General features: G+C 42.2%; 2 protein-coding genes across 7 annotated transcripts; both read left to right on the forward strand.

Moving 5' to 3' along the window:
- Window positions 1-2,256: 2,256 nt before the first annotated feature.
- LOC121478607 lies at window positions 2,257-51,641 on the forward strand. Of its 5 annotated transcripts, none has more exons than XM_041733711.1 (11): window positions 2,257-2,517; window positions 5,023-5,241; window positions 7,181-7,387; window positions 12,906-13,051; window positions 14,802-14,942; window positions 15,353-15,498; window positions 20,497-20,589; window positions 30,801-30,936; window positions 35,902-36,008; window positions 47,426-47,538; window positions 47,966-48,921. In XM_041733711.1, exons 2-11 carry the CDS (start codon window positions 5,062-5,064, stop codon window positions 47,975-47,977), a joined length of 1,281 nt encoding a protein of 426 aa, XP_041589645.1. In that variant the 5' UTR covers window positions 2,257-2,517; window positions 5,023-5,061; the 3' UTR covers window positions 47,978-48,921. The 5 variants fall into 5 exon arrangements, 3 of the variants coding, with proteins under 3 accessions (XP_041589645.1, XP_041589643.1, XP_041589646.1); XR_005984551.1 differs by lacking the exon at window positions 2,257-2,517 and adding an exon at window positions 51,482-51,641 and having other exon boundaries at window positions 4,738-5,241; window positions 47,966-48,591; XM_041733709.1 differs by lacking the exon at window positions 2,257-2,517 and having other exon boundaries at window positions 4,738-5,241.
- Window positions 51,642-53,537: 1,896 nt separating this feature from the next.
- On the forward strand, window positions 53,538-60,038 carry RNF7 (ring finger protein 7). Of its 2 annotated transcripts, none has more exons than XM_041734559.1 (3): window positions 53,538-53,840; window positions 57,497-57,544; window positions 59,094-60,038. In XM_041734559.1, exons 1-3 carry the CDS (start codon window positions 53,673-53,675, stop codon window positions 59,148-59,150), a joined length of 273 nt encoding a protein of 90 aa, XP_041590493.1. In that variant the 5' UTR covers window positions 53,538-53,672; the 3' UTR covers window positions 59,151-60,038. The 2 variants fall into 2 exon arrangements, with proteins under 2 accessions (XP_041590493.1, XP_041590492.1); XM_041734558.1 differs by having other exon boundaries at window positions 53,556-53,847.
- Window positions 60,039-68,067: the final 8,029 nt, after the last annotated feature.

Consider the following 68,067-nt stretch of genomic DNA (forward strand, 5'->3'; position numbering starts at 1 on the left):
ACACACTGACCGGTTCCAGGACTAGAACGTGGATTTCTTTGGGGGCCTTTACTCTGCCCCCAAATCCTTAAATTTACAAGCTCCAGAGCCACTGCTCAAGGCCACATCTCTAAACTCTCTCCGCAACCGCTTTTGCGTGTCCCTCCTTCATATTTCCCCCAGGCCTCGGCCGCGGGCCCAGCCCCAGCCCCAGCCCCAGCCGCCTCCTTCATCCAGGCGCCGGCCCGGCCTGCGGGGGCAGGAGGCGGGGGCAGGAGAGCGCGGGGCGGCCGCGGGCCGGGGCGCAGCTGCCCTTTGGCGACCTCTCCCCCGCCTCCCCCTGCCCCGGGCCACGCCGACGGCCAAGCACCGGGGTCCCCAGCTTCTGTCTCCTCCTAGACCTCGTCCCTGTCCCTCGTAGCGCCCGCCACCCCGCACCCTCTCGCCTTCGCCGCCCCCTCCAACCGCGTCCCCCCCAGCTCCTGTCCCCTCCAACACCCGCCCCCGCCTCTCCAAGCCCCGTACCTCCAGCCCCCGCCCTCTTGCCTGCGGCTGGCCTCCAAGGCACCACCACCCCCTCCAGCCCCCTCCAGCCCCCTCCAGCCCCCTCCAGCCCCCTCCAGCCCCCTCCAGCCCCGCCCCTCCCAGCCCCCTCCAGCCCCGCCCCCTCCAGCCCCTCCAGCCCCGCCCCCTCCAGTCCCCTCCAGGCCCGCCCCCAGCCCCCGCCCCTCCAGCCCCCTTCGGCCCCGCCCCCTCCAGTCCCCTCCAGCCCCGCCCCCTCCAGCCCCCTCCAGCCCCGCCCCCTCCAGCCCCTCCAGCCCCCTCCAGCCCCGCCCCTCCAGCCCCCTCCAGCCCCGCCCCTCCAGCCCCGCCCCCTCCAGCCCCGCCCCTCCAGCCCCCTCCGGCCCCGCCCCTCCAGCCCCCTCCAGCCCCGCCCCCTCCAGCCCCCTCCAGCCCCTCCAGCCCCCTCCAGCCCCGCCCCTCCAGCCCCCTCCAGCCCCGCCCCCTCCAGCCCCCTCCAGCCCCGCCCCCTCCAGCCCCTTCAGCCCCCTCCAGCCCCGCCCCTCCAGCCCCCTCCAGCCCCGCCCCCTCCGGCCCCGCCCCTCCAGCCCCCTCCGGCCCCGCCCCTCCAGCCCCCTCCAGCCCCGCCCCTCCAGCCCTCTCCGGCCCCGCCCCTCCAGCCCCCTCCGGCCCCGCCCCTCCAGCCCCGCCCCCCCAGCCCCCTCCAGCCCCGCCCCTCCAGCCCCCTCCGGCCCCCGCCCCTCCAGCCCCGCCCCCCCAGCCCCCTCCAGCCCCGCCCCTCCAGCCCCTCCAGCCCCGCCCCTCCAGCCCCCTCCGGCCCCCGCCCCTCCAGCCCCTCCAGCCCCCTCCGGCCCCGCCCCTCCAGCCCCCTCCAGCCCCGCCCCTCCAGCCCCCTCCGGCCCCCGCCCCTCCAGCCCCGCCCCTCCAGCCCCTCCAGCCCCGCCCCCTCCAGCCCCTCCAGCCCCCTCCGGCCCCCGCCCCTCCAGCCCCGCCCCTCCAGCCCCCTCCGGCCCCGCCCCTCCAGCCCCCTCCGGCCCCTCCTGCCCGGGCCCGTCTCCTTGGCGCGGGGCGCACGCGGGAAGCGGGCCGGCGAGGGACGGACGTGGGGACCGGGAGCCCCGTGAGTGCGCGGCGCCGGCGGCGGCGAGGCTGCGGGGTGGGGGCCAGCGCGGCTCCGGGAGGTGCCGGATTGTTGCGGTGCCGGAGTGCTGGAGGAGGGAGCGGGAGCAGCCCCGCCTCGGCCTCCCCCGCTCCCCGAGACTCCGACCCGGAGCTGGGTGGGCAGCGGCCCCGGGGGAGCTGTGCTGCCCTCCCGCCTGGAGCACGTGCCCTCCTGCCCCTCCTCCCTCCCCGAGGTCCTCGCCCCGCCGCCCCCAAGCCCCCAGGTCCCGAGAGTCAGCAGAGGGTGGGGCACCTGCCCTCAGGCCTCCACCGAGTGTTCCTTAGGGAGGCGGCCCAGCCCCGCGTTACCGTGGGTGGACACGACCAGGAAATGCTCCTGGGGTGACTGGGTGACGGGCAGTGAGGGGGGCACTGGACCGGATCAGCACTGGGTGTTATAGGTTGGCAAATCGAACTCCAGTAAAAAAAATATACAAAAAAAAAATGTTCGTGGTCAAATATTAAGTGAAAAGCTCAAGATTTAGGAGGGTCTTTTTTTTTTTTTTTTTTTTTTTTAAATTTTTTTTTTTTTTATTTATTTATGATAGTCACAGAGAGAGAGAGAGAGAGGCAGAGACACAGGCGGAGGGAGAAGCAGGCTCCATGCACCGGGAGCCTGATGTGGGATTCGATCCCGGGTCTCCAGGATCAGGCCCCGGGCTGAAGGCGGCGCTAAACCACCCGGGCTGCCCTAGGAGGGTCTTAGTAGAGTATTCATAGAATATTCTGGGTGTAGTTTATGCATCTGTAAAGACCCAGAAGAGTTTGAGGAAATACCAGAGACCCGTGGCCGAACCAACAGAAATCCACTTCTTACACTTCTGGGGACTCCAGTAATCCAAGAGCAAGGTGCCAGTAAGTAGCTGGGCTTGGAGCCTTTTCTCTTGGCTTGTAGCAGCCAAGAGAAAGGGAGGTAGCAGCCATCTCAAGGGAGGCAAAATAAGCTCTCTGGTGTCTCTTTTTCTTTCTTTCTTTCTTTCTTTCTTTCTTTCTTTCTTTCTTTCTTTCTTTCTTTCTTTCTTTCTTTCTTTTTTTTAAGATTTCATTTATTTGTTTGTTTAAAGAAAGAGCATGCGAGTAGGAGAAGAGGCAGAGGAAGAGAATCTCAAGCTGACTCTAGGCTGAGAGTGGAGCCTGACCTGGGGCTCAATCTCATGACCCTGAGATCATGACTGAGGTCATGACCTCAGAAAATCAGGAGTCGGTCTCCCAACCAACTGAGCCGCTGGGCACCCCACTCTGTGTCTCTTCTTATAATGGCACTAATCCCATGATGGGAGACCCGCCTTTATGTCCTCATCTAACCCTGATCACCTCCCAAAGACCCTATCAACAAATACCATCACACTGGGGGCTGGGCTTCAACGTAAGAATTTGAGGGGGAAATGAAAACATTCAGTCTGTAGCAGTACTTTCTAGATGGTATGTTAGAGTGGCTAAGAATTTGGGCTGTAGAGGCAGGCTGCCTGAATTTGAATCCCAGCTGCACTGGTTACCCTTAGGCAAACCACTTCCCTCACTAGGCCTCAGGTTCCCCCCTGAGCATTCACTATGTGCCAGGCTCTGAGTATCCATCACATACTAATTAATTATTCCTCATAACAATTCTTTATCATCGTCATCATCCATCATCATCCATCATCATCCCCATGCTACTGAGGAATAAAACTTGACACTTAATTTGCGTTAAATCCTCACAAATACCAAAGAGGTTATATTCCGGCCATTTTCACAGATGAAGAAAATGGGGTTCAGAGAAATGAAGTTAATTACCCACGGTCAGTCGGCTAACAATTGACAGACACAGGATTCAAACTGGTTCCTCTTGAAACAAGGCCTCTTAATTCCCATAAACCTTTGTCTCTAAGAACCCAGTTCAGAGACCCAACCATCACCTTCAGTTACCGTAACCATACCAACGTGAGTTAGCTCCTGGGTGAGTCACAGATACACCAGGTGGAGTTGTCACACAAAGTAAACCTTATTTGCAGGAAATAAGGAGACCACAGGAGATAGCTTTCAAAGCTACACTGCCTGAGAGAGAGACAGCAAATGGGTTCCTTTTGTTTAGGGTTAAGATGAATACTTAGGTAGGGAGGCCTTGTCATCCGATGTAGATGATGTAGATGCAGGCGTAAGGTCCCGCAAGTGCCTCAAGGAAACGTGCCTATGTTTACACTGTATGTTTTGTAAATGAGGCTTGTGCTCTTTCTTGGGAGGAGATTTTAGTATTATAATGAGGTAAAGGCCATTGCCAGTCATTCCAGAGGTCACTCCCAAGTCCCTCTGAGCAGAAGTGAGTCAGGTGTTTAGCTCAAACAGTCTGGGTGGTGTGGGCCAGTGGGAGGTGTTGTCAGGGCAGTTGCCATCACCTGAGGGGTGGTTTTGGTTTCATTTGCCTGAGTTAAGAGGTAAGCTGGAAAGAAGAGCTTAAGGAAAAATGTTAAGACAAAGGTTAGTGAGTACAAGCAGGTGGGCAGTGAAGGTCAGGTCTTGGGGTCTAGCTGGTGACATTATCACATGGAGGGTCCTTTCAAGGCTGGGTGATTGAAAGGACAAGTCAATACAGGTTGCGTGACTGCCTGTGGCCAGCAAAATAATAATAACCTCAATAGTACTAATAAAGTTTATTGAGCCTTTCACTCTGTGCCAGGCATTGTGCTAAGTGCATTATAAACTTACCTTACTTAGTCCTTGTGACAACCATAATCCATTTTACCGATGGAGAAATAGAAAAGGATTCACAGAATACCTAAGGCCACCCCAGTGAGTCAAGTGGTGGAGACAAGACAAAAATCCAGGTCTGTTCCCCTTCAAAGCTCACATTCTTACCCACTGTGGATATGGTGCCTGGCAAGAATTATGTCTATAAAGAGAACTGCGCCAGTTTAAAATCAATATGTCATTGGTGACATTTAGTGCCCACCATTAATGTTAGTTGTATTCCTTTATAACTGAGTTCCATGGGTACTGCCCCATTTTAAGAATCTAAAAGAACATTGATCCATGAATATAAAGACTGGAAATTGAACAATTCTTCTTACCTGTCTCTGTCTTGATTTCCTACTCCCATTTTAAGATACTTGAGGCACTTTGATTTTCAGAGAAGGGACGACTAGGTGGCTCAGTGGTTGAGCATCTGCCTGTGGCTCAGGACACGATGCTGGGGTCTTGGGACCGATTCCCACATTGGGCTCCCCATGAGGAGCCTGCTTCTCCGTGTCACTCATGAATAAATAAATAAGATCTTTAAAAAAAATATTTTCAGAGAAGAGTGTGCAACAGTATTTGCCAATTTTTAGTGGGGGAGATGTGATCTGCTCCTTAAAAAGACATCTGTGTATTGGGTTTTGGGGAAAGGTGTTATTTTCAGAGTCCAGGTGGAATCTAACTGAAACAATGCCAAGAGAAAAGGAGGGAAAACAAAAAACTAAAGGAACACCCCTGCCCATCATTCCAATTCTTCAAAAGTTCCTGAAAGCATATGAGAAGCACTGTGCGCAGACTCAGACCTCTGTCTGTCCAGCCATCAAACAGGACTTGAAAACCAGCATCAACAATGAACAGATTCTCAGGAAAGTGAGTGTGTGGCCTCTTTTCCTTATTCTTTTCTGAAATGAACTGACTAGGGTTTACCCCCCCAGGAACACGGGTCCTCAGTCTTCTGAAGCCCTAACTGGTGGTCTTGCTCTCTCTGCATTCCTCAGCACTTCTACATTCCTTTTTTTTTTCTTTTTTTTTTTAGAATTTTAAAAGATTTATTCATTCATGAGAGACACACACACACAGAGAGAGGCAGACACAGGCAGAGGGAGAAGCAGGCTCCACCCAGGGAGCCCGATATGGGACTTGATCCGGGGACTCCAAGATCACGCCCTGAAACAAAGGCAGACGCTCAACTGCTGAGCCATCCAGACATCCCAGCACTTCTACATTACTGCTCCTGCCTCCCAGTCTCCCCATTCCAGTCCTTCCAGCAGGCCTGCCTTTCCTCACACCACTTCACATCTGGAATAGCCAACCCACCCCTCTCGCTCTACATCTGGAAAGCCCAGCTCAAAAGCACATTTTTGGCATCATTGCAGGACATCCGTGCCCAGCACTCCAGCCACCCTACATGACCCCTCCAATTGAATGTCTGCTTCCCTTGACAGTTCATGTGTCCGTGGCATCAGGCCAGACCCGCACTCACCCACACTTCCCCTCTCGCTTGGAGTGAGATGAGCAGCAAACACATGATTCTGACCCCAAAAATACAGGCTTTCAGAAAAAAAGTTAGGTGTCATATCTTTCTGAGATTAAATCTAGGGATCGGTTGGTGGGGGGAAAAGAAGAGAGGTCAGCACTGAAACTCTATGGTTTACTCTTGGGAAGAGGTGCCTGCTGGTCCAGAAGGTGGAGCCTTGCACCCAAAGACAGACCGGCCTGCTCTCCAACTTTTCTCTTGCCAGCCCAGAAAGACAGTCTGTGTTTAATAATCAAGCACCTACTGATATCCTAAAATGCTGAGGGTTAAACAGGAGAATAAATAAGTAGTTAGAGATGGGTGCTTTTTGTTTGTTTGTTTTGTTTTTGTGTGTTTTTTTTTTTTTTTTGAGATGGGTGTTTTAAAAAAAAATCATTATTTTAAGGTGACGTTTACCCAACTCCATCCTACCCATGTTTTTAATGAATGTTGTTGGAAGATGGGAGGATGATTACTTTGTACCCCACGTAAAAAGAACCCCTGAAAGTCCTCCCTAACCATCTATTTTGCCCAAACTTCCGCCTCCCTTTCCTTTCGCCCCTTTGGTCTTTCCCTAGCTACTTCTCTTAGTCTCTCTTGTCCCCCCCTCTGCCCACCTAGGTCTTTCTGATTCCTTCTCATGCAGTTAGTAGCTTCTCTGCACTCCCCCATACATCTCTCTGCTCATCCCAATGCAAGAGCTTCTCAGCCATCTTTTTTGTGTAAAATCATTACATTATTTTTTTCTACTCCTTATAATTAGCCTCTACTACTTAATGATAAGAGCTCATCATAAACCCTGTTCAAATTTATAGTCCCTTCAGTAATGTTTTCTAAACACTTTAAATTACAGTTTCTATCAGAAATACAAAAAACATCATGACCCAAAGTATAAGTACTGGTGTGAATCATAAGACCATATGGGCTGTTTATGTTGGACGGATTGCTTTGGTTGGGTCTCCATTTTGGTTTTGAACATCTCTAAAATAAAAGTCTTGTGAGACAATCATTTTTTACTACACAGGATACACTCAGATAATTTCTCTCATTTTCTATTTCATTAAAGAAATAAAGAAAAAAACTGATTACAGCTTACTTAATTGATTTCCTAACCCAAAAATGAATAGTAATCTGAGGGAAAAACCTGTGCCGTGTGAGATTACCTTTGCATATGGCAAGAGCTTATAAGTTTCTGTTGAATTAACACCTCAATGCACATGTGATCCAAAGTTAATTACCTTTTTAAATGTTCTAATGATGTCTGATGACAATATTCTTTCTTTACACATTCAGATACATGGACATGTCTTTATGACTTCCACCTGTACTTTTTTTCTGACACTCCAGTTTATGCTCGTAAGACCTAGAGACTCCCCACCAAGCACCCTACCAATTTCCTTGGAACCTTTGCTCATCACAATTCAAGATGAGTGTTATATGCTGGGGAAAGAGATTTGTATCTGGAGCCTTCAACTGAGCAACCCAGAGATTGCCAGACTGGTGAGTCACACATTTTATTTTATTTTATATTTTAAAGATTTTGTTTATTTATTCATGAGACACACAGAGAGAGAAGCAGAGACATGGGCAGAGGGAGAAGCAGGCTCCCTGAGGGAAGCCCGATGTGGGCCTTGATCCTGGAATCCCAGGATCACGACCTGAGCCAAAGGCAGACGCTCAACCATTGAGCCACCCAGGTGTTCCTGGAGTCATGCATTTTAAAAATATTCCTTCGATTAAAACTTAAAACTGAATATAAGCATAATATATCATGTATTCCAGCTATAGTTCATTTGGTTGTTGGCTGATATGCTCCAAGCTTTTCTTTAAAAAAAAAAAAAAATTTTTTTTTAATGAAACATTTCAAAGTTATGTAAAACTACAAAAATCAGTAAAGAAATTATGGTATATTCATATAGTAGAAAACTATATAGGGGTACTTGGTGGCTCAGTCGGTTAAGCACCTACTGTTGATTTCAGCTTAGGTAATGATCTTAGGGTCATGGGATCCAGCCCCATGTTGGGCTCCACACTCAGTGCAGAGTTTGCTTGTCTCTCTCCTTCCCCTGCTTGCACGTTCTCTCTCTCTCTCTCTCAAATAAATAAATAAATAAAATCTTAAACACTTTTTTAAAGATTTTATTTATTTATTAAGGAGAGACACAGGGCAGACTGGGTGGCTCAGAGATTTAGCGCCACCTTCAGCCCAGGGCATGATCCTGGGGACCAGGGATTGAGTCCCACATCAGGCTCCCTGTATGGAGCCTGCTTCACCCTCTGCCTGTGTCGCTGCCTCTCTCTCTCTCTCTCTCTCTCTCTCTCTCTGTGTGTGTGTGTGTGCCTCTCGGGAATAAATAAATAAAATCTTAAAAAAAAAAATGAGAGACACAGAGAGAGAGGCAGAGGGAGAAGTAAGCTCGCTGCAGAGAGCCTGATGTGGGACTTGATCCCAGGACCCTGAAATCACGACCTGAGCCGAAGACAGACGTTCAACCACTGAACCACTCAGGTGCCCCAATAGATAAAATCTTAAAAAAGAAAACTATTAAAAAAAAAAAAGAAAACTATATGGCAATAAAAATGCATCAACTATAGCTATACAAAAATAAAATATGATGACTCACATAATCATAATGTTATGCAAACAAAGAGAGACACAATGGAATACATACTGTATACTGCATTTTATAAAGTTAAAAAACAGGTAAAACTATAATGTTTGATTATCATGAAATTACTTTTAGGGAGAAGGGAGGAGGTAGAAATTGGGAGAAGGCATTAGTGCCCATTTTTCTAGTCTCTTGCCTGTTTAAAAATCCCTTGTTTTGGGGCACCTGGACAGCTCAGTGGTTGAGCATCTGCCTTTGGCTCAGGTTGTGGTCTTGGGATGGAGTCCTGCATCAGGCTCCAGAGAGGCTGCTTCTCCCTCTGCCTGTGTCTCTGCCTCTCTGTGTCTCTCATGAATAAATAAATAAACTACTTTAAAAAAAAAAAAAAAAGACTAGCTTGTGAGTTCACAGGGGATATATATATATATATATATATATATATATATATATTTTTTTTTTTTTTTCTGTGTACTCAGTCTCAGTTTGAGATAGTCAATTTTCCCTGGAGAAGGGAGAGTTAGGTTTATTTCTAGTTCATCCTTACTCTCAGGGCATAGTGCTATATAGCTCACTCTGTTTTGAGCCACACCTGTATGCAATATTTTATCTTGGACTCCTTGCCTCCAGTGGTTTTGGGCTTTACTGTCCCCTGGACTCCATGTCCCATGAAAACCAAAACTTGACTCCACTGCTTTCTGGTGCTCTCAAAGGGAAAGCTGGCTTCAGTGCCCTGTGTACTGCTCTAGGTTCCCACTTTCCCTCATGCTTTGATCTTTAGGTATTCCTCACTATCCGGTCAACACACATTTTTAAAGTGATATTTTTAAACCTCTTAGAAGAAACCATAAAGGAAAAGCTTAATGATGTTGGATTTAGCAGTGATATATATGACACTAAGCATAGGCAACAAAAGAAAAACTAGATGACTTGGATGACACCAAAATGTAAAACTGCATCAGAGGACATAATCAACTAAGTGAGAAGGCAACCCACAAAGTGGACAAAAGATGTTCAACATCACTAATATTTAGGGGAATGCAAATCAAAACTACAGTGAGATGCTACCTCATGTCAACTAGTATGGCTACTAACAAAAAAAAGCAAAAAATCATGTGTTGACAGGATGTGGAGAAATTGGAAAACTTGTGCACTCTTGGTGGGAATGTAAATTGGTTTAGCCACTGTGGAAAACAGGATGGAAGTTCCTTAAAAAATTAAAAGTAGAATTACCATATGATTCAGCAATTCCACTTCTGGATATTTACCCAAAAGAATTGAAAGCCAGATCTCAAAAAGATATTTGTACACTTATCTTCATGGTAGTATTATTCAACAATAGCCACAGTTGGAAGCAATCCAAATGTCCATTAACAGATGAGTGGAAAACAAAATACAATAGAATATTATTCACCCTGTAAGAGGAAGGAAATTCTGACACATGTTACATATATGAACCTTGAGGAACTTATGCTAAGTAAGATAAGTCAGTCACAAAAGGATAAATACTGTATCATTGTACTATAGGAAGTACCTAGAGTAGTAAGATTCATAGAGAAAGAAAATAAAATGACGATTGCTAGACGTTGTGGGGGAGGAGAGAGTGGGAGTTATTTTTTAATGGGTACAGAATTTGAGTTTTACAAGATGAAAAAACTTCTGGAGATGGATAGTGTTGTTGAGGGTTGTACAATGTTAATATATTAATATATTTAATGCCACTGAACTGTACACTTAAAAATGATTTATTTTTTTAAATTAATTAATTTATTTATTTTTGATAGTCACACACACACAGAGAGAGAGAGAGAGAGAGAGAGGCAGAGACAGAAGCAGGCTCCATGCACCAGGAGCCCGACGTGGGATTCAATCCTGGGTCTCCAGGATCGTGGCCTAGGCCAAAGGCAGGCGCCAAACCGCTGCGCCACCCAGGGATCCCTTAAAAATGATTTAGATGGTAAATTTTATGTGTATTTGACCATAATTAAAAATAAATTTTAAAAAGGTAACTTAAATACATAACCAGAATTTTCAGTTGTGTTCATTAAAAGTGTCCATTTAAGCAGGACATGGAATGCTGTCCATGTATGTGAACAGTGATCCCTCGCAGTTCCTTATAATGTGGCCCTCTTGGTAACCTGAAGACTGTTGAGGAATTCTGTGGTAGATGGCTGTGGTCTTGCCCACAGCAGTGCTAGTGCCCCTGGGAGTGACACTGCAAACCACTGGTTGAGATCTTTAGGACCTGGTCCACAGCCTGTCTTTCACAGACCAGCGTTACCATAGGCAGTGGTGTGCCACATTGCCTCCTCCGTCAGAAACACAGTTTGAGAAATCCAATCCAGCACTTAAACTAGATGTTTTCTCATGAAACAGACCTCAAATGCCAGCTCTGTAGTTAAGGCCGCATGGGCTCTTATATTCTCAGCCAAGGTATAATTTGGAACCCTATCTCTGACCAACATATCATTACCTCAGGAAACCGTAAATCCTCCAAACCCTACCAAATCCTCTTTTAGGTTTAAATTCTGAACTGAAGAGATCCTTAGGTTGTGGTGATTCTAATTGCTAAAAGGTGGCCATTGTGATTTGTAGCTTTAAATACCTCCTTCTGTCAGTTAGGTAGGGATTTAATTGTTACTGGGATTGTTTTGTTACCACAAGAAATGACCTTGCCATAGACCCCTCCATTCAGGAGACTGAGAGAACTTGACATGGTTCCAAATGTTCACATGCTACCCCCAGTCCCGTGGCTTCACCATGAGAAGCACCTTGTTGCTGAATTTGCATGGTTGAGTTCTTTTTTTTTTTTTTTTTAATATTTATTTTAGAGAGAGAGAGCAAGCAAGGGGAGGAGCAAAGAGAAGGAGAGAAGCAGATTCCCCCTCTAAGCATGGAGACATTGGGCTCCATGCAGGGCTCCACGTGGGGTCCAATCCCAGGACCCCAAAACCATGACCCTGAGACCATGACCTGAGCCAAAATCAAGAGTCCGACTCATAACTGACTGAGCCGCCCAGGCGTCCCTGCATGGTATAGTTCTGAGCAGACCTCTAAATCCTAATACCTGTAACAACGAATGTAAATTATTTAGGAAGTAATTTATCTATTATAATTTTTGCCTAGTTATAAAGAGGTTGGCATGGTGACACTTCTCTATTGAAAAGAACACAACCATAGGAGGATAAATGTGTAAGAATATCAACATCTGTGTTAGTCTGAGTGGGCTGCCATAACAAAGTACCACAGGGTGCATGACTTAAACAACAGAAATTTATTTCCTCACAGTTATGAAGGCTTAGAGGTCTGAGCTCACTGTCAGCAGGGTTGGTGTCTTCTGAGGCCTCTCTCCTTGGCTTGTTATCGGCCACCTTTCCCCTGTGTTTTCACATTGTCTTCCCTTTGTATGTGTCTGGGTCCAGATTTCCTTCCTCTAAGAAAGCCAGTCCTACTGAGTTAGGGCCTACCCCAAAGACCTCATTTTAATTTAAATACCTCTTTGAAGACCCTGTCTCCAAATACAGTCACACTCTGAGGTACGAGGGGTTAGGACTTCAACATATGAGTAGACTTCAACATATGAATTTTTTTTTAACATATGAATTTTTTAATGAGGTAAATGCCCTTTAATTCCATTATCTCAAGTGGATATTATTATTATTTTTATTCGGAGGCATCCAAAGAAAGGATTTGATTGACCTGTTATATGTCCTTTTAAAAGGCTGTCATTCCAGGGATGCCTGGGTGGCTCAGCAGTTGAGCATCTGCCTTCGGCTCAGATCGTGATCCCAGAGACCCGGGATCAAGTTCTGCATCAGGCTCCCTGCATGGAGCCTGCTTCTCCCTCTGCCTGTGTCTCTGCTTCTCTCCCTGTGTCTCTCATGAATAAATAAATAAAATCTTAAAAAAAAAAAATAGAAGGCTGTCATTCCAAGAGGGGAACATGTTTATTGTTTCCTGACTCCCAAATAAAATAATAACCTTTATTTAACTCAGTGTAGCCAAAATGTCTTAGTGGAGTATCTAGGACAAGTCTGAAGTATCTGGAAAGTGTGAGGATGATTTTCGTCTAACAGCTGGTGCCTAAACAGGAGGAGTTTTGATGGCATCTGGCCCTTCTTCTGCCCACTTGCCATCGACACAATTCAGCCCCTAATAATATCTACAAAGATATGCTACAATATATCTCATCTCATCATAAAGCTTGGTATTTCCCACTTAATTCTTCAGAGTCTTCCTTTGAAAGGACAATTATTTTACTTTCAAGCCACTTTCTTCTTGGGGGAATTAGAAAGTTGTCTTAAAGGCAGAACTCTGCAGGTAATGAACATAATGGACTTTTAGGTTACATTAAAACACGGAGTGTATTTGTCTTCCTTGTGTGAGCACTGTTTCCTACCCTATGTTCTTAGGCTTCGCTTCTGGAGTTGAAGGGCCGTGCCTGCCCATTTACCAGCCTGGAGCTCATTGATTGCAGGATGGATCTGTGGTCTCTCCGGAGACTCGGGAGGGCTCTGCTAGGCAGCTGTCTGCATTCTCTTGTCCTTGATTACTGCAGGTGAGCCCTTTTCTCTTTCTTTCCTTCTTCCTTCCTTTCTTTTTATTCATTTATTCTGTCAACAAATATTTATTGATGGCTTGTTTGTGCAAGACACTGTGCTCTTTGCTAATGAAGATGAATACACATAAGGCAATACCACTGAGCAAGGTATAGTAGAGGAGAGGTGACATGCTCTAGATTACGTATTATGCAAGGCAGAAAGTCTGAATGTCCACTTCTGTGACTCTCCCCCTGTAGCCAGATGATGTCTTGTACTCGGAAGGCCAGTGGGCTGTGAAGTGAAAGAGATGATTCATGCCTGAGAAGTGGTACCACAGTGACACAGGAGCTAGGATCCTATTAGGGCCCTGGTGGACAGTGGACAAGTGGACAGTGGACAAGTCTATCAGCAAAAGCTAGGAGAGTGATTATCCCTGGAGATTCTCCATGTTTCTGAGATGCTTGGAGGAGCCTCAGTCAGGGTCTCAGGGTCTCCTAACCCAGGACAGCAGAAGGCCAGTGTTCTCAGGACATCCCGCAGTGACTGAGGATTGGCCTAGGAGTCTCCCAGCTTCCCACACTGCACTGGGCAGAACCAGCCCCCCTGGTGAGACCCTTCTAGACTCCAGCTCCTGTGCTGGATCCAGAGACCTACGCTGGCAGGAAGACAGAAGGAAGAAAAAAGGATCCCCATCATTAGGAAACAGCTTATTTTATTTTTAAAATATTTTATTTATCTATTTAGTGGGGGGTGGCGGCAGAGGGAGAGAAAGAATCTCAAGCAGGCTCTGCGCTGAGCACGGAGCCCAACGCAGGGCTGGATCTCACAACCCTGAGATCAAGAGCTGAGCCAAAGTCAAGAGTTGGATGCTTAACTGACTGAGCCATCCAGGTGCCCCAGCTTATTTTCATTATCAGTTGAAATCCTACTATTGTCAAGGTACCTAGAGTCGTCGGGGTTGGGTGGCTGGGGATCACCACTGACACCTCAGGTTACCCACCTCTGGGGACTTCCCTCCATTTCCTCTGTGAGGCTGTGAAATCCATCAGGCAGGATGCCCTTTCTCGACTGCAGCTGCATCCCCACACCCACCACAGTAGCTGCCTTCAGTAATTACTTGTTGGACGAATTAGTCAATTTAAGAAGTTATTTCTGTTAATTCGACATACTTTATTTGAAAGTTCAGACCTTGACATTCCAAATTCCCTGAAGACGTCCCTTGACCTCACCGATACTCGGTATCCTGACCTAAAACCTATACCCAGAGGGCTGTGCTGAGCTGGCACGATGCCTGTGACTTCTCTTTGCGAACTCTAAGGACTAGGTGATATGAGATGAAGAACAGCACAGGGCCAGGAAGGAGGGCCAAGAGATTGAACTTTCCCAGAACCTGCTCTGGACGTAAGGCTCCCTCCTTACACAGCCTCCTACTGCTGGGGCCCTCCCAGACCCCTTCATCCCTGCCAGCTGGGCAATCTCTCCTGTCTTCAGGATCCAGAGCTCGCTCTCTATCTGCTTCCTTGAGTGGGCACTTCAAACCATGCTCTGCTCCCTTTGCCCAGGAGACAGATTCTGGGCCCCCCTTCCTCCACACCCAAGCTAGCCCCTCAGTTTCCCAACCCACCCCCATAGCCAGCCCTGGCCGTGGATACCCAAAGTAAGGATTGTTAAAACCTGATCTGTCCTAGGGAGTACCTTAAAATGAACAACCCAACAGGTGACATAGGTTTTAAAATTCACTAATTGGTTCCCATCATTTCCTTCTAGGTTTGGAAACGAAGAAATTGAGAGTATTTTCTCAGGCCTGGAGCACAACCAAAGGCTTCAAGTCCTCAGTCTGCGCTACTGTGGTCTGGGGCCACAGAGCGGGCCACGGCTCGGTGCCATCATAAGCCAGAGCTCCATTTGGTGAGATGCATCCCCTGCTCCCTTCCTGCCTCTGGCTCTGTTCTGTTTTGAGTTTTATAACAAGCTTATTTACAGAATCCACTCACCCATGAATTCCCCTGACTTTTCACTGTGCTTTTAGTCATCTTTTTCTACCCTCTGGTTATTTTTGTTTTCCTTTTCTTAATTACAAGAGAAAGATCCTCTAGTTACTTTTGGGAATCAAGGATATCATGCTAAATGCATGTTTTTGGCCCAGTGACCTGGTCACTAGGTCTATTTTTTTTCTATTACAATGTGGCCTGTTATCTATTATGATTAATTTATTATTTTATAACTAGGTCTATTATTTTATGAGGTGAAGACCTCAAACCCAAATTTGCAGAAGTGAAAATAACATCAAATGAACTGTGTATGTCACCCTTCCCCAGTGAGCTGCACCTTGACGGCAATTACTTACAGTGCTCTGGAGCTGTGGCTCTCCTCAGACACATAGCAGAGTATGCAGAGATGCAGGGGAGAGACCAGCCGGCCACATCCCCACCAGTCCCCAAGAGCCCCCCTCAGCAGCTGCAGGGTAAGTGCTGGGGAACTGGCCCTATGTTCTTTGGGACTACCTAAAAGAAGGAGACTGTTGCGATTAAAAATGAGCTTCCCCATGGTCAGGGGAAATTCTTCTTCCTGAGTATGAATGAGAGCAGAATAATGGACCCCCAACAATGTGTGCCCTAATCCTCAGAAGCAGTGATTATGTTACTCCCAGTGACTGTGAGTCAGATCCCACACGAGGGCTCTCACTGGTCCTCCTTGGGTCACATACATACCTCTTGGACCAGTCCCTGCAGCCCAGATATGCTAAACTGTTATTGGCCAGGACTGATCCCACACCCCCCTGGGAGAGGGGTGGAGGGTTCTGATGGCAGCCAAACCAGGATCACATGATTTGCTGGGCAGAGGAGTTGCAGTCCCCTCAAAGAAGTAAACAGATGAGGAGGATAGAAACAAGACAGAAAAGAACAAGAGCTGCTTACTCCCTTTTTGTTTTGTTTTTAAAGATTTTATTTATTTATTCATGAGAGATAGAGACATAGGCAGAGGGAGAACCCTCCTGGTGGGGAGCCTGATGTGGACTCGATCCCAGGACCCCGGGATCATGACCTGAGCCAAAGGCAGGCACTGAACCACTGAGCCATCTAGTCGTCCCTGCTTACTCCCTTTTAAAAGGTTTATCATTTGTTTTAATAGATCCCCTAATACACACCTTGATAACACATTTTAAAGTTGACTACTTTTAATCATCGTTATCAGAAATGATAGCAAGTGGCTAGTAGCACAGACTTAGAATCAGACCTGGGTTCAGATTCTACCCCAGCTGTATATTTGTTTGGGCAGATTATCAAATTGATCTAACTTTAGCTTCCTCAGCTACAAAATAAACATAACCACCTAATAGTGTTCATTGAGGAGTAAGTGGTGTAATATAAATCAGTTAGCATAATGCCTGGCACATCTTAAGTTATTGAGGGACATTAATTATTGTCATTACCATTGCCATTATTATAACAACAGCCTTTTCCCAGGAGAGTAAACTTCAGGCATGTTGGTGAACACAGTCACTCTACTTAGTGGAAAAAATGAAGATAAGGAGCTCAAGGCTGATGTGCAGCATAGGGACCCCAGTTAAATATATTGCATATTTGAAAGTTGCTGAGGGGCACCTGGCTGGCTCAGTTGGTAGAGCATGCCACGCTTGACCTCAGGGATTGTAAATTCGAGCTCCATGTGGGGTAGAGAGATTACTTAAAAAATAAAATCTGAAAAAGAACAAGTTGCCGAGAGAGTAGATCTTAAAAGTTCTCATTACAAGAAACAGAATTTGTGACTATGTGTTGTGATGGATGTTAACTAATTTACTGTGGTGGACATATCAGGTCATTATGTTGCACACCTGAAACTAATATAATGTTATATGTTAATTTTATCTGAAGACACAAAGTATTCACTGACTTGTACTATTAAAAAAAAAAAAGCTGGAGTCAAGGCTACTTTGTGGAAGTGAGTGCAAAGAACTTGTAACTATGAGAGATTTGTAAATACAATAGTTATCCTCCATTTAGGAACTTTCATGGAATCAGAATTTTATAGGTTATTTGTTGAATTTGATATCTCAACCAACCCAATAAGTATACCAAAAAGCTGGAAAACAATGTTTGCTATCCAAACCTGACTTTCCCTCTCCTGTTTTTACCGCCAATACTGTAAAAAGCCACGGCCCTATTTATGAAGCCCTATATTGTAATTTCAGGATCTAAATAATCAAGTGAATCTGTGATTTTTAAGAAAAATAATTGGAGGGGCACCTGGTAGCTCAGTCGGTTAAGCATATGACTTCGGCTAAGGTCATGATCTCTGGGTCATGGGATGGAGCCCCAAGTCTGGCTCTTCACTCAGCGGAGAGTCTGCTTCTCCCTTTGCCCCTCCTCCAACTTGTGTGTGCGCCCGCATGTGAGTGTGCACGCTCTGTCACTCTCTCAAATTAATAAATAAATCATAAAAGAAGAAAGAATTGGAAATATAAAAGCAGTGTCTCAAGGGATTGGTATATGGCAGGCAAGAAGAGGTGTGAGGTGTGGGATTGGAAAGGCAAAGAAGTGATAAGGAGGACGCAGGAAGGAAACACGGAGGTCTCCTATTCTGGTTGTTCAAGTGCTTTCTGCCCAAAAGAGCATTAGATTTTAAGGGTTCTGGATTTGTTTTCCCAGAGAGCCAAACAAGCCAGGATCAGAGCTGACCTCAGAGAGCGCCTGCCCTGGCGTTCTTCACAGCAACCCCCGGCCAGGGTGGAAGCTGCTGCAGCTGGGCTGGGCCCTGTGGTCAACAGCGCACAAAACCTCTTTGAAGGTCCTCTTGTTATTCATTCACTTGAACCTTGATTTTTAGGCGGGTCAGCTGGTACATTTTAGCAATTCTGCATTCTTTTGGGTAACTGTATTAGTCTGCGCTGGCTGCCATAACAAAATAACATAGGCTGGGTGGCTAAAACAAATTTATTTTTATGCAATTCAGGAAGCTAGAAGTCCCACATCAAGGTGCTCGCTGATTCTGTTCCTGGTGAGAGCTCTCTTCCGGGCCTGCAGAGGGCACCCTCTTGCTGTGCCTTCAGGTGTGTGTAAGCAGAGGGAGAGTCTGCTCTCTGGCGTCTCTCTAATAAGAACACTAATCCTATCTGATCAGGGTCCTACCCTTATGACCTCATTTAACCTTAATTACTTCCTCAGAGGCCTCATCTCTACACACTGCCACACTGGGGGCTCAACATATGAATATTTGGGGCATACAAACATTTAGTCCATAACAGTAACATACATACCTGTATAGAGTAAAATTATCTTCTGTTTCAAAGCTGGATTGATAGACCTCTGCTCAGGCAAATTTGTTTTTCCCATTTTGACTTCACTTCTTAGCTGGCAGGGTAGTCATAAATGAAAAAAGAGGCATAGGATGCAAAAAGATAATTACAGGATATTACCAGCCTTCTCCTGGCCACAGGTGGGGGTTGGACCTAAGCCCTGACACCCCACCCTCAATAATCTGTGCTTTAGGTCATCTTGCCAGACCCCTGGAACTACCCTAGTCCCTGTCCTTTACAACTCTTGTCTTGAAACAAGGGTACTCTAGAATCAATGTTATGTCCTCCTCCATTCAGATGTTGAAGTCCTAATCTCCAAGGTGATGGTTTAGGAGTTGGGGCCATTGGAGGTGATTAGGTCATGAGGGCAGAGCTCTCCCAGAACAGGATTAGTGCCCTCATAAAGGAGAGCCCAGAGAGCCCCCTTACCCTTTCTGCCCTGTGAGGTTATAATGAGAAGACGGCCGCCTGTGAATCAGGAAGAGGCTCTCACCAGACACCAAATCTACACACGGAGTTTAGACACCAACCTAAAACCATACAACATAGTATATATCAATACTTTTCGATTTTCCTCTAGGATGTAAGGAAAGCAAAAAATGTTTTGAGGCCACTGTTCTAAAGGCCCACATGTTTGGTTTTTCTCTTCTGTTCTGTGAGCTTCTCCTAGATCTCCCAGTCACTGCCTGCCCGAGTCAGGCATAGTGGCTCCCCGTTGCTGACAGAGAGGACCGAATGCCCCATGAGCCAATGACAAGTTGTCCTTAATTGTTATAATGTGTAAAATGCAATCTTAGTATTGATGCTCCTTCTTTTGTTGTGTGTGTGTGTGCATGCGCGCACGTGCGTGCATGTATGTATGTGTGTACTTGTGTCTCTCCTAATATATGCCAAGTACACTTCCTGGTGCTTCGGATACATTAGGGTAGAGAACAAAGATCCTTGCCTCTGAGGGAGGGGCTGGGAATGCGGTGTGCTTGTGCGTGTGTGTGCATGGGTGTGTGCCTGCATTGTTCACGTATGAGGTGGCAAAAGGCAGACAACTTTTAAAGGGCATAATAAACATACATTCGCATGCTACCTTTTGTTGGAAGGTGATAATTGCTATGGCAAAAAGAAAATGTCGAGGGGTGCCTGGCCGGCTCAGTGAGAAGAGCACGCAGCTATTGATCTCAGGGTCATGAGTTCAAGCCCCACATGAGGTGTAGAGATACTTAAACATACATAAATAAATAGACTTAAAAAAAAAATGTTAAGCAAGTTTGGGAGCGTGGGGAAGGAAGATGGTTGGGGTGTGATCTTAAATAAATGGTTGACTGTAGGCCTCCTTGAAAAGACAGCATTTGTGTACACAGCCAGGAAGGGAGGGATGAACCTGGAGGTAAGTGGGGAGAGTGTGCCGGACAGAGGGGAGAGCCCGTAACAAGGCCCTGAGGCCTGTGCACAAGTTGCATCAGGGTACCTGGGTGGTAACAGGGATGAGGCATTGAGGGCTTTGTTAGCAAGGATGGAGCAGTTAGGACTCATTTAGCGTTTTGGTTTGACAAGGACCCCCTTAAGCTAAATAGCGAATGTCCTGGGTGGGGGTGGTGGGCAGGGAGGCCTATTGGAAGGCTGTTGTCATCCAGTGAGAGGTGATGGTGGGAGGTGAGAGGGGTCCACCCCACTGAGACTAGGGCAGTGGCAGAGGAGGTCAAGTGTCACATCTGTCCCATTTCCTGATGCTTGGGATGTGGAGTGCAAGAGAAAGGAAAGGAATAATCTAGAAGGACTCTAGAATGATAACATACTAATTTAAAAAATATATATACCCCAAGTGTGTTCCTCTCTGCTACACTCTTACAAATCTGAGATTTGGAGCCACTTTTATAGAGGGAAGCTGTGGAATGTGGAGCATGTACATGAGGTCCTTTGGGACGATACTTGGAGCCTCCTTGGTTGCATGCTCTCCCGAAGCGTCTGAGGAGAACAACATGGAAAAGACAGTACTGAACCGAAGCGAATGGGATTTGACAATGGGTCGGATAATCCTCTTCTGAGAAATATCTCTGCCCAAAAGTGTATGAAAATGAAGGAAATAATCAATAGCAAAGTGTGTAAAAACCTATTTATACAACTTTAAACAGGCTTTTTTTTTTTAACCCTATCTTTTTCTTTTCCACACAGTCAGACAGAAGGGAAGTTCAACTTTGAACCAGACTACAAAGTCACCTGGAGCTGTAACACGGAAGACTACTTCAGGGAAGGAGAGAAGAAAAGGTACTTGGTTGTTGCTTCATCTGTAAATCACTTTCTCCTTTCATGGGCTCTGCATTCCTCCTACTGTACTAATTACCCCAAACAGAAAAACTCACATGGAGAGAAAGAAGACTCCATGTCTTATGGTTTCATATAAACCAAACACAGCACAGCTTAGCCATATCCACCAGAGGAATTTGTCTTTGGCACATTCAGCAAACCAAAATCGATTATGGGGTGTAGGTTGGTTTGGGGATATCTCTGCAGTGAACAGCCAGCAGGACCTGATAAATTCAGCTTGGAGACTTCTCTCCTACTCTCTTTGCTTAGAATCAGAAACAGAGTCATTTAGAGGTAATTTTAAGAAATTACCAACTCTAAAACCTCTGACTAAATGAAAGGAGAAGATATCCAAGTCTTTTTTTTTTTTTTTTTTTTTTTTAGGATTTTATTTACTTATTTGAGAGAGAGAGAGAGAGTGCGCACAAGCAGGGGCAGGGACAGAGGGAAAAGGAGAAGCAGACTTTCCACTGAGCAGGAACCCACCGTGGGGCTCTATCCCAGGACCCCAAGATCATGATCCAAGCCAAAGGCAGACGCTTTACCGACTGAATCACCCAGGTGGCTTTAAGTCTTTTTAAAAAATATTTATTTATTTAAGTAGTCTCTATACCCAGCATGGGCCTCGAACTCATGACCCTGAGATCAATAGCTGCATGCTCTGACTGAGCCAGCCAGGTGCCCTGAGAAGCTATCCAAGTCTTAAAGGTTCACAGCTAAGTGTTAGGGAAGCTGGGTTCTCTGCCCAGTGCTTGGCCTGGTGCCTGTGTCTCAGCACCCTATTCAGCAAATGGAGGAATTTGCACTCACAGCTTCCTAAATCCTACTCCAGCTTTAAGATGTTGAAGTTATAAAGACACAGCACCAGGTGATTGTTAGATGTATCATGAGCACAGTCTTTGGAACACTCTTTGTGGAGGCAACCTAAATTTGTGTTGTTTTTAGTCCATTTTATTTATTTACTTTTCTGTACAACTAGTGTGTGGAAGGTGACAGGCCCTTGCGATGTAGCTCTTTACCTTTTGCCTTTTTCTTCCTCTTTTGTGTGGTGTGGTCTTTTTCCTGTCCTTGAATTATTCTTGTATCTCCCCTGTGAAATCTGAATTAGATAAATACAAATTCCTTTGATCTAAAAAGCCAAATGGAAATGGAAAGTGGGACAGTTTATCAGACCTGTCTCTGTCATCTGGTATAAATACAGTCTTTCCATTGTATAGTGCTAGTAGATTTTGCAAAATCTATTAAAAGAAAAAAAAAAAAAGATGAAGAACCCTGCTAGGTTATCATTTGTTTTAGATACCATTTGGGGATATTTTCAACTAAAAATAATTTTGGAGGATTTCGTTGGGATTTCTGTGGGGATGAGGTCCCAGGCATCCCTGGGTCTCTAGTTCTAACTCTGCATCTAGACCTCATAGAAAGTGGTAACGAGGATAAAGACTGAATGTGTGCCTCATGCTGTGCAGTTAACTTGACATTGCAGAGGGGCACCTGGGTGGCTCAGTGGTTGAGCCTTTGGCTCAGGTCATGGTCCCAGGGTCCTGGAATCGAGTCCTGCATGAGGCTCCCCATAAGGAGCCTGCTTCTCCCTCTGCCTATGTCTCTGCCTCTCTCTCTGTATCTCTCATGAATAAATAAATAAAACCTTAAAAAAAAAAACCCACCTTGATATTTCAGGAAAGGCCAAAATCTCTCTGGGAACTTCAAGGTTTCTCAAGGCTGGAGAGAAACTCTGACTAATTCTATTTGTTGAAACTCCCTGCTTAAAAAAATTTTTTTTAAGTTAATTAATGGCAAAGAAGGTTAAAAAAGTTGCATAGCACTCTAAGTCTTTATGTTTAACAAGCTAACTCTTCTAATATATGTAAAAACAGAACGCCTGTGTAACTCCAGTAGGCAATGACTGCAGAGTCTGAATACAGTCGTGAATGACTCCACCCATGTGCCATTCCCCATCCTAGACTTCCAAGCCTCCACCTCCATGTAGGCCCTGGAGATGTTAAACCCCCACAGAAGGTAGATAGTTTGAGGGAAAAGTCAAAAAGAAAACAATACAACTGTCCCTTCAGCTTTTGAATAACAGCTATGTTGAGGCCCAGGTCATAATAATACCTTTCAGCTGTTAAAACCTGGCACAGAAATATCAGACTTGCCTCTTCTGACCTTACACAATAGAAATATATTGTCCCACAGTCCTGGGCTCTGGAAGTCAAGATCTAGATGTTGGCAGGGTTGATTCCTTTTGGAGGCTCTGAGGGACAGTGGTTTGCTGGCAATCTGGTGTTTTCTTGGCTTACAGATGCATCACTCTGACCTTCGCCTTCATGTTCCCCAGGGATTCTGTATGTGTCTGTGTCCAATTTTCCCCTTTTTATAAGGACACCAGTCATACTGGATTAGGGGCCAAGTCTAGTCCAACATGACCTCATCTTAACTAATTACATGTGCCTTGACCTTACTTCCAAATAAGGTCATATTCTGAGGAACTGGGAGTTAGGACTTCAACACAGGAATTTTGGGAGGGGACACAATTCAACTAATAACAAGAGTGCTCAGAATGTAGTTTATAAACAGGATGCACACCTAGGAAAACAGCCACACAACGCAGCATTTGCCAAGCGCCGAACATGGACACTGGGTTCAGAGAAAGGCATCCTTCCTGGGAAAGGAAGTGGGGAGAGGCTTATGTGAACAACCTAGAAGTTGACATGTGGAAAGAAAGGACTTACAGGTGGAAGGATTTAAGAAGGGACGGAGGGCTTAATTATGCAAGCCCATGAACCTACAAAGTTTAGTTGAAACAAGAGGATGTGGGAGAGTGAACCTGGCAAAAAGGGTAGGTCACATTAAGGAAGATTTTGCAGGTCAGGCCAAGAGTTGGGACTTAATCCAGTAGACAATGGGAGCCATTAAAGTCTTTTGTCTCCCCAGGATCCTGTGCCTCAAATCAGTAGGAAAGCCTGTCCCTGATCCAGATTTATTTTATAGCTTATTGTCAGAGCAGACCATTTTTATGCTTTCCAGAATTCACAAAGCAAATAAAAAAAATAGCTTCCCACACTGGATAATTACTTTCACAGTCAAAAGGTGTTTGGTTGGAGGTGAGTTTGGACTTTGGTAGAAGAATTCTATTTGTTTCACAATAAAGGGTCAGACTGAGTGGATTTATATCAACCTCTTGAGGGTGGAGTCCAGATGGTTTCCATTTGGTCCCAATTGGAAACAGCCAAACTATTTTTATGCTTGCCCCTTTGTGGATGGGAGGCTTTGGCCTGATGCTCGGAAAGTTAAACTCATCATACTGTATGAGTCAAAACCCCCATTCAGAAGCCTGACACCCTTTATTATTCTTCCTCAAATGTATAATTACAAGAACCTGACAATTTTACATTTAGCAGCCCATTGTAAGTGGATAGAAGAGGAAAAGTACTCCATTCTATGCCTGCAGAATTTAGACATCTGTTTGTCCAAGCCAGTCTGCCTCAAAGCAGCGCTGAACATGAAGATTCATTAGATCAGTGGTTCTCAAACTTGAGCAGCATCAGAAACACCCAGAAGGCTTGTTAAAATGCAGATTGCTGGGCCCTGCCCCACACTGCTGGATCTGTAGGTTGGGGTAAGGCTGGAAAGTTGGCATTTCTATCAGGTTCCCAAGTGATGTTGATACTGTTAGCCCAGGGTCCCACTTTGAGAACCACTGCTTTAGAATGAAAAGAAAATCAGATTACCTAGTCTTACTTTGTTCAGTGAAGAAAATCAGAGGGCAGAAAGAAGCTCCTAGATGCCTCTTCTCTGCAATGGAGACCACAGAACAGAGGGGACCCAGGCCTGTTTCTGCCTCCAGCTACTCTGTGTCTTCCAGATCTAACGTGGCCCATGTCTGAGCCCCATGGCTCTGTACCAGGGGTCTGTGGGAATTGGGATCCTGGACCTGGAGGGTGGTTAATACTCAAGTGAGTGATGTAGGCCCCATCAGACCCATAAAGAGCCAGAAGATGGCTTATCACTGGAGGTCACTGAAAGGTCATCAGAATAGTCATCTGCAGATAGATAGCTTCCCTGAGCCCCACTCAGCCAGTCCTGCTGTGTCACCTCAAGGCCCCAAAAGTTTCTGAAAGACTCAGCAAGGACTCAGGCATGTCCTGTCACTGGGGCCTACTCTGTTTCCTAGACCAAACTCCATACCATAGTTCCTAGGATTGTCTTAATTCTCAAGGATTTAGGACTGGGAGGGCCAGTACATGACTTAGACATATACTAGGAGCAAAATCCAACCATAAAACGGTCAGTGCACAAGCTTGGGATCAATCAGACCTTTGCTACAGTACCGATGCCACCCAAGTGCCAAATTCCCTTCCCCAAATAAGGCATTATTGTTTATAACATAGCCATGGTCCATAGGAATACTATGGCATTAAGGAATGCAAGGGCCAGGTTCAAAAGACAAGATGTAATCTTCAAGACAGCTTTATTAGTTCCAAATCAGGAAGTTACTGATTATAATCCTGAGATTGTTTTACTTGGGGATTTTATCCTGGAATGATAGCCAAATAGTGGAAACCTTTGTGGACAGGTTCCAAGGTCCAAGGTGTGAATCATCCAACACTAATTACACTTTGCTTCCTTAAGTACCGCAATCAAGCTAACAGAGTTTCTGTTCTGGTGTATAAATGTCTGGTCTTTACACAGGAAATCACACATGTTCCTTGTTGATGGAAAGAAGCTATTTCAAACAAGTCTTTTTAAAAAATCAACTTTATTAAGAAGAAGGTCCTATCAGGACCTGGCATCCACAGTTGAACATTTGAGTACACCTTAAGCAAAATAATCTGATGTCCAACAGAATGTGTGATGCCACCTGTTCTGGTGGTTTCAGGAGAGGCCAGAAAGTGAAAGAGAAGATGAGGAGCCTCTCCAGGGGAACTTCTGGTTCCGTGAAAGTTTACATTTGACCTTTGAGTGCAGGCCCACATAGGAAATAGAGCTCTCACTAGGAGAACTGAGAAGAGGTTCATCAACCGGGGAAGAGAGGGCATTCTAGGCAAAGGGGACCACATGAGCAAAGGGTCAGGGGGTGAAAGTGCCCAGAGTGTTCAATGCATGTACGTATGGGGAATTTGATGTTCACTGCAGAGTGGTCATTGGGAGAGTGACTGGAGGTATAGCTGACAAGGCCAGTGGACCTATGTAGCCCAAAGCCATGAATGTTGTTGAGTTAGGCTTTCTCCTGCGTGCAGAGCGGGAGCCATGATTCCTCTGAAGCAAGACAGGGACATGATGAGAATGGGATTTTTTAAAAGAACCTTGACAGCATTGCAGAATATGCTTTAGAAAGAGGAACATCTGGATGATGGGAGACCAGTTTGGAGGCTATTACAGTAGATCAGACAAAAGAAGATAAAAGGCAGAACACAGAGTTCAGTGATAGATAGTCCAGATTTTTTTTGGAGGGAAATTTTATGGGTCTGGATAGCCAGTTCAAGGAGGGTGATAAGAAGGATTCTGAAGTCAGGGACAATTGGTGGACCTTGGCAAGCAACCAGAGAGAAAATGGGAAGAAGCACAAGGCTGGGTGAGTCCATATGGATCTGTGAAGTGGCTTCCAGAGGAGGTGTACAGCTGTCACAAATATGTATCTGATCCTTAGGAGGCAATGGCAGAAGGGGAGATCCCTAACACAAGGAGGTTCTCCCCCAGGGGACTCTCATTCTAGTGTTTTAGTGACTTTAAATATCCAGAAATGAAGCTGAGACAATAGGCAGTAATATTTATTACTAAGTGTACTAAGTTCCTCTATTTCACCACTCTTCCCAGTTGACCTTTACAGTACAACTAGGAAATGAGTATTATGATCTCTATTAGAGCAATGAAGAAATTTGGGTTCCGAGAAGTTAAGTGGCTTTCTGGGGAGTCACACAGCATTTTTCAGAGAGAGGCATTATACCCAGAGATTCTCTTTCTCTACACCATCCTGCCTCTCAGGCACAACTGAATTTGCTATGCCACCACTAAGTTTTCTGAGACAGAGGGGAGTAAATTAAAGTGGTCATTGTCAGGGGCAGCTGGGTGGCTCAGTCAGCTAAGCATTGGACTCTCAATTTCAGCTCAGCTCTGGATCTCAGGGTTCTGAGGTAGAGCCCCACATTGGGCCAAGCATCAAGCTCCATGCTGGGTGTGGAACCTGCTTAAGATGATTCTCTCTGTCTCTCCCCTTTCTCCCTCTCTCTCCTTCTCTTAAAAAAAAAAAAAAAAGTAGTCATTGTCAGCTTGTTTTTGTTTTAAAGAAATGTTAAGTAAAAATAGGTTGGGGTGAATACAGCTGGGGTGGATCAAGTATTCCCGGGGGCTGAGCATGTACTCACCCTTACTCTGAGGAATTTGTTTTCCATTCAGAGAAAAGAATTTGGTTCTGTTTGAATTTTGGATGCAGGCCCAAAGGAGGAAATCCCTGTACTAAGCAGCATCAGCTTTCCTACCATCTAACAGGGCACTGTGACTCACTAAATTCTGCAGAATGGTTTGGACTTGCACTTCCCAAACTGGTTATTTTTCATGAGCAGAGATGACACACATGGTGATCTTATTTACCACCAATGGGAGGGAGATTTGGATTGTTTCTCCCCATGAGGGTGCAAGTTGTACCAGGCCAATCACAGACCCAGAAGCTCTCTTCTTCTCCAATGGCACACATTTGCACTGCACTGGCTCAGTTGGTGGGGTGGCAGGGGTAGACTGGCAAAAGCTGTTTCTTTCCTTGCAAAGCTTGGCAGTGGCACAGGAATTTGGCCTTTGGCCTCCACCCCACTGGCCTTGTGTTTCATCACTGCTGCTTTCTGGCAAAAAAAGGGGCAAAAAGAAACGAGTGCCACATGTAATCAATATCCACATCATGAATCATTTTGAGCAGTAAACTTAACTTTTCAAAGGCATTTATATTTGTAAAGAGATTTTATATATAGAAAAGACATATTCTATTCATGTTCATGAATGGTCTCAAGGCATTATTGGCTACACTATACATGGAAAAACAATGAACAGCAAGATAAAAGTTTCCACAATATGATTGCATTCTGTACTCTTTTACTCATTGATTCATTCATTGGTTCAGCAGTTATTAAATACCCACAATGTGCCAGAAACTGTTATAATATATTAGCACTGTCAAATTATTCATAACAGCTGTCATTTGCCATCATCCCCATGTCCTGGATGTAAGAACAAATACATTTGGGCAAGTTATGTTTAGTCCCAATGAAACTAAATGATGAGCTAATTTTCATCCCTCCAACTATGTTTGAAGGAAAATAAGTCCTGTCTATTTCTCTCAACAATCCAAAGGATTAGATTTGTAATCAAAGAAACCAATGAATCTCTTTTTATTTATTTATTTATTATTTATTTATTTATTTTTGTATATTTTTTTACTGGAGTTCGATTTGCCAACATATAGTATAACACCTGGTGCTCATCCCGTCAAGTGCCCCGCTCAGTGCCCATCACCCAGTCACCCCATCCCCATGCCCACCTCCCTTTCCACCACCCCTTGTTTGTTTCCCAGAGTTAGGAGTCTCTCATGTTTTGTCTCCCTCTCTGATATTTCCCACTCATTTTCTCTCTTTTCCCCTATAATCCCTTTCACTATTTTTTTATATTCCCCGTATGAATGAGACCATATATGTTTGTCCTTCTCCGATTGACTTACTTCACTTAGCATAATACCCTCCAGTTCCATCCACATCGAAGCAAATGGTGGGTATTTGTCATTTCTAATGGCTGAGGAATATTTCATTGTATACATAAACCACATCTTCTTTATCCATTCATCTTTTGTGGACACTGAGGCTCCTTCCACAGTTTGGCTATTGTGGACGTTGCTGCTATAAACATTGGGGTGCTCGTGTCCTGCCATTTAACTGCATCTGTATCTTTGGGGTAAATCCTCAATAGTGCAATTGCTGGGTCGTAGGGCAGGTCTATTTTTAACTCTTTGAGGAACCTCCACACAGTTTTCCAGAGTGGCTGCACCAGTTCACATTCCCACCAACAAGCAAGAGGGTTCACCTTTCTTCACATCCTCTCCAAAATTTGTTGTTTTCTGTCTTGTTATTTTTCACTGGTGTGAGGTGGTATCTCGTTGTGGTTTTGATTTGCCATCCCTGATGGCAAGGGATGTAGAGCATTTTCTCATGTGCTTGTTGGCCATGTGTAGGTCTTCTTTGGAGAAATTTCTGTTCATGTCTTTTGCCCATTTCATGACTGGATTGTCTGTTTCTTTGCTGTTGAGTTTTAAAAGTTCTTTATAGATCTTGGATACTAGCCCTTTATCTGATATGTCACTTGCAAATATCTTCTCACATTCTGTAGGTTGTCTTTTAGTTTTGTTGACTGTTTCTTTTGCTGTGCAGAGCTTTTTATCTTGATTAAATCCCAATAGTTCATTTTTTGCTTTTATTTCCCTTGCCTTCATAGACATATCTTGCAAGAAGTTGCTGTGGCCAAGTTCAAAAAGGATCTTGCCTGTGTTCTCCTCTAGGATTTTGATGGATTCTTGTCTCACAATTAGATCTTTCATCCATTTTGAGTTTATCTTTGTGTATGGTGAAAGAGAGTGGTCTAGTTTCATTCTTCTGCATGTGGATGTCCAATTTTCCCAGCACCATTTATTGAAGAGACTGTCCTTTTTCCAGTGGATAGTCTTTCCTGCTTTGTCAAATATTAGTTGACCATAGAGTTGAGGGTCCATTTCTGGGTTCTCTATTCTGTTCTACTGATCTATGTGTCTGTTTTTGCGCCAATACCACACTGCCTTAAGATGATCACAGCTTTGTAGTACAGCTTGAAATCTGACATTGTGATATCCCCGACTCTGGTTTTCTTTTTCAATATTCCCCTGGCTACTCGGGGTCTTTTGAATCTCTTTTAAAAGCATACTTTTTTTTTTTAAACTGGCACACTAGAATGGGCCAAAGTCCAGATTTCTCACCTTTCCCTAAAAAGTCATTTCCCATTCATGACTTGAAAACTTATACTTAGTTATCATTGACTCTTCTCTCTTCTTAGCTCTTCCTATGCACTAGATAACATTCACTTCATGTTAGCTTCAAAAGGGCAGGGAGTTTTGTTTCTTTTGTTCCCTGTTGGGTTTCCAGCCTGGCATATAGTAAAGCTCAAAAATATTTGTCGAATGCTGAATGAAATCAAGTACAAAAAATCCCATCCACCCTTTGGTTAGGTTCTTAAGTCAGCATATTAGGCAGAATTAGTTTATAGCTAAGTAATTATTTATAATTCCTTAAACTGCCTACACAATAAACATATAGGTATATTATTTCTAAGTCCTGTGCAGTTTCTGGCCAGCTTTGGAACAGATCATTATTTGTCAGTTAAGCCCCAGATGAAGTAGTCAGCTAGTGTTTAGGGGGTTATATTGTATATAACTTTGAATAGTTGGAAGCCTCTGGGAAGCCATCTGGCTTTGAGACCAGATTCAGATCTCTCATCTCACACTTACTGAGTGGATGAGCTGACATTATGTCTATGGCTATTTCTCCTTTTCCATCCTCTTCCTGTCTTTTTCTTCGCCAAACTCTTAAATTTGAACTGGTATAATTAAATGTGTACGTATGCCTTGCTGCAGCACTGACACTGAACTTTATGAAAGCTGAATAGACCAATGGGGATGAATCAGACTCCAAGACCACTGACCTCAGTCAGGAAGTCCACAAAGGCAAGATGGTTCTTTCTCCTTCAAATTTGCTCTTCCAGGGCTCAAAAAATGTGACAGCTTTGCAGGTTCTTTTAAAGAGCTGAATCCCTGGATAAGGACTCTCACTTCCCCAGGATCAGTGGGCAGCTCATTTATCTTCTACCAGGAAATTTCTAAAGACATTGATTTTCCTCTTTAGCCAAAGTAAAGGTAACAGTCTAAATCTTAAGTGAGATTTCCTTTCATACAGAGCAATCTGGTGCTTGCTATGGTAAAGAATAAAGTAAAGAATAAAGTATTTTTTTAAAGGAGTTCTTAAATTGTATGTATTTCCTTCATTATACTGCAAAATGCATCTACTCACACCAGTCAAATAAGTACAGTTTTAAAAAAAATAAGATCAACTTAGCTGGTGGCAAATGGGGGAGCTATTGTCTAAAAATAATAAAATATTATTTTCTGATAGGAATCAAGAAAAAGATGAAAGATTTGACTGAAGCTGGTCCTTGGTTAGTGAAATTGTATTTGGCAGATAATGGCATAGATGGAAAAGGAAAAGAAGGAGAAAATGGCTTGTTGGAATTCACTCAGATTTTAATGTGGTGAGTAGAAAAGAGGTTTTATTTGTTCGCGTTCTAAAACTAGATGCTTGGTTTAAATCGTAGGGGCAATGATTTAATTACAATTCATTTTATTTTATTTTATTTTTTAAAAAAGATTTTATTTATTCATTTAGAAACACAGAAAGAGAGGCAGAAACACAGGCAGAGAGAGAAGCAGTCTCTCTGCCCAGAGCCCGATGCGGGACTCGATCCGAGGACCCCCAGATCACGACCTGAGCCAAAGGCAGACGCTCAACCACTGAGCTACCCAGGTGTCCCTGCAATTTGTTTTAATTGAAACAGTGCCAAATGAGGTTTTTCAGCTCTGAGAGGGAAGCAGCGACCCACCTGTGATCTTAAGGGAAGGCCTGAAATCATATAAATGGCATGGCAGTTGTATATGAGCCCACAAAGGAGCTCCAAAGACCTCACTAGAAACCCCATTTAATGAAGTTGGCAACTGAGGTAAGGCAGGAGTTATGAGCTCCAGATTTTTCTTCCCTAAAGTCAGCCATGTGACCTAAGAAAGAAAGGCAGCCTACTCAAGAGTGAATACTATTTTTTTATTACAAAGTTGTCTCAATCTACCTAGGCAGAAAAACAGAGCTTTTCTCAAAAGCTTCTGGAAAACAGAATATTTCCTTGCCATATTTATGCTGCAACCTTGGACATCTCTTTGCCCAGCTCTCCTGAATTCCATACCCAGTGGGCTAAGCCACAGTGAGCATTTGCAGCACTGTAGGAAAGCTTGCTCAGTGGAAGGCTCCAGGTTATACCATCTTAGACATCAGTACTGACAGTACCTTAGGGCAATGAAAGACAACAGAACAGAACTAAGATTTGAGACTTGAGGGCTAGATTGATGGCTATTTATTTTAGAGAAAAAATATCCTTTTTTAAATAAACTTCTTTATTTAGGAAAGTTGGGAATTTCCAACTTGGATACCTTGGCTGCTGTTTTTTTTGTTTTGTTTTGAGAGAGAGAGAGAGAGAGGCAGAGACACAGGCAGAGGGAGAAGCAGGCTCCATGCAGGAAGCCCGACATGGGACTCAATCCTGGGTCTCCAGGATCAGGCCCCAGGCTGAAGGCAGCACTAAACCGCTGAGCCACCTGGGCTGCCCGGCTGCTGTTTTTATAATAGTTATATTAATAAATGTCATTTTATTTCCCTCTTAGTATATTGGTAGATTTAATACATTGCTGATATATTATCTTTTTAGTATATTGCTAACATTTTGTTAGGAGTTTTCACATCTGTGTTCATCAGGGATATTGCTGCTTACTTTTCTTGTAATGTTTTCCTTTGTTATTGGGATCAAGGTGATTTTGGCCTTACAGAATGAGTTACGTTCCCCCCTTTTCTATTTTATGAAAGAACTTATATTAGAATGGGCATTATTTTATCTTTAAATATTTGCTAGAATTCACCAGTGAAGACATCTGGACTTGGAGTTTTCTTTATGGGAAGATTTTTTTAACTACAAATTTAATTTTGTTAATAGATGGAAGGCTATCCTGGTTATTGTGGGAGGGGGGTGTTATATCTTTATATCTTTTAAGCAATTGGTTCATTTTGGCTAAGTTTTCAAATTTATTGTCTTAAATTTATTCATAATGTTTCCTTCTCATCATTTTCCTATTTGGAGGATCTGTAGTGATGTCTCCTCTCTTGTGCTTAATATTGATAATTTGTTTTCTCTCTTTTTTCCCCAATCAACATGATTAGAATTTTATCAATTTTATTGATCATCTCAAAGAACTTGCTTTTGGTTTCCTCTAATATTTTAATTTTTTCAATATCAATGACTTATACTCTTATTTTTATTATTTAACTTTATTCTATTTCCCCTGAGTTTAATGTGCTCTTCTCTTTATTAAGATAGAAGCTTAAGTTTTTTATTTTAAACTTTCTGTATTTCTAATGTAAATAGTTATATTATTAACACTAAGCATTTTTTCATTGCATCTTGCAAATTTTGATATGTCATATTTTTATTGTCATTAAGTCAAACTATTTTCTAATTTCCCTTTTGATTTCTTTGACATATGGGTTATTTAAGAGTTCTGTTTAGTTTCTACATATTTGTAAATTTTTCAAATATTTTTTTCTGGTTGATTTCTAATGAAATTATGCTGTGATTAGAGAACATACTTGTTTTTGGCCCAGATTATCATCTATCTTGGTGAATGTTCCATGTGCACTTGTAAAGAATGTGTATTCAACTATTTTTCGATGGAATGTTAATAAATGTCAGTTAGGTCCAGTTGTTTGGCAGCATTGTTATGGTTTTCTATATCTTTACAAATTTTCTATTTACTTGTTCTATCAATTATTGAGAGAGGGGTAATTGTGACTTTGTATCTCCTTGCAATTTAATCAGTTTTGCTTCATGTGGTTTTTAAAAAGATTTATTTTATTTATTTTTTAGAGAGAGTGGGAGAGAAAGAGAGCAGGAGGAGGGGAGCATGTGAGCAGAGGCAGGGGCAGAGCGAGAGGGAGAGAATCTCAAACAGACTCCCTGCTGAGTGCAGAGCCCAATGTGGGAGTTTAATCCCAGGACTCCTAGATCATGACCTGAACCAAAATCAAGAGTTGGATGCTCAACCAACTGAGCCACCCAGTGCCCTTTGCTTCATACATTTTTAAAATCTGTTGTGAAAAAAAATTTAAGATTAAGTCACTTGAAGAATTGACCCTTATTATCATTATAAAATCCCTAGTAATAGTTTTATCTCTGGTAATATTCCCTTCTATGAAATATACCTTGATGAGTATTAATATAGCTACTTCAGCCTCCTTTGGATTAATATTAGCATAGTATATCTGTTTCTGTCCTTTTGCCTTTTTTAAAAAGATTTCATTTATTTATTCATGAGAGACAGAGAGGCAGAGACATAGGCAGAGGGAGAAGCAGGCTTCTCGCAGGGAGCCTGATATGAGACTCGATCCCCAGACCTCGGGATCATGCCCTGAGCCAAAGGCAGATGCTCAACCAATGAATCACCCAGGCATCCCTCTGTCCTTTTACTTTTAACCTATATATTTTTTTTTATAGTAACTTCTCTATAACTCAGTTTCCTCATTTGTAAAAATGGGGATAATAATAGTGTTTAACTCAAGAAATTGTTATAGGGTTAAATTAGATCATGTATGTAACATGTTAAATATAGTGCATAGGGCTCCAACTAGCCCCTTAATACAAATTAGAAAAAGGGCCCCTACAGGCAGATAAATTAAAAGAGGCACTACCTCTGGCCCATGAGTCAGAGGAGTTACCCTTTCTAGGTCTACGCTTCAGATCCCAGAACTTGACAAGCAGAGCTTGGCAGACTTCAGCCCCACTCACACCTTTGGAGGACATGGATGGCCTTGATCACATCTGATGCATAGTGAATGCTTTATAAAATCTTAACTCATGGAGTGCCTGAGTGGCTCAGTCAGTTAAACATCTGCCTTTGACTGCTCAGGTCATGATTCCAGGGCCCTGGAATTGAGCCCCGTGTCAGGTTCCCTGCTCAGTGGGGAACCTGCTTGTCCCTCTTCCTCTGCCTGCCACTCCCGCCCCTTGTTTATGTGTGCTCTCTCTGTCAAATAAATAAATCTTAAAAAAAAAAAAAAAAAAAAAAAAAAACTTAGCTCATGTGAGGCTGAGTATCAGACTTAGATGCAGAATTGTCAAGTTGTGAAGTTGTTTTCAATACTATCCCTTCTCCTTCTGGAATCCCTGCTCCCTCCTGAAGCATCCCTGCTTTCACCCATCTTATCTGACGGAATTGGACACAGGCAGTCAGTTCAGGAAGCCAAAACCAGGCAAGTCCTGATTAGATAGGCTATTTCCTTGGGAGCAAGACCTTTGAGAGGGAGAGTCTTGCAGAACCATTGAGCCCCACCCTTGAGTTCTGGCTGCCGAATCAATAGAAAGTGTGTACAGGGAAAATGACCTTGTATTTACTACAGATCTTAACTGAAATTTCATATCCCCAGTGCATGGGAAGGACTCAAAATTGTTTTATTGAAAGTTGTGTGATAATTTCTTTCAGAGCAGAGGCCATGTGTTAAATTTCTTTGATCCCTGTAATGTTAGACATATATGCATTTAGTAAGCATGCACTCAGCATAATAACATCTCTGATACTGCATTTTGCAAGATACTTTCACAGAAACTGCTTCATTCTGTTTTCACCACAACCTGATGAAATAGGCAGAAGAGCCAATTTGGGGGCCAGTGTTACAGACGAGAAAGATAAGACCCAAGAGGGCACATGGCCTGCCCATGATTACACGGTTGACAGGAGGTAGAAGCTGGCCAGGAGCCCAGGCTTTCACCCAGAGATCATGTCTGCTCATGATGCCAGAGATTCTCAAAGACCAGTTGGCAGGACAATGCGAGGACATGAAGGAATGTTTAATAATCCTCAAAGAAATTAGAAAAAAAGGCAGGTGTAGTGTTCATTTTTCATAAAGCTAAGCTTACTTAATTTTAAAAGCTATCCTTTATTTTGACACTCTGCCTTTCCTAATTTTGTCTAAAAATAGTTGGACTATAAGTGTTGCTAGGTGAGAACTGTTATTTATTTGACATATAAAAGTTGTCAAAACAGTCTTCTCAAAGCTTTTTGACATTTTACTGTTTGTAGAATCTAAAAGACTGGGAAGCCCTGCACAATACCACACCGTATCTTCTGAATAGATAAATAAATGGAAGATTTAAGGCAACTAAAAGTCTTCATCCTACCAATTTACTTAGGAGAGGCATCCAAACTAAAGAAAGTAGATTGGAAGAGCCTGGATTCAGGATAGCTGTAGTTTCAAATTGGGTCAGCGCATCATCTTTGAAAGGGCGGTCGAGGAGAGTGTTGAAGACCTAAAAAGAGAAATCATACTCCAAAATAAATAGATTGAGTTTCTTTGAGTAAGCGTGCCTGGCACGATGCCATTTTGATTTGTCATTTTCTTTGGCCAGCCTGATCACATACTCTGCTCACTTAAGGGAAATTGACCTTGGAAACAATGTCCTAGGAGAAACGGCTGCTGCTCACATACTTGAAGCACTGAGAGCCAGAAAGACAGGTAGAGTGTTTGTGGTTTGTGTTCCTCTGCATTTGTCCAACATCTGCTCACCCCTATACTTTTCATGACCCACTCTACTTCTTTCATTAAATAACTGGCCTGAGCTGAGCGATGACCAGGAGCACTGTCATAAGCCACATGGATACCCTTGTGTCCATTTGCCCAGTGATTTGCACAGAGTTCAAGAACTTTTATGATATCATATGTCATCTTTGACCTAAGCATAGTAGTCTCTGGAGAACATGTTCCAAGACCCCCAACGGATGCCTGAAACTACAGATAAGACCAAACCCTATATATACTGTGTTTTTTTCCCTATACAAACATGCCTATGAGAGTTTAATTTATAAATAGGCACAGTAAGAGATTAACAATAATGACTAATAGTAAACAAGAATACTTATGACATACATTGTAATTAAAAATATGTGAATGTGGTCTCTCTCTCAAAATATCTAACTGTACTGTACTCTTCTTGTGATGATGTATGATGACAAAACTTGCGTGAAGAGATGAAGTGAGGGGAATGTCACAGCAGCGTTAGGCTCCTACTGACCTTCTGTTGGTTCTTCAGAAGGAAGACTATCTGCTTCCTGACCATGGGTAACTGGAGCTGTGGAAAGAGAAAACACTGGTTAGGGGAGGGTTACTATAAGGAATATTCTCTGAGGGACTCTCCTATTCTCTATTCTCCCCCACAAACTAACCTACAGATATTTCTCCAGACAGCAATTGGAAAACTGAAGTGACATCCCTTATAAGATTCTGACATGCTTGCTGGACCATCAAAGATTGTTTAAATTGTGATTGACATTGGGAGAGCATCAGGAGTCCTTTATGATTTAACATTAGCCAACCCTGCCCCCCTCCTTTCATTAATATGCATGACCAGAATTAACATAGCTATTTTACTGCAGACAGAAGATGAGGAAGCAGCATTTAAAATAAAGCCCAGGGGATCCCTGGGTGGCTCAGCGGTTTAGCCCCTGCCTTTGGCCCAGGGCTTGATCCTGGAGTCCCAGGATTGATTACCACTTTGGGCTCCCTGCATGGGGCCTGCTTCTCCCTCTACCTGTGTCTCTGCCTCTCTCTCTCTCTGTATTTCATGAATAAATAAATAAAATCTTTAAAAAATAAATAAACAAAATAAAATAAAGCCCAAAAGGGTACCCAGGTGGCTCAGTGGTTGAGTGTCTGCCTTTGGCTCAGGTAGTGATCCCGGGGTTCTGGGATCCAATCCCACATCAGGCTCCCCAGAAAGAGCCTGCTTCTCCCTCTGCCTATGTCTCTGCCTCTTTTTGTGTCTCTCATGAATAAATTAAAAAAAATAATACTAAAGCTCAATTAAAGACATTGTAAACAGATTTGAACATCCAAATTCAGTGTTTAAAAAGGGAGAAAGAAATCTTGTGCATTATCTGGCAGGTTACATGGCGAGAATTTAGTAGTACAAGCATTGGTCTTTATCATTTCTTCTATAAAATGACCTTAGAGACATGGCATAGTTTTAGATTGCTTTTTTTTCTAGCCCTGGCAGTTTTAGAGAGCAGAATTACATATTACCATCTACCGTGTTGCCATCTTTAAACCAAAACCACTGTCTCATCATTTCTTCACAGCCAACCAAATGATCCCAAGAGTTTTGAGTTATCCCTTTATTTTGGAGAAACAGAACATCTACTTCCTAGTCCATCAGAGTTGAGTTCAAATTCAATAGAATTATTTTGTTAAAACAAATTTAAATTTAACTTTAAGCTTAATAAGCTGAAAGCAGGTTAATGACTTCATTTGGTTTCCCTTAGCACCATGGTCACTTTCTCTCTATACTTTGTGGCAGAAGACATTATAAAAAGCTGCAGGCAGTCTTCTGATCATTACTGTGAGTGCTAATGATGGACAGTCTCAGCTGATTTAATGGCAAATTATTCTCATCGAGTACTTATTTGGAGCTGCAAGACATTGTGCTTGCTTAGTAAATGGTTCAATTTGCATAAACAGGGACGATAATTATGAAATACCCACCTGAAAATGCAGATTCTCATTTAAAAAGCATTAAAAAACAATTTATAGTTCAAGGAAGCATTTTCCCCACAAATATAGTAGTATATATCATGAGTAGCTTTAATGCATCCACATTTTAAACCAAAATAATTATGGCATGTTTCTGATGGAGCACTTCATTGTTAATTTGAACACCAAGAAAGACTCCTCGAAACAGGGTTAGCTGGTTGGATTCGATAGGGAAATCTCTTGCCATTTAGTCTTAATGGCATCTTTTAAACATTAAAAGTGATTAGTTTTATCACTGATTATAGAACTAATGTTCTTCTTTTGATTGCTTGTGTGTTCTTATCATTTGCAAGTTAACAAGCTAATTTCTAATCCTAATTCTACTTCTTCCATGAAATCCAAATTAACAGCCTAAAGTCATTTATGTCTACCAAGGAATTCTTAATGAGCTACCTTTAATGATGGAACATACACAATGAAAGCTTTCTCAGAAACATCAGGAACCTCATTAGTTACAAAAAATAATAATAAAAGCAGAGGGATAAACATATCTTATAGGGTTGCTTTTTTACTAATTTTTTTATTTTTTATTTATTTTTTTTGCTTTTTTACTAATTTTTAAAACAACAGAAGACTTCATTTACCCATTCTTATTTATCTACCTATTTCAACATAAATTTATTAAATGCTGTAGAACAAGGCAAAAGGGCCCACAGTGACCACCAAGCCAAATGCAAACAGGCTCATTAAGTGACTCTCCTTGAAATAGCCATAGGCCCGGGATCCCTGGGTGGCGCAGCGGTTTGGCGCCTGCCTTTGGCCCGGGGCGCGATCCTGGAAGCCGGGGATCGAGTCCCACGTCGGGCTCCCGGTGCATGGAGCCTGCTTGTGTCTCTGCCTCTCTCTCTCTCTGTGACTATCATAAATAAAAAAAATAAAAAAAAAAAAAGTTAAAAAAAAAAAAAAAAAAAGAAATAGCCATAGGCCCTAACTGACCAATTACAACCAGGCACAGTTCCTAAGATTACCGGAAAAGGGTAAATCCCATACATTCCCTGCCTCCTCACTTCACCCTATAACTGTGGCCCTTCGCCACTGCCTCCTAGCAGACAGTCTTTCCCTTGCTTTCCTGTCCATCACTCCCTTGTAGCGTATTCAGTAACCTTTTATCTCTTTTGTTCTGCCTTGAGTGAATTCTTTCACCCCCCCATGCTGCCAGCCTCCACCCAATTGGAGCACCCCACATTGGTGGCCTGCACATCTGATTGGGACACCCCACAAATGCCAGGCTTTGTCTGAGTTGAGCAGTGAATCCCTGCTTTCTTGGGTCTTACTTCCTAGTGAATGCCAGACAGTAAACCAACTATAAAGAGAAGTAAAATATATCATTGTATATCAGATGGGGATCATACTTGATGGAAAAATAAAGCAAGAAAAGGAGATAAAGCATGAATGTCAGGGGATGGGAATTGAGTTAGGATAGCCAGAGAAGGCTGTTCTAAGAAGAAACATTTGAGTAAAGGCTGGAAGGTGTGAGAGAACAAGCCATGTAGATATCTAGGAAAAGAGCAGTTCAGGTAAGCAGAACAGCAAGTGCAAAGGCTTATGGCAGGAGGCTACCTGGTATGTTCTAAAACCACAATGGAAACCAGCATGGCAGGAGTGGAGGGAGAAAGAATAGGAAAGTAATAGGACAAAAGAGTTCCAAGAAGCAAGCATGGACAGCAGGGGACCTTCTTGGCAATTATGAAGACTTTAATTTTTAACTTTATTGAGATGGAAAGGCATTTGAGAATTTTGAGAAGAGTGACCTGATCTGACCCACATCTTAACAGGATTACTCCAGCTCTCTGTTGAAAACAGATTGGGGGAGAGGTGGGAACAGAAGAAAAAAGACCAGTTAGTGAGCTTTCTTTCTTTCTTTTTCTCTTTCTTTCTTCTTTTTTATTATGTAGAAGCTTTTATTTTTTTTATTTATTTAAATTTTTTAAAATTTAAATTAATTTAAATTTTTTATTTATTTAAATTTTTTATTTAAACTCACATATAGGTGAGTTTTCTTTTCTTTTTTTTTTTTTTTTAAAGATTTTATTTATTTATTCATGAGAGACAGAGAGAGAGAGAGACACAGGCAGAGGGAGAAGCAGACTCCATGCAGGGAGCCCGATGTGGGACTTGATCCCAGGTCCCCAGGACCACGCCCTGGGCCAAAGGCAGGCACCAAACCGCTGAGCCACCCAGAGATCCCCTAGGTGAGTTTTCTCTGGAAAAATCAAACAGAGCTTTCAGCAGACCCAGGACACCCAGTGTGGCAGAGAATGAGGGTAAAGTAAGAAGCTGAAAAGAGGAGGACTAGGGAAAATTCTGTATACACTGAACACTTGGGACTCAGCCTTTACCGTTACCTGAGGCACCTTTGTCTACGCTGCTTCTGGAGGCTGATGGCCGTATAGAAACCTGGGGTATTTTCTTTCTTTCTTTCTTTCTTTCTTTCTTTCTTTCTTTCTTTCTTTCAGAGAGCATGCACGTGAGGTGGGGGGCAGAGAGAGAGAGAGAGGGAGAGAGAGAATCTGAAGCAGGCTCCACACTTAGTGCAGGGCCTGACACAGGGCTTGCTTGATCTCAAAACCCTAAGATCACGACCTGAGACAAAATCAAGCGTCAGATGCTTAACCCACTGAACCACCCACATGCCTCCAGAGTATTTTTTGTTAAACTGAATAGCCCCAGAGAAAGGAACAACAGATGCTGACCCCTGGCCATGCCCTCACCCTTCAAAAAAACCCAGCAAGTAAGCAAGCCCTGTTCATACAGAGGAGCTTCCCATCAGCCTTTGGATGCCTCATGCTTCACTGTGAACAGAAATCTGAGAATCCCCAGACACTTGAGGCAAGTCTTCAACAGATGAAACCAAGCCTGAAACAGAAAAAGGGAACTCTGAAGATAGACAACACAGAAAGTTAAAAAAAAAAGAAATTAATTACAACTTCCCCCCGTGAAACAGAAGATAATGCATCTATAAAACAAGAACAGGATGCTGTGAAAAAAGAATAATTAGAAAATAAGAAAAAGTTGGGGAGCCCTGGGTGGCGCAGTGGTTTGGCGCCTGCCTTTGGCCCAGGGCGCGATCCTGGAGACCCGGGATCGAATCCCACATCGGGCTCCCGGTGCATGGAGCCTGCTTCTCCCTCTGCCTATGTCTCTGCCTCTCTCTGTCTCTCTCTCTGTGACTATCATAAATAAATAAAAAATTAAAAAAAAAAAGAAGTAAAGAAAATAAGAAAAAGTTCTTGGCAAATACAAATGATAGCCAAAATAAATATTTCAAAACAAATGATGAAAGATGGAGTCAAACAAGTCTTTAAAAATTAGAATGAGGGACATCTGAGTGGCTCAGCGGTTGAGCATCTGCCTTAAGCTCAGGGTGTGATCCTGGGATCCGGGATCGAGTCCCACACTGGCCTCCCTGCAAGGAGCCTGCTTCTCCCTCTGCCTGTGTCTCTGCTTCTCTTTCTGTCTCTCTCTGTGTGTGTCTCTCATGAATAAATAAATCTTTTAAAAAATTAGAATGAAAAATTGGGGAGAATACATGAGAGAGGATCAGTCTGTGAACCCCAGTATTTAACTCATAGTTCAGAAAGAGAGAACAGAGAAAAGCTGAGAGAGGGCATTATCAAATAATTATCAAACAAATCAAGAACTTTCCCTGAATCAACACACAAATCTGCATATTGAAAGAGCTTTGTTGAGTGCCCAGCAACAGTGAATGATAACAACTCTGTCACCATGGCATTTAGGACCCTAGACAACAAAGAGGGGAATCTAACAGCTTACAGATAAATATTGTATATTCCATTCAAAAGACTGGGAATCAGAATGACATCAGACTTCTAACTGGAAGCTAGAAACTGTGGGACATGTGTGCCATGACCACTGTGTGAGAACTCTATCCATTCCCAGTTTCTAGCCAAGTATGAGGATAAAGTAAAGATCTTTTCAGCACATAAGAACTCAAACTCTGTGCCTCCTCTGTTTCCTAGGAAGCTCCCAGAGAACACACTTGAACAAAATGAGAATAAACCATAAAGATGAAGAATGTAGAATCCAGAAATCAGGAACCAATACAGAAAAGGAGAAAAGGGAATCCCAGATGATGGTTGAGGGTCAGAACTAGTCCAAATTGAAGCAGAAAAATAGAAGACTACAGTAAAAACTGAATAGAGCATTGGAAATACTTAAGTAGGGGTGCCTGGGTGGCTCAGTGGTTGAGTGTCTGCCTCCCGCTCAGGTCATGATCTCAGGGTTCTGGGATCGAGCCCTACATCAGTTTCCCTGCTCAGTGGGGAATCTGTTTCTCTCTCTTCCTTGGCCCCTTCCACTGCTTGTGCTCTCTCACTCGCTCTCTCATAAATAAATAAATAAATAAATAAATAAATAAATAAATAAATAAAATCTTTAAAAAAAAAGAAAATACATAAGTAGTTTCCAAGATAATGTGTGTATGAGAAATAAAAGATATTGGGAAGAACATTTAGAATAGGTACACAGAAAACAATGTGAAGGAAAAATTAAGACAATTATTAACTCAGAAGAAAGATATATAAGTGGGGCAGCTGGCTGGCTCATTCAGTAGAGTGTACAACTCCTAATCTTGAGGTTGTACGTTCAAGTTGGGTATAAAGATCACTTAAAAATAAAATCTTAAAAAAAAAAGGAGTTATAAACACTGTGTACAAAAAATATATGACCGTACCAGTCAATACACCAAGTGTTGATTTTAACTAAAAATTGTGAAATATCACTCTTGAGAGGTTTGGTGAGAGGAAGGGTAACAGTCAATAAGTAAAATTTTTACTGGAAATAGCAAATAATCTAAAAAGAACTTTGGGGCACCTGGGTGGCTCAGTTGGTTAAGCGTCTGACTTCAGCTCAGGTGATCATGATCTGAGCTGAGGTTAGACACTTAACCAACTGAGCCACCAAGGCACAGCCCAATATCTCCTGCTATCTTAAATCACCTCAGCTTCCACTAAGGAGTTAGAGGCCTCACACATGAATGTGAAGGGCTAGAGTTTTATAAAGAAGTGAAAACGATGATAAAAAATGTGGTGTTCAGGGAACAAGACCGTGTTTTTTGTGGGTGTGGTTGTAGCATCAATCCTCTGAGGCTTCAAGCTGGCCCCCATACCACATTACTGGCCCCATTTCACATGGTTTCCAGCCCCGAACATTCCTCACAGCCTGAGCCATAAGCCTACACTCCCTCCTGACCTTCACAGTGGTCAAGACTTTAGACCTTGTTTTCTGATTGACCTTGTTTTCTGCCTCCTGTCCTCCTCTATAGGTGGGCCTTCTCCCTGACAATGATTTCTTCCTATTTGCTATTAACTTCTTCATCAGTTAAAGATGATATTTGACTACATGAACTAGAGAACCAGCTATTGTGGTTTAATCAGGTAGAGGAAGACTGAGCAGGTATAGATACACCTCAATATCATTCATTTCTCTTTCTCCACCATCAGCCTTAGCAGGTAGCTTTTATCCTCATAGCTGTAAGGTAGCTACTTCACTGAGAGCCTCCCATTTCCATTCCAGACCAGAAGGAAGGGACAAGGAGAAAGTGCCGGTACTTGTACGAGGAAATTTCAGAAATACCCAGCATACTTATGCTTTCCAGTTGGTCAGAAACCTGTCACATGCCCATCCTTCATTTTTAGCTGGGCACATTGCTGCCATATGAAAAATCTGAGCTCTGTTAGAAAATAAGGTCAGAGGGTGCCTGGGTGGCTCAATCGGTTAAGCATCTGCTTTCAGCTCAGGTCATGATCCGGGGGTACAGGGGGAGCCCCATGTTGGGCTCCCTGATTAGTGTGAGCCTGCTTCTCCCTCTCCATCTGCTCCTCCCCCCTACTTGCTCTCTCTCTCTCAAATAAATTTTTAAAATCTTAAGAAAGAAAGAAAAGAAGATCAGAAAATATATTAGAGAACTAGAAGTATTTGCCTCAAGCTCCTTTAGATTATGATAGATAGGTCAGCTGGTCTACACTAGACCTAATCAAAGGCCTTTGAAGCCAGGGACCCCATTAGAGTGGCCTAAGTGAGACACCAGGTTCTTTTCTAGGCATTCCACATGGTCCCTCAAGTCACCTAGCAGACTGTATAGGTGTATAACTTTCTGCTCTATAAGGAAACGTGGAAGATACTGGGCCAAAATTAGACCCAGGAAACATGAAGGGCTACTGCACAACCCCTCAATCCAGGCACACCCCTGGGAAATTATTGTCTTAGATTTTGTTATGGCCCAACCCCACCCTGAAGTATCAGAGCAACATCCCACCCCCCCACAACCACACCTTTTTTTTGTGATGACCCATAGGATGGATGACCACACCAAGTACCAATAAGCGCTGCTCACCAGAGGAAAACATCTAAATAGGATACTGACTTTGCTTATCTTCCAGGCACGTATGTGCCACCGAAGCTCTCAGTGACATGGTTTCTAGCCCTTTCTAAGTCCTGAAATTATAAACTGAATTGTCTTCTACCTCCAGGTCCCTTATCCATATTCATCCACCTTAACCTCTACGACCCTTTTACTGTGCCCAGCATGATTTGTTCCCATGCCCTTACAACCATTTTCATGTTTCAATCTCAATTGATCTTCTGGAGGGTTATGCAGCACTATTTTTAAGTACTTATTTATAGTACATGAAGTACTATTTTTAAGGTTCTTATTTTTTTCCTCTCAACCATATTTCTTACTTACCTTTCTGCTTCTGGCCTCTTCCTGGTGGATCCTAACCTCCAGAAACTACAGCTTGAAGCACCTGTGGTCCTGCAAGCACTGCCCAGACATTTGGCTAGATGAGAAACAGGAAGGGGGAGAAGGGCAAGCGCCATGAGAAATAACAGAAGGATGGGTTGACACAGGCTTTCAGAATGGCATGCTAGGTATTTGAGTCTTATTATTCTGACCCCAATTTTGATGTATGGGAGTAGGCCTTTTTTTTTTTTTTTAAGATTTTGTTTATTTATTCATGAGAGACACACACACAGAGAGAGAGAGAGAGGCAGAGATACGGGCAGAGGGAGAAGCAGACTCCATGCAGGGAGCCCAATGTGGGACTCAATCCCAGGACCCCAGGATCACGCCCTGGGCCAAAGGCAGGTGCCAAACCACTAAGCCACCCAGGGATCCTCGGGAGTAGGCTTTTCCATACACCACCAAGCCATTCCCAAATACTAGCTGGATGTCCTACCATTCAACTCAATTCTGACCCTACCTACCTGGGGATAGCATCAAATTCCACAAGTTAAGGCCTCAGTCCCACAAGACAATCCCCCTCCACCACCACCACCACTTCAGACATCGATGGCAAGTCCAGATTGTTACCTGTGCTTCTGACTGGCTGGCTCAATCTGAGATTTTCATGACCCCATCCTTAGGTTTGATTAATTGGCTAGAACAGCTATTATGACTCAGGAAACCAATTTATTCACTGAATTGCTGATTTATTACAAAGGATATTAAGGGATACAAATCAATAGCCAGATGAAGAGATACAAAGGGCGAGGTTTTGAACAAAGAAGCTCTGTCCTCATGGAGTTTGGAGCCCAGCATGGTGGCACGTGGAAGCATTCTGGTTTCCCAACCTGGAAGCTGTTTGAATCCTGTCCTTTGGATTTTTTTTTTCCCCTTTGGATTTTTATGGAGGCTTTTTTACATAGGCATAATTGATTAAATCACTGACCATTGGTGAATTTTTTAAAAAGATTTTATTTATTCATGAGAGTCACACAGAGAGAGGCAGAGACACAGGCAGAGGGAGAAGCAGGCTCCCTGTGGGGGAGCCTGATGCAGGACTCCATCCTAGGTCTCTAGGACCACGACCTGAGCTAAAGGCAGACGCTCAACCACTGAGCCACCCAGGTGCCCCTGGCCATTGGTGATTGATTCAATCTCCAGCTCCTTTCCCCTCCCTGGAGAATCAGGGGATAGGACTGAATGTTCTAAGCCTCTATTTATGGTTAGTTCCCCTGGTCACCAGCCCCATCCTTAGGTGCTGTCCCAAAGTCTCCTCATTTACATAAACTCAGGTGTGGTGGGAAGGGGTTTGTTATGAATTGCAAGGTACCCATTTCACCTTTACAGCTCTAAGGCGTTTTCAGGAACTGAGAACAAGGAACCAAATATATTTTTCAAGTTTTCCTTTTTAAAAAAATTCCAGTGTAGTTAACATAGAGTGTTATATTAGCTTCAAGTATGCAATATAGTGATTCAACACTTCTATACGTGACCCAGTGCTCATCATGATAGGTGTACGCTTTAATCCCCATCACCTATTTCATCCATCCCCTCCCACACACCTAAGAGATCAAAAAATGCTCACATTTCTCTTACTGCTCAGGAAACTCCAAAAGTTTTGGAGCCAGGAACCATGGACAAAGGCCAAATATATGTGAGAGATCTGAATAATCTAAATATATATTTCTTATAAATCACAAATCTTGCTTTATAGGAAAATCAGTGAGAAATCTTGGTTTCAAGGCATACAAGACCAACTCAAACTGATCTAAGTACACACACACAAAATTGTTGACCCGTATAACTAAAAGTCCAGGGTGACTCCAGCTACAGGTCCAGCTGGATTTAGGGATTCAGTAACACTACCTACCTTTATCTCCTGGAAGTTCTGCTTGTGTTGACTTGATTCTCAGGCAAGTTCTTCCCACACAGTAGCAAGTTGGGCAGCATTGGCCATAAGTTTCCATTGTGCCAGTTTAAACTCAAGAAAGAACTTTTCTCCTGATTTCAGTGGGCCATCATGAGTCACATACATACCTGTTAACCAACCACTCTGACAGGGAGAAGTAATCCACTAATTGGCCAGATCTGGGTTATGTGTCTATCCACCCCTGGAGAACAGGGGAGTGGAACCCCAAAGTAAATTCAAGATTCTGTTCCAGAAAGAAGCTAATATGCAAGCTGGACAAGCAAAACCAAGAGAGGTCCACTAAAGATGAAGAGTCAATAAAGTATTAGAGGTGATGAATGACAAGAGCAGATTTTCACTTTCAGATGATTAATCTGGGAGTAGATTCTAGGATGGATTTGGGGTTGGGGAAGTCTGAAGCTAGGAAGACAAGTTGGAAGTCTCCTGCAATTATTCAAGTAAACATATGACAGTAGGAATGGAAAAGAAAGAACTAGAGTGATGAGTTATTACAGAAATAAATTGTTATGGATCACTCACATCAAGAAGATATAGGGAAAAGGTATTCAGTGAGAGGGAAGATGCCCAGTTAATAAGAATGTATGAGAATGCCCTTCTCAGAAGCTAAGACCAGTCCATCAAATGGAGTTATGAGATATCCTACCCATTTACTGTTATGTTCACCCCCCTCAGGTAAACTCCCAATCTTAAAAATTATAATCACTCCTCAAGTCTCTTCGGACACCTTCAAATCTATTTGGAAAAATACCAAGAAATCGAGTATTACCCGTAAAAAGAAGAAAAAGGTATGCTCTTCGATATCTATGTCTGTGAGTTGCAGCCACCAGGGGAGTTGTGTATATGGAGCCTGGGCTCCATAAACTAGGGTAGATGCCACCCTCAGCAGATTTTGCACTTGATAAAATCATAAGAATTTTGGTCCTAGGTAACGGTATTCTAAACCATCAGCCCATTCTGGTGGATGATGATCATTCCCTCAAATGTTAGTGCAAACCTTGCCTCCTATCTTCATCTCCCCCACCCCAGTGCCCCCAGATCCTGGTTCCTGTTAGCTTATTGTGGATTTGAAATGGTGAATTTACCTAAACTATTTATGAAACATGTGGGATCTATTAGGTGGTGATGCTTTACATATGTTTACTGTCTATTGTATGAAGTTGAACTTCCTTGTTTCTTTTTTTAATTTATGATTTTTTGTTCATTATTTCACAGACTAAATACTGAATATGGATGCTATATATCTTTATGGAAGTTATCTATTTCCATGGCCAACCGGACATGCCTAGGAAGATATTGCTTGTTCTATAATAGTAATTTTCACTGGAACCAAGCCACTTTCAAATTCTAAAATTTGATGACTATTTAATGAAAGTTCAAAATAGTGTGAATCCTACTAAGCTTGTCATTTTATATAATGTGAGTTTCACAAGTTGGCCTTAGTTAAAAATAGATAGGATTCCTCTCTGGGGCTTCTCATATGCATGTGAAATTTATGATTTGAAGGAAGTCATGATCTTTATCTAAGAAAGAAAGAATCTTCTTTCATAAGTATATATACAGTTGAACAGTAGGAATATTTGGAAATAACCACTTTCTGAAAGATGATCCCCAAAATGGCAATCTTCCCCAAATGAGGAAACTTCTAATCACTTTGCCCTCTCTTCCCCTAATGAAGATGTCTGCTCCATGAGGAAGGGAAGAGGTGTGGTTGACCAATGGATGGATGATAAGTTGGATTAACTGGAAGTTATATACCATGATGATATGGTGTGAATGAAAAGCCTGGGCTGGGGAATGAAATAGACTGGAATCCTCTGTAGAAAACTGCTGATTTCCAGGTGTGTAACATTGGCCAAGTCAGCCTCACTTAGCCTCAGTTTTCCCTGATACAGGTAAAACTAGCACCTGTCTAATTTGATGAGCACTGAATGAGATGACACCTGTCAAGCATTTTTGGGCAATACTTGTTTCAAAGTGCATGCCCAAATATAAATATTAGTGGCAGTTATTATTGTTGATGTTAGAATTGAATGATTCTGGTTATTTCACTTGGAGTAGCTACACAAGAAAAATTAAAAAGAAGAATAAAAAAGACTGAAGACCTCTCCATTTTGAAGTTTAAACACACACACACACACACACACACACACACACACACACACACGAAAAGCAAGACCATAGCATAGGGGCACCTGGCTGGCTCAGTTGGTAGAGCATATGATCTCAGGGTTGTGAGTTCAAGCCCCACGTTGGATGTGGAGCCTACTCAAAATAAAAAACAAACAAATAAAGGAACGAATGTATTAAAAAAAAGAAAAGAAAAAAAAAAGGCAAGACTGTCATTCATACCATGTACAAATCAAGTTCTGGCAAGTCTGTAGAACCAAACTATCTGTGAAGGTAAGAATGGTTACAGTAAATTATGTTCACCCTTAAATATTTTGGCATCTAGCTAGGAAAAAAGATCCTCATATGTTAAAAGTAAACAATAATAGAGTGTAAGAATTAAAATAACATAATAGATCTTCAGAACTTATATATCCTATGTGTGAGGCCTCCTGAGAAATTGTACCTGCTTTAAAAAAAAAAAAGGAAAAAAAGACCTTTTTGAAATTTGCGACTGACATTTTAAGAGTGTAAAATCTGGCAATGTAATCAAAATGAAAAATACATAACTTCTGACCTAGGTATTCTTGTAGAAACTTATTTTACAAATATACTGTGACACATTTGTAAGGAAATGTTTGTAATGATGTTTAATGCAACACTTTATTATACATTGGAAACAGCTTAATGTCTTGAAAGATTCTCAGGGAAATAAAATACAGAAAACGTACTTAGTAGGAATACTCTGCAGCCATTGAGAATAATGTGGATAAGGAAGTGCTTATATGGAAAGCTTTCCTACTGTTACTATTAAACAAAAAAGAGCAGGCTAGAGGGATTCCTGCCTGGCTCAGTCTATGGAGCATCCAACTCTTGATCTCAGGGTAGTAAGCTTGAGCCTCATGTTGAGTGTAGAGATTACTTTAAAAAATATATTTTTATATAATTTTATATATTAATATATATTATATTTATATATATATTTTAAAAGCAGGTGAGTTAATAATATGTGTAAAAACTCATATGAAAAATGAATTGAGAGGCACTTGGGTGGCTCCGTGGTTGAGTGTCTGCCTTCAGCTCAGCTCAAGATCCCAGGGTCCTGAGATCGAGTCCCACATGGGGCTCCCCATGGGAAGCCTGCTTCTCCCTCTGCCTGTGTCTCTGCCCCTTTCTCTCTCTATCTCTGTATCATGAATAAATAAATAAAATCTTAAAAAAAAAGAAAAATGAATTGATGTAATATGAGCCAGTAATCTCACTTCTGGGTATATACTCAAAAGAAATAAAAGCAGGATTTTGAAGAGATCTTTGCATACTCATGTTCCTAGTGGCATTATTCACAATAGTCAACAGGTGCAAGAAACTAAAATGTCCATTGACAGAGGAATGGATAAGCAAAATGTGATCTATCCATATAGTGGAATATTATTTGGCCTTAAAAAGGAAGGAAGTTCTATCACATGCTGTAACAAGGATGAACCTTCAAGGCATTGTGCTACCAGTCTCCAAAAGACAAATACTGTATGATTCTACTTCAGTGAGGCACCTAGGGTAATCAAACTCAGAAACAAAGAATGCTGGTTGCCAGTGGAAGAAGGAGAGCTAGAAAGTTATTTAATGAATATAGTTTTAGTTTTAGAAGATGAAAAAGTTCTGGAAAGTGCTTGCATAACAATGTAAATGTCCTGAGATGCCTAGTTGGCTCAGTTGGTTAAGCATCTGCCTTTGGCTCAGGTCATGATCCCAGAGTCCTGAAATCGACTCCCACATTGGACTCCTTGCTCAGTGGGGAGCCTCCTTCTCTCTCTGCCTGCCACTCCCCCTGCTTGGGTGTGCACACGCACACTCTCTCTCTGACAAATAAATAAAACTTATTTTAAAAAAAGAATCATAATTTTAAAAAATAAGCATCTGACCCTTGATCTCAGCTCAGGTCTTGATCTCAGGGCCATGAGTTCAAGCCCTGCATTGGGTTCCATCTTGGACATGGAGCCTCGTTAAAAACAAAATGAAACAAAAACAATGTAAATGTACTTAATACTGCTGAACTCTACACTTAAAATGGTGGTAAACTGCGTTATGTGTGTTATATAACAATTAAAAAAAATTAGGGGCACTTGACTGCCTTAATCAGTAGAGTGTGTGACTCTTGATCTCAAGATTGTAAGTTCTAGCCCCATGTTGGGTGTAGAGATTACTTAAAATAAAATCTTTTTTTTTTTAAGATTTTATTTATTTATTCACGAGAGACACAGAGAGAGAGAGAGAGGCAGAGGCAGAGGCAGAGGGAGAAGCAGGTTCCACGCAGGGAGCCCGACGTGGGACTCCATCCCGGGTCTCCAGGATCACGCCCTGGGCTGAAGGCAGTGCCAAACTGCTGAGCCAGCAGGGCTGCCCCAAAATACAATCTTTTTAAAAAAATGTTTAAGGAGTTGTATTATGTGTTTGTACATACTCAGGAATTTCTGGAGAGTCTATTAACAGTACTTGCTTTTTTTTCATTGTATACTTATTTTACTATTTTAACATTTTTATCATTTATGAGCTATCAATTTAAAAAAACTTGAAATTGTTCAATAAACATCAGTAACAGCACTTTTTACTTGCTATGTGACCCAGTGCCAAAAGAGTGGAAGAAACACAGAAAGTGCCGTGATTTCCTGGGCAGTGCATGAATATACGTTGGCAAGGAGTGAAGATGAGTAAGTTTTTTCTAAGTGCAGAGAGCAATCCAGCTGGAGCAGGTAGGGGAAGTTCTGTCCAATTTCAGAGATGTTAAAGTGTGAAAATAAAAAGGCATTCTCTAGGCTTTCATCCTTTCATCTGAGTTTTTCTCCTTTTCCCTCTCAAACTGGCCAGCTCCCAACAACTTGAGTGCATTTTTATCCTCATCTTGCCTTCCTCCTTTGTTAGCTATCTCACATTTGGAACCATCTCTAGTCAGATGTATGGTCGTTTAATATGAACAAAACATGTGCATCTGGGTTTGTTTATAGGCATTTTTATCTGGCTCATAAAGTTAATGTGGTGAGATTAACATCTGCCACCACTACTGCTGCTCTGCTCCGGCTGACAGCTTGGAAAGGTGTGCTTTCTTCACTCATACCCTGCCCTCCAGGGCCTCCCAACTGCCCCCCCCCCCCAGTTCAAACTTGACCCCTTCCCTGAGGCTTTTCCCCACGGCATCAGTCCTCAGGGATGCCTCTGTCCCTCACACCACTTAACATTCCACTCGACAAGTAGCACACATAACATCTCGCCAAATGTGACCCTGTGTCCATATCTCTATTTTTACATATTTATGGATCCTTGTGTCCTCAGCCTGGCTCCTGGAGTTTGGTTAGCCCCCATCCAGACACAAGGCCCGGCCTGAGGAGAGGCGGAGAGGCCCAGGAACCAGAGATGGGAGGCTTGGAATCCCAAGCCCGACACTACAGGCGTCCACCACTAGGTGGTGGTGGCAATGAGTCATCTCCTTAGGCATTTGGTACCTCAACTTTCTTATCTCTTAAAAAGGAAGATGTTGTCTCTTTGCTTGAGAAAACAGAAGAACATGACCCCGAGGCTAGCAATAGAAGCGCCCAGGCTTCATAACTGGCACCTTCACGTGATAATAGCGGTGTTACTCCTACACATTCAAAAGAGGAGGTTAAACAGCAGCAGAGGCTCTTGGAGCATGGACCCCTGCCTGCGTCCGTGGCGTCCTTGCAGGGACCAGCGGGTCAAAACTATTTGCATGCCAGGATTCAGAGCTATTCTCCCTCTTTCCGCTCTTTATGAGAGAGTTTTCCAGAAGCTACATTATATGGGGCACCATCCTTCTAATAACTTGTAATGAGATTATTACTATTAGTTTTTTTTTGTTTTTTGTTTTTTTTTTTTTTTAGAGAGAGAGAGATTTTACTTATTTATTAGAGACAGAGAGAGGCAGAGACATAGACAGAGGGAGAAGCAGGCTCCCTGCAAGGATGTGGGACTCGATCCCGGATCCGAGGATCACGACCTGAGCCAAAGGCAAACGCTCAACCACGGAGCCACCCAGGAGCCCCTGTTTCCGTTACTTTTAAATGAATGCATTTCAATCCTCCCCTCAATTTTTAAAAAAGATTTTATGTATTTATTCATGAGAGACGGGGGGTGGGCAGAGACACAGGCAGAGGGAGAAGCAGGCTCCACGCGGGGAGCCCGACGTGGGACTCGATCCCGGGTCTCCAGGGTCACGACCTGGGTCGAAGGCGGTGCCAAACCGCTGAGCCACCGGGGCTGCCCGTCGATTTAAGTTTCCTAAAAAGCAGACAGACTATAACGGGGTGCTGAGCCCCAAAAGTCTGAGAACCGCTGAACCAGGTTTGTCAGAAGACCTCCTGGAGGCAAACGTCTCCCGCATCCGGAGGACGAGGCCCCGAGGGCGAAGACACGGTCCCCGCTCCGGCGGGGTCCACGCGGTGCCACGAACGAGAGGCCTGTGAGGGCGCTGGGCTCCCGGGAGGCACACGGCGGGTCCCCCGGGGCCTGCGCAGGGCGCTCCGGGCCGCGGGGCACCCAGGCTTCGCGCGCAGTCGCCCTGCAGGCCTGGCCCTCCGGGAGGCCCCCGCGGGCCGGGGGCGGGGCGGGGCGACGAGCGGCCGGGCGCTGGCGTCAGTGACGTCACTGGGCCGCGCCGGCCAATCGAGGCGGCCCCGGTCGTAGGCGCCGCCGGGGTCCGCGGCCTGCAGGCGGCGCTCTGGCCCGCCGGGCGGCCCCGCGGAGCCGCCATAGCCGCCCGCCTCCCGCGATTTAACGTCTCGGCTGCCGGCTCCGCGCCGCCGCCATGGCCGACGTGGAAGACGGCGACGAGCCCTGCGCCGTGTCCTCTCACTCCGGGAGCGCAGGCTCCAAGTCCGGGGGCGACAAAATGTTCTCTCTCAAGAAGTGGAATGCGGTGGCCATGTGGAGCTGGGACGTGGAGTGCGATACGTGCGCCATCTGCAGGGTCCAGGTGATGGGTAAGCGCTGCACGCGAGGCCCGGGCCGCGCCACGGCCTCCGCGGGGCCGACTCGGCGGGGGCAGCCGGGGGAAGCAGGCTCGGCGAGACCCGGGGCGGGGCGGGGGGGCCGCCGCTGGGGCTCGGGTGCGCCCGGCGCCGGGAGCGGGGCTGCCCCGGAGGGACGCGGGCAGCGAGCGGAGGAATTGATGTAATTCCAGGTAGGGAATGGGTGTGGCCGAAGAACTAAAACTGGGTCACTTGATGGCAGCGAAGAGAAGCCACTTAGGTTTGTGCGGCGAGCTCCAGCTCTGGAAAGCCAAGCGCGGAGGGGTCGGGGTGAAAGGCCCCGGGCGAGTAAGGGCACCTTAATGGCTGTGATGACCCGCCGGGGTGATGCTCCGGAGGCCGCTTCCACCGGCGCGACCCCTCAGTCCGCCCCGCAGCGGCGGGAGGCGCGGCAGCCGTCGCGTGTCTGGGTTGGCGAACTGCTGTTGCGCAGGCCTGTGGACCTGCCCGCGTCGCGATGGGCCTCGGAGAGACGGGGTGGTTCAAGGACATGGGGCAGCCCGGGGTGTGACCCCGGAGGCCGGGGCGTGACCCCGGAGACCCGGGATCCAGTCCCGCGTCGGGCTCCCCGCAGGGAGCTGCTTCTCCCTCTGCCTGTGCCTCTGCCTCTCTCTGTGTGTCTCTCATGAATAAATAAATAACATTTAAATAAAATAAAAAGAATATTGAAGGTTCTCAGGAATGGAAGAGTGGATGCCCTCTTATTCAGAAACATAAAGCTTCCATCTCCTTCTGGCCCCTCCCTATCATAGGATGCCATTTCCTGAAGAAAAAACAAAAACAAAAAAAACAACGATCCTGCCCTGCTCCGAGTCAGACCTTTATGGAGAGCCCTCTTGCACAAATCAAGTCTCGACTTTTTCTGTGGTACTTCCAAATGAAAACACTGGGCCAAACGAGACCTTTCAGAGCAGCTTCATCCTGTTACGTTTCATATGCTCTCTGTTTTGTTGGGTTTTTTTTAAGATCTCGAACCACCTTGCAAAAGACAATGCTACCTAAATCCAAGTTATTTTTTTATTTTTATTTTTTTAATAGAACAATCAAAACACGGAGAGAGGATCTTCGTGTTTCTTAGGGGTAGGTGGGAAAAACTGAGGTTCTGTAGTTTGAAAACTTCGTGTCCTGCTCTGAAAAATGAGAGAATTGGAGAAAAATAAACAATTGCTCTCTCAAGGGATGACATTAAAACCTGCTAGAATGGAGAGAATCTCAGATTCCACTCTCTTTAAGCATACTTGTTTTTTATTCATAAAATCTTGTTTCAGAGAGTATTTATGACAATGGGATTCAAATATTGTTTGTTTTTTACTTTGGAGTGCCCGCTTCGGCAGTACCTATGCTAAAATTGGAACAATATTTTTTACTTTTGAAAGAACTTGATTTCAGACACGATCCACTTATTTTGCATATTAGGTCTTATTGGTCTGCATTACCACTCCGTTTATTGGTCTGCATTACCACTCCGTTACGCCTCGGTTACTTAAACTATCATAATTTCCAGTTTGAGTGGCATCATTAACTTATCCAGGCAACTTAATTTTTTTTCTTTTGCATAGCAAACTTTGCTTAATATTTTATCCTTTAAATTTCCTTTAGTTAAAAAAAAAAAAATGTTCCAGAAAGTGTTTTTTATATTTCTCCCCAAAGAAAGATTTTAGATTTGTAAGTAGGGAAATGCAGAATTCAAAGTAATGGTTGAAATACTGCAACAAATAAACTGTACTGGCATACTTAGAGTAAGTCAGAATATGGGCTATAAATGGTTGACATTCATAGTAACCTTCTAATTATAGCAAGTATTCTGTGACTGTGGATTAATTTTGCAGATTTACAACAGCTGTCTTTTGAGTTAAGGGAAGTATTCTGGACTAGACCTCTGTATTTTGTTTATGAGGTGTTAAAATCCATTTTAGTGGCCAGGTGACAACAGAAGGAAGTTTTTCAGACTTCCTAAGCCTTACCCTAGTAGCATCATTCTAAAAAGTATTGCTGTAATTGTACTCCTTAAAAATGTTCTGTTTTAGATCTTAGGAATATCATTTTCTTTATCTAAAACTATGAATTTTTATAGATTTAGGTTGGGTTTTGTTTGTTGCTTTTCACTCTTAGGTTGGGTTTTGGTAATGAGTCTAAATCAAAGCTCAATCAAAATCATAATCCAGAAATTTCTAGATTCTGCAAAAGAGCCCACTTAATTCCATCTCCTTAATATTTCAAATTCATAAATCACCTAAATGATTCATTATGACATCTTGATCCAAAATTTGCCTGTCAGCCTGTTGTGATGTGGTTAACACTCTCTTCTTTGATTTCCACTCTTCTCCCTTCATTCTGAAAGGAGCAGATGACACAGTGAGCATTTGTTGAAGAGGAAAATAGGTTTGCTAGTACTGTTGAATTATAAAGAGCCAGAGTAACCCTTCGTGGCTATTTATGTTAACTTGGACATTTGACATACCTTTTGGAGTCTTGTTTTCCTAATTTGTGAAAGAGGTAGTTGGGATCACAGACTATAATTCTGTGATTACACAGAACCAGAGCCATGTCTTCACCCTTATATCATGATCCTTATGATATTTAGTTGTTTGCCTGCCTACCTCCCCATTTCCTGGTGAGACCAGGGGCCCAGACTCCGTCATTTTGGTGTCCCCAGTGCATAACTCTTTATACAGAGTAGATACTCAGTAATTGTGGGATTGAAGAAAGCCTCAGGAGGCAGTGGTTGTTTTTAATCCACACTGAAGAGGCCAGGGCGGTGTGTTTTTTTAGGGTAAGAGCATGCAGAGAGGAGCAAACAAATGCCTGAGCATACATAATCCAGTGTAAGAAGAGGAGCAGGCTTCAACTCCACTGTGTATCTATTTTTACAGAATTCTTTTTCTCCAATTTATGTTAGGAACTTTTTTTTCCCCTATTGGTTTGAACTTCCTTTTGCCCATCTTGGACTTCTCTTTCCAGCTAGTGAATGAATCCATTTTATTGGTCCCTAAAATATTCTATATTACTTCTTTCATCAAGCAAATATAGCAGTACAGAATGAATTCTGAAAACTTCTAGTGTACCTTTTAGGTTCTCATTCCTAGAATTTACTGCCAAGTAAGTTATTAAAATACCTTGTCATTGTTGGATAAATGCTTTGGATTCAGACATATTTGTAGAGAGAGCATTTTCTTAAAAAAAGGGAGAGAGAGAGAGAACTTAGTATTTAAGAGGTTCTTTAAAAATTATTTTTATTTTAAATTTTATATGGATCATACAGTCGTAGAAGTCACAATTTTAAGAGAATACACAGTGAAAACTCTTTCCCATCCCATCCCCTCTGGTAAACTTTTTTATTAGTTACTTGGGGACATCTTTTCATCAGAGCTTGTGAAAATAGAGGGTCAGTAACCCTTACGAAATTGCTCCTGGTCATAAGTAAATGAGTAGGGTGCCTTGTACTTTATTCATCTTTAAACAGTTATGTTCAGATGAGAAATTAATGAGTCTTTTATCTCCATCTCTAACCCTTTGGGCTTTTATTTGACTTTGAAGTGTCTGGGTTTTAAAAATTGCATTCTGAGTATCAGAATGAGAATTGCTATTTGTTTACTTTTAGATGCCTGTCTTAGATGTCAAGCTGAAAACAAACAAGAGGATTGTGTTGGTATGTTGTAATTTCATTCTCTTGCTTTTTCAACCGAAGGTTTTCTCTCAGTGGGGATGTTTGAATTTGCAATTAAGATTGACTTTATCAATACACAAAAATAAACTGTAAAGCAGTGATCCATTATTAATATAAAATGTGTTGGTTCTCAAAAGGGCTTAATGGAATTAATCTGCAAGTCCTTTTATTGCCTGTAATTAAGAAGAATTGATTCTATATTCTAGGCACAAGCATAGTAAATATTTGATAATTTAAAAAGTAATCATTATTTTCTATTAAGAAAATTGTAAAATAAGGACTTTACCAAAACATCATTTAAATCTGTGTTAAGGTCAGATTTAGTAAGGTTTTATTCTAATTAAGCACTTCAGTTTTCACTATTCTTATGATACAGTATTTAACTTTTCAACTAACAGAAAAAATTCTAAGTCTCAAGATTTTTTCCAATACAGCTTATATATGGAAATCTATTAAATTTTGCTAATAATTTGGGACTACAAAAGTTGTCTTAGGCTAAATGTTTTAAGCACTTCAAAGGTTTTTATGTCCTGGTTCTTGAGGTCATCACTTCTAGATCGCTATATATAAAAGCTTTTCTGAAGATGAAAGGATAACGTTGTACTTTGTGTTTGCATGGTTTACATACAGCTTCTTAACAATGATTTATGCAGTATTTATCAAATCCTGTTTCTTCGTCCTGAAACACTTAGAATGATTTCCCCTTGCTTCCCACTGCCTATAGTTAATTTTCATAAAAAGACATGGTTTGTTTTTTTTTCATGTTTTTTTCCCTATTTTTTTCATTGTTCTGTTATCATATAGGTCAAGCAAGGGACGAATAAAGCCTGCATTTGAGATTGTATTTCAGATTATGGGTGACTTCCCTTGGTTTAAAAAAATATTAACAGGAATTGTAGGTTCAGAGCACCTTTCTTTGATCACAGAGAGACCTCTTTCCAGCCAGCCACTTTGAAAAGTTAATGTATTTGTCACTGAGAAATTGCACTGCTTATGGATGACTTAACACAATTCGTCACCACTTCTAGAAAATAACTTGGTAGATGTACAGCTGATAATGTTTAGAAACATGTCACCTATTTATAATAGACTACTATGAACTGAGAACATTTAAAACTCATTATCTTGGTAAATAAAAATCAGGAGGATATTTTTCAATGAAATAAAGCTCAAAAGGTCTCCAGGTCAGTGTATGACTGAGAAGGTCTGGGATCTAAGGAAAGCTCAAGTCCTTTAATCTCCTAACTTCAGGAAGACAGCATGTGGAGCTGTGTAGGGACTGGGGGTCACCCCACATCCTACATCACCCACAGATTCTAAACAATGATGAAAGTCCCCTAATCACAGCGCTTCATCTCACTTCTTAAGTATAATTTATACAGGTAAGTTTTATTTCTTTATAGATAGAAAAATTTTGACCAATTAGCCATCTTGATTCAAGATTATGAAACATGATTATTCTTCATAATATAATCTATAATTTCAATTCAGTAATTTAAATTAAAATATGTATTTTTTCCCCCTTTTTCAGTGGTCTGGGGAGAATGTAATCATTCCTTTCACAACTGCTGCATGTCCCTGTGGGTGAAACAGAACAATCGCTGCCCTCTCTGCCAGCAAGATTGGGTGGTCCAAAGAATCGGCAAATGAGAGTGGTGGAAGGCTCTCTTAGTGCATTTGTTTGGAGCCCTGGTGGATCACATTACCTTGTGCCAGAACACTCCAGGGAACTAATTCTTCAAACAGGAGGAGATGGCTCTGTGGTCTTTTGGTACTCATCAGAGGCATGGTTTAGCATTTTGTTAGTTTTATTTTCAGAAATTCTCTACAATTAAGAAGATAATTTATTAAAGATGGTCTTTCCTACCTCTGTGGTATGTGTCACATACACTGCTTAGAAGTGCTTTAAAGGAGGAGAGAGCTACAAATTGAATGACTTTATAATTTACTTACTGATATCCAAGGGGCTGTGGAAGCAGTTCCATTTGGAAGAGAACTTGTTGCATGCTTATAGTTGATCAGTTAAAAGAAAGAAGAAAAAAGACAATGTTATAATAACAAATAAAGTGCAGTTTAAAACCCAATTCTTATCCTTAATTTGTTCCTGATATTTATTTTTGACTGGGAGAGGGTGATTCATGAAATCTTTATTTGATATAAAGAAAAAAAATTTTAAGTTTGGACCAGTGAACAGGGTAAATAAAATTTAACTTCTGGGCATATGGAATTTTGATTGTCGTAGGCTATCATCCTCTGTCTTTGTCTTTGGTTCATCAAGAAAACCTAAATCTATACCCACTGTTCAATCATTGAGCGGTAAAGAACAGAAGTATTTTCAAGTTCTGGTCAGATTATGTTATAATTAAACTGTGTTTTAGGTGGAATGTTAATGAGGGAAAAATGTTTACCACTGTAACATTGGATCAAAAAGTTTATTTTATTACATGGTGTTTTAATAAATGGTTTATTCTGTTTACTTCATTTGAATTGTCATTATTACAATTTTTTGCATGACCTTAAACTTCATGTTAATAAATTAACATGTCAAGTGAATTTTACTTAATTTGAAAAAAATATTCATACACTCTTAATTGGTAATAATAAAAATTTAAATGTGTCACCTGGAAACATAAGTATGAGAAAATACTTAAATTTTATCAAACTCATTCACATTTAATGAAAGTAATTCTGTAACAGTTTATGTGCCACAAGTTTATTTTGAATTTTTCCATAATAAAGACGATAGCAAAAAAAAAAAAATAGATGATAGCTATGAATTTTAAAAACCAAAATCTTAAAATCTTTATCATTCACTTTTGTAGTCTGTCAATCTGAATCTTATCTAAGGAATGCAGATACAGGGATCCCTGGGTGGCGCAGCGGTTTAGCGCCTGCCTTTGGCCCAGGGCGCAATCCTGGAGATCCGGGATCGAATCCCACGTCAGGCTCCCGGTGCATGGAGCCTGCTTCTCCCTCTGCCTCTCTCTCTGTGACTATCATAAATAAATAAAAATTAAAAAAAAAAAAGGAATGCAGATACCTAAAAGAATGTTAAAAACTAGGATTCATAGGCTTTTGTATTGGCTACTGTTAATCTGATTTCTTTGGAAATTATTGCTTTATTATGTATTTTTTTCACAATTTACTGAAAAAAATTACAATATGGGGGTAAAGCACCTTTTTATCATACAATATCAAGAGTAATACTGTTGACATGATTTTTTAAAGTTCATGTTGACCTAGATTACTTGGCTGGATTGTCAAGGTTTTTTTGTTTGTTTGCTTTAAGATTTTTCTTTGCTTTAGAGAGAGAGCACACAAGCAGGGGAGGAGCAGAGGGAGAGGGAGACAATCTCCAGCAGACTGTTTTGAGCACAGAGCACAAAGCTGGGCTCCATCCCAGGTCCCAGGGATCATAACCTGAGCTGAAACTGAGAGTCGGACGCTTATCTGAGCCACCCAGGCACCCCAGTCAGACTTCTTTCCTGTAAAGTTACTCTTTCCCTCTTTTCATACTGCATTCTTTGGGAGAAAGTCACTAAGTGCAGGTAGCACTTAGGGAGTAGAAGTTAGGCTTCTACCTTTTGAGGGTAGAGTATTCTGTTACTTGGAATTCTTTAGCATAGGACATGTATCTTTTCTCTATTTTAATCACTTACCCATATCAGTAAATAGCGTTAAGTCCTGGAAAGATTAAAACTTGTCAATTCCATGGAAATGAAGGGTTCTTAGACTACTCTGGATAGAACATTTTATCTAATGAAATCTGTGTAAGGAAGGATAGGAGGATAAGAAAAGGAAAAGTTTAAGCAGCATATTCCAAACACATTACAAATTAAATCCCAAAATGTAATCATACTTTGAGCATCTCATTTTGAGGCCTCCAAAAATTCTTGGTATATGCATACCAGAATCTTTTCCAAAATACTGATATATAAAAAATTGAATATTAGAATGTTCTAGCTGATTGCTTCTCAAGCTATGATCTTTTATACTTCAGACCTTCAAAATAGATTTTTGTTTGCCTTAGGCAAACCTTAACAAACATTAAATTGGCACATAACACACCATGTTAATTTTTTTTAAGGAAACAGCCATGTAATGAACATGATCACATCTTACAGGAAACTGACTACAGAAAACTGATATTACTGGCAAACTGATAAACTCTCAAAAGGTTATATGAGTACATATGGTAACTATGTCTTCAGTGAACACCTACTAAAACTGTAGACGTCAGCAGATTTGAGGGCAAATATGGAGGTAAAGACCTAGAAGAATGACCAAACTGGGGAAATCACCCTACAGAGATATAATTTCAAGCCACTACTTCTGCCCCAAACCATATATCACAGCACATTCTACAGACACTTATTTTTCCAGGGATTTTCAATTGAAGGAAGAATCAATATAAAGGGAAGAATGAAAATAAAAATATAACAATGAGCGTCAACCTAGGGAAACACAGTATTGCATCATAGAAGATGTTTAATTTACTAAATGTGAAAGATGGACAAAATTTGTTAAGCATGATGTATCGTTGCATTTTTCTTTATTTAGGGTAAGCACATCAAAGGTTTGCAAAATAGAATGTATACTATACATACAATATAGATTTTACACTTTTAGTACAGATTTGTAAATTTTATAGGTAGTAAATTATATGTAGTACAATATAAAGTGCAATGTATTATAAGTAAAGATAGATAGTATTGCTTTTTCCTTGCCATAGGACCAATTGCTTAGAGAAACATTGAAGCTGATACATCTATTGTTACCATTTGGTATTGTTTCAAAGATTGATTGCCCATGTTAACTATTGAGACATGTTAAGAAAATACTGAATGAGATGTTACATTGCATCTGAAATGAATACATTGGAGGGTAAAACCTGAATGTGTTTTTATTTTATTTATTTATTTATAAAGATTTTTGTATTCATTCATAAGAGACACAGAAAGGCAGAGACATAGGCAGAGGGAGAAGCAGGCTCCCTGCAGGGAGCCTGATGGGGGGGGGGGGGGGGGGGGGGCTCGATCCCAGGACCACGGAATCATGAACTAAGCCAAAGACATGCTCAACCACTGAGCCACCCAGGTGCCCCTGAATGCTTTTTTAAAATTGGCATTTGTACTGCTATTTTTCTTTCCTCTGAGGAAGTCATTAGTCACGTTGTTTCCTCCTAGTAAACTTATATTGACATTGACCATTCTGTTTTAGGCACATATTCTGTAGATGAAGAGGAAGATTTAGGATATGTGCTAGTCAAGCAGCTCAGAAATTATTCTCTCAGAGATGAATGAGCAGCAATACAGATGGCTTAGTGATCAGCCTTAATTTTCCATAGTCGTAATTTGCCATGGAGACAGTCCAGCATACTATTTTCTCTGAATCTAGAAAAAATGAGTATTAGTTTTTTTTTTAAACATGATTCATTCTTTTCGCAATGACTGAAATTTTTTAAATCTCCACAAAAAAAAAATAAATAAATAAATAAATAAAAAATAAATAAATAAATCTCCACAAAAGCCAGTTACTGCAATTATAAACATACTGGTTCACAATGGGAAAATAGGATTACATTTAAACTCCTTCCCCCCCAAAAATGACATATTTTTATTCAAATTTGTTGAACTTAGATTTGGCTTACTTCAAGTGCATGTATGTATATATATGTGGAAGTGTAATACAACACATGTACACAGCCATTCATTAATGTGCTTTTAACTCACAGTTCCCCTTTCTCAGGTATTTAAAAGAATCAGTTAAGTGATCTCCTTGAAGGATATTTTCATTTTATAGGAAGATGCTGGAGGGGTGCCTGGGTGGCACAGTTGGTTGGGGCGATTGCCTTCAGCTCAGGTCATGATCCTGGGGGATCCTGGGATCAAGCCTTGCATCAGGCTCCCTGCTTAGGGAGCCTGCTTCTCCCTCTCCCTCTGCCACTACCCCGCTTGCACTCTTTCTATGTCAAATAAATAAACTAAGTCTTTAAAATATAAATATAAGAAATTGCTGGAGCTGAAACTAGAAAATGTGTATACATTATGCAGCAATCAGAAAACTTAACATTTGTAGACATGACAGTAAAGAGTTTTCAGTTGGTGGAGTGACTGAGTATTAATTGATGAGAAAGCCACTGAAACATATTTGTTTCTAGAAGAAAAACAATAAGTAACATGGGAAGGATGAATGGATGGAAAGCTTGAGGAAAGGGGAACCAAGAATGGAGAAGAATGACATCCTTTACCATGTAGTAGACATTGAGAAATCAGATATCTATATTTAATAATTCTTTACGAAAATTACATGTGCAGAAATTTGTTCAAACAGTATACCTAATCAGGGCAGCCCTGGTGGCTCAGCGGTTTAGCACCACCTTCAGCCCAGGGTGTGATCCTGGAGACCTGGGATCGAGTTCCACGTCGGGCTCCCAGCCTGCTTCTCCCTCTGCCTGTGTCTCTGCCTCTCTCTCTCTCCTTTCTGTGTATTCTCATGAATAAATAAATAAAATCTCTAAAAAAATAATAATAAAATAAAAATTTATAAAACCCAGTATACCTAATCTAACAAGAGTAGTGTCCTAGTTACATAGTAGTTGGGTATTTACAGTAAGGTCAGTAAAAATACATTTAACAAATACATTACTATAAAGGTACTAAAACAGTAATCATGAAAGAGTTCATATAAATTATATTAATTTATATTTAATTCCATTTAGTGTGCATAATTTAGACATCATGCCTTACTTTTAAGTTTTCTAAATGGATTTGACTATTTTGCATTTATAACACACTTTTTTTTAAAAAAAGATTTTATTTATTCATGAGAGACACAGAGAGAGAGGCAGAGACATAGGCAGAGAGAGAAGGAAGCTCCATGCAGGGAGCCCGATGTAGGACTCCATCCCAGGACTCCAGGATCACGCCCTAGGCTGAAGGCAGATGCTTAACCACTAGGCCACCCAGGCATCCCTATAACACATTTATGAATTATAGGTTATTACTGCTCTTATTTGAAAGTCAAGAAAGCTGAAATGTCAAGAGAACTGACCCCAGTAACATATTAACAGATTCCAAAATCCTTGTTTCAGATTTTTAGGGGCACCATGTTTCAGCTTTGAGTAGGAGCTAGAAAGAGTGTAGTTTATCCAGCTTATCTTTCTTTATTGTAAATTAATGACAACACTTCCAATTTTTTTTTCAGTTTTTCTTTATTTAAAGTTATATTTAGGCTTTTTAGTTTGGGGTGTGTGCATGCACACGCTTGTGTGTATGTCCTTTCTCAAGTTCTGTTATTGAAGATGCTTTTCCAGGTCATATTTAATGTAATAACTCTGCTTATATGGCTGATTTTGTAAAGTATATTGAAACATTTTGGTATTGATTAGAAATGAATTTTTTCTTTCACGTTTTTCACAATCCTGGTTATGTAACACATGCACATTAAATAACAGATTAAAAAATTAATTTCAACACACAAATATGTTTGACCTTTCAAATATCTGTCATTGAACTATTTGAGTAGCTTTTTGTCTGATGTTTTTAAAAGGATGTATTCATAAAATGTAAATCAAATATTTGGCTTTGCAGTGATGATAGAAATAGTAAGAATGTCAAGTTATTTTAGTCAGTATGACAGTTATATAAATGAAATGTGAAAGGTGGTAGTAATAAGTAGATTTTCCACACAGCAAAACCACAGGCCCACTGCCTAACAAAGCTCTGTTTCTACTACACATCAGCATCTGAGGGTAGAAGAGGAAGGGCTGGGACAAAGCAGCACTGATCCTACCCATCCTGGGATGATATCAGCTCATCTGCATAGCCATCTGAAAGTTTAGTACATATTGTTTCATCAGAAAGAACATGCTGTGACATTAATTTTGAGTACCAAAGCAAAACTTAAGCATTGAACAGATTTTACTTTCCATTTGATTAAACAACGTTGCATTTTATTTTACTAGTGTATTGGAAATATGTTTGTCATCTTTGGCTATTTAATTTTCCACCTATGCAAGTTGCATTCTCACATTAATGCAAGGTGCATTCTTACATTACAGATGACATCCACATCAGTAAATTCTACCCCACCAAACCCATTACCCTTTTTTTTTTAATTTTTTTTAAATTTTTTATTTATTTATGATAGTCACAGAGAGAGAGAGAGAGAGGCAGAGACACAGGCGGAGGGAGAAGCAGGCTCCATGCACCGGGAGCCTGATGTGGGATTCGATCCCGGGTCTCCAGGATCGCGCCCTGGGCCAAAGGCAGGCGCCAAACCGCTGCGCCACCCAGGGATCCCCCATTACCCTTTATACAATATTTTCCAATTACTATCCTGAAGTGCAATTCATAAATGTCTCCACATATAATTAAAATATGTATTATAACTTAATAGTAATACCTAAATATATAATATAAAATAGCTTGATTGTAATATAAAATAGAAATAAAAGGAATTTATAATTATTTGCATTTCAGTATCTAAATACTTAAGCATAATTACACCAGAAGGCATAAAGAAGTGGGCTGATACATATATGAATGTGTGTGTGTTTGTGTGTGTGTGTGTGATCACTACATATAGACAGCAGTAATGTAGACTGTTGTTGTCTCTGTAACATGGGAGCATTTCCATTGATGGTAAGAACTTTCCCACCCAAATGATGGATCATGCTTAGTAAGGCTCTGAACAAAACCAACATACAATCTTTTGATTTACATGTTAGTTGCATGGTTGGACATTTCAATGACATGGTTAGTGAATATTCACTTGGCAGTCTTCTAGGCCTAAAGAATAAGCTCAAAATTGTTTTATTTAATTGAAGCTAATGTAGAAGTTTTTAGGATCAGAAAAAAGCTTACGTGTTCCTTTAGAAGTGTAGTGGACATCTAATAAGAAAGGTAACTTTTTTAAAAATGCTTTCTTGGGGATCCCTGGGTGGCGCAGCGGTTTAGCGCCTGCCTTTGGCCCGGGGCGCAATCCTGGAGACCCGGGATTGAATCCCACGTCGGGCTCCCTGCATGGAGCCTGCTTCTCCCTCTCCCTGTGAGCCTGCTTCTCCCTCTCCCTGTGAGCCTGCTTCTCCCTCTCCCTGTGTCTCTGCCTCTCTCTCTCTCTGTGACTATCATGAATAAATAAATAAAATTTTTAAAAAAATGCTTTCTTGCTTTTTAAAGTTATTCCCAAGGACTAGCTTTTCAGGGTAATGCTCTGAAAAGAAAATTAGAAAATTTCCATGTTTAGTTTAGTAAGCCCAGTTTTTTAAACTATTTTTTAAAGATTTTATTTATTTATTCATGAGAGACAGAGAGAGAGAGAGAGAGAGGCAGAGACATAGGCAAAGGGAGAAGCGGGCTCCTTACAGGGAGCCTGATGAGGGACCTGATCCTTGGACTGCAGGACCATGGCCTGAGCCAAAGGCAGAGGCTCAACCACTGAGCCACCCATGCGCCCCAGTAAGCCCAGTTTTAAAAAATATGTATTTAAAGGAAAAATCTTGCTGGTTTGAATATAAGGAAAATTAGAATTAAAGTACAAATATATTTGAAAGTTTAAGCTATTTTTTATCGAACAATTTGAACAATATAACAAAACACATGACAAACGTTTGTATGGAAGTTCCTCTTTTGTAGAACAGAACCTGCTTTTCTTAAGTTGACTGCTTGCAAGCTTTCCTTGGGTGAGTGTAGCTGTGGTATAGAATAGTAGAAAGACTGCAATCTAGGAGTCACTCAGCCTGGCTTGGAATCTTGACTCCATCGTTTACTACTTGTGTGTGTGATCCCGCACCGAGTCCTTAACTTCTCTGTCCCTATCTTCTCAACTAAAACGGGAACAACTATATTATCTACTTCATAGGGTTGCTATGAAGATTAAATGAATTAATACACGTTAACTACCTGGAACAGTGCCTGAAACATAGGAAGCACTCAATAAATATTAGCCATCATTATAGGTCAGTATTGCCACTGCTGATCTCTGCCTTAGAGAGTAGCTTTGAGAAAAGGTATCTTGTTTCCAGTGATGATTCTTGTAAGAATTAGGTTGTTTGTGTGCACCCACAACCTGTGTAGAACTGCCAACATGAGTTTTTAAGAGGGTGGTTTTCAACTTTTTAAAAACCACACCAACACATCTGAGAAGCACATTCCCATCAGCAACAATGGCTCTCCCAGAGTGGTTTTCAAAGTGTGTGTGTGTATAAACCAGGCAGGGAGGAGAGTTAGAAAAAACTGCCCAGATGAAAATCTCAGTTAAAAGCTTTTGGAACAGGCGCCTGGGTGGCTCAGTCCATTAAGTGTCTGCCTCCGCCTCAGGTCATGAGAGTCCCATGTAGGGCTTCTTGCTCAGCAGGGAGTCTGCTTCTCCTTCGCCCTTCCCCCAACTTGTGCGTGCAGGTGCGCTCTGTCTCTCAAATAAATAAATAAAATCTTTAAAAAAATAAAAAACAGAGAGAGAGAAATAATAGCTGTTGGAACTATTTTAGTGCAGATGAAATG

Source organism: Vulpes lagopus, chromosome 19, assembly GCF_018345385.1.
Source record: "Vulpes lagopus strain Blue_001 chromosome 19, ASM1834538v1, whole genome shotgun sequence".
NCBI lineage: Eukaryota > Metazoa > Chordata > Mammalia > Carnivora > Canidae > Vulpes > Vulpes lagopus.

Coding starts and splice junctions, on each gene's coding strand:
- LOC121478607 (XM_041733711.1), top strand. CDS start 5,062: ATGCCAAGAGAAAAGGAGGGAAAACAAAAAACTAAAGGAACACCCCTG. Junction 15,499..20,496: donor CCCCCCTCAGCAGCTGCAGG/GTAAGTGCTGGG, acceptor TTTTCCACACAG/TCAGACAGAAGGGAAGTTCA. Junction 36,009..47,425: donor ACTGAGAGCCAGAAAGACAG/GTAGAGTGTTTG, acceptor CACCCCCCTCAG/GTAAACTCCCAATCTTAAAA.
- RNF7 (XM_041734558.1), top strand. CDS start 53,673: ATGGCCGACGTGGAAGACGGCGACGAGCCCTGCGCCGTGTCCTCTCAC. Junction 53,848..57,496: donor CTGCAGGGTCCAGGTGATGG/GTAAGCGCTGCA, acceptor GTTTACTTTTAG/ATGCCTGTCTTAGATGTCAA. Junction 57,545..59,093: donor CAAACAAGAGGATTGTGTTG/GTATGTTGTAAT, acceptor CCCCTTTTTCAG/TGGTCTGGGGAGAATGTAAT.